The sequence below is a fragment of the Silurus meridionalis genome, chromosome 13, assembly GCF_014805685.1.
Source record: "Silurus meridionalis isolate SWU-2019-XX chromosome 13, ASM1480568v1, whole genome shotgun sequence".
Lineage (NCBI taxonomy): Eukaryota > Metazoa > Chordata > Actinopteri > Siluriformes > Siluridae > Silurus > Silurus meridionalis.
This window is the reverse complement of record NC_060896.1, coordinates 22,463,458-22,535,546: the sequence shown is the minus strand read 5'-3', so window position 1 is coordinate 22,535,546 and position 72,089 is coordinate 22,463,458. Positions and strand designations below refer to the sequence as shown.

General features: G+C 36.5%; 1 protein-coding gene across 2 annotated transcripts; it reads left to right on the top strand.

Annotated features, from left to right (window-relative positions):
• The first annotated feature begins 29,637 nt into the window (after window positions 1-29,637).
• Window positions 29,638-69,782, top strand: cngb1a (cyclic nucleotide gated channel subunit beta 1a). 2 transcript variants are annotated; one of them, XM_046865326.1, is made up of 41 exons: window positions 29,638-29,775; window positions 31,409-31,522; window positions 33,316-33,349; window positions 34,048-34,093; window positions 34,955-35,057; window positions 35,234-35,256; window positions 35,413-35,427; window positions 37,037-37,133; window positions 38,094-38,132; window positions 38,513-38,549; window positions 38,668-38,749; window positions 38,831-38,955; window positions 39,103-39,145; window positions 39,243-39,260; window positions 39,584-39,650; window positions 40,648-40,672; window positions 45,105-45,441; window positions 46,167-46,316; window positions 47,392-47,433; window positions 47,620-47,676; window positions 51,508-51,522; window positions 52,325-52,628; window positions 53,713-53,743; window positions 54,924-55,050; window positions 55,155-55,172; window positions 55,270-55,365; window positions 56,564-56,718; window positions 57,600-57,812; window positions 59,096-59,304; window positions 59,418-59,468; window positions 63,532-63,618; window positions 63,752-63,816; window positions 65,058-65,180; window positions 65,281-65,422; window positions 65,541-65,700; window positions 66,024-66,121; window positions 66,722-66,805; window positions 67,504-67,622; window positions 67,718-67,864; window positions 69,094-69,274; window positions 69,373-69,782. In XM_046865326.1, exons 2-41 carry the CDS (start codon window positions 31,430-31,432, stop codon window positions 69,628-69,630), a joined length of 4,116 nt encoding a protein of 1,371 aa, XP_046721282.1. In that variant the 5' UTR covers window positions 29,638-29,775; window positions 31,409-31,429; the 3' UTR covers window positions 69,631-69,782. The 2 variants fall into 2 exon arrangements, with proteins under 2 accessions (XP_046721282.1, XP_046721281.1); XM_046865325.1 differs by having other exon boundaries at window positions 34,045-34,093.
• Window positions 69,783-72,089: the final 2,307 nt, after the last annotated feature.

Here is a 72,089-nt window from a genome sequence, read left to right as displayed (position 1 = left end):
CAAATATCACCCCTTCTGCAGAATTAATAAGCCACGGTGAATAAAGACGCTGTGCAAAGTAGAATTAGTAACAGTCATTGTCAATTCAAAAGTATTGGAGTAAAAAGTGCATATAATGATTTAAAAATGTGTTTGATACTAGAAAGTAGATGTATACTTAAGTATAGTAACAAAGTCACTCACTGACTCAAAGTAACTCAAATTCTTTAAACCACTGGAATGGAGTCAGAGTGCAGGGAAAGGCAAGTTATTATGTCATTGAAAGGATTAAGGGCTTCGCTTAAGGACCCAACAACTTAGCAGTGGTGCGACTTGGAAATTGGACTTTCTAAACCAGAACCTTAGACATTGAGCCAACACTGGCTTAGAAGGAGAGGAAGGAATGAAAAAGGGAGGAAGAAAGCAAGTAAGGTAAAGTAATTCATTAATAGATGAATATGTGTAAATAAGTATTTATAAACAGCATAATTATCACCGATACTCACACCTATCACCCACAAGCCAGTGAGAAGATGGAGGGAGTATTTTGAGCAGCTGATGAACAAAGTAAATGAGAGAGAAAGAAGATTGTATGATGTGGAGATGGTGAAGCAGGAAGTGGATTAGATTAGTAAGGAGGAAGTGAGAGTAGCTATTAAGAGGATGAAGAGTGGAAAGTCGGTTGGACCAGATGACATACCGGGAGAAGCATGGAGATGTTTGCCGTGGAGTTTTTAACCAGATTGTTCAACAAAATTTTGGAAGGTGAGAGGGTGTCTGACGCATGGAAAAGGAGTGTGCTGGTACCAATTTTTTAAATGTAGGTCATTTTGGAGACCAGGTGAGGGAGGTGCGATTGAGATGTTTTGGTCATGTGCAGAGTAGAGACATGAGGTATATCAATAGACGAATTTTGTGGATGGAGCAACCAGAAAGGAGGAAAAGAGGAAGGCCAAGAAGGAGGTTAATGGATGTGGTGATGGAAGACATACACGTATGTTGGTTTGAAAGAGGCAGATGTAGAGGACAGAGTGGTATGAAGATGGATGATCCACTGTGGCGACCCCTAAAAGGAGCAGCCGAAAGACGAAGAATAAAAAATTATCAATATGAAAAGTAAATATAAAATGTATTATTAATTTTTTTTTGTCACAACACTTCTTATGCTAATCTAAGGTGAATCTGTCACAAATAATATACTGTAATTGTATTTGTCTAAGTAGGCCTACCCCTCTTTTAAAATGACTGAAATTACTTACTTACTCACACCCTTATTCATACTGGCCCGTTGATCCATGCCAATCCAAGCACGAAAGCTCATAATGAGTTTGACATGGAGATCAATTACATACTTTGGATCATAATAGCAATAATAATAGTGAGAGAGGTAATAATGATAGTAATAACTGCTATTGATCAGACTATTATGAGGCTGAATATTGCTGCCTGAGTGAGCGAGCTAAATGTTAATTTCAGCAGATGAAAAATGTCAGGCATGAGCAGTAACGACTCGCCAGTTGGAAAGAATCGTTCACACGGTGCACTGGATAATTGCTAATCCATTTTATGCCTGCCACAACACAAAGAGATTAATATCGCACCTGGATTAAACAACGTTGTTGCTGCTTATGGGAGTTCAGAGTATACTTGAACTACAGCAGCAGCAGTTATTGAAAATGTTGCAGTATTAGTTTATGACACTAGTTGCAATTATTGGTACAGACATGCTCAAAGATTTGATCCGGTCCTTAATTTTGGCACCAGCATCTAAAATTGGGGCTAATTATCAAGAGATCCTGTTGCTGTTGCCAGGTGGCAGGTTTCCAAGAGAATACAAGTGGCCCTGTTATTTGGGCAGGAAGGACGACTCTCTTCTGTTAGTTAGTTACGCACGTGTGTCTGTTTGATAATTGCTAATGTTGCAGATTAGAGCATTTAATACTCCATAAAATGTTATGGATTTTTCTCTTTTGCATCTGGGTATCAATTGTACTAGGTCCTGATTATCAAAGATGGCAAAAGTACACACATCCTTCACTGAAGTAGAAGTACAGATATTAACATTTTAAAAGACTCTGGTAAAAGTCAAAGTACTGACTACACTTTTTCACCTACGTTAAAGTAAAGAAGTTTGGACTCCAACATGTACTTAAGTAAAAACATCTTCCTAAAAGATTGGAGGTTATTATAACAGCAAATGGGTCCTAAATGTGGAATTAGGATGCTCAAAAAGTAGATACAAATCTAATGGTCAGGTGACAACAACCCTTTTTCTGCATAGTGCATTTATTCATGGTGTATTTATTTATTCATTCCACAACTTTTGCTTTAAGAGTTAAATATGACGTGGTATAAAACAACTTAATTCTTAGCAAGACAATGTGTTTTTTCCTTCCCAGATGCTCTAAAAATATTGTAAATATTGTCAAATTTGTAACATACAGTTTTTAATATAAAGTAGAACCAACCATTTAGTTCCTTGTACAAATCTGCTTACAGATAAATATTTTTTAATAAAAGTTGAGGAATATCAAAGCAAATTGTTTTCTTATTAGAATGAACATTTTCTTTCTTGTTACTGCCCATTTATCTATACTTGGTAAACGAGATAAAATTTGGTGTAAAAACTTCTTGAACTGCTCACATTGTAATCATTTAGATTACACACCTGATTAGATACATATATATATTATAATTAAAACTTTATTTAGTGTTTGAAAACTCTATTAAAAATCGATTTAGTGTTTATGCTAAAATGTTAAACTACACCATAAACCTTAACATGACTGGAACGTGATAAGGAATATTGATTGTTTAAACCCAAAGGATCAGATTTTGCATCAGGAAATAAAGTAAACATGAGGAACATTTATATTCAGCAAAGATAAACCTGGAGTGCGTCAGTCATTGTGAGAAAGAGTTAACAGCTTTTCTGGATTATGTTAATGTGCATTATGGTGTGCTTTAATGAACGATTTTCTTAATTAAAGTTTTAATTATTTCTTTCCTTACTTACTGAACAGCATTTAAATCTCCAAAGCATGCCAGAATGTACACCACTCTTTCATTCCTTGTTTGTGTCGAAATGAAAAAACAAAATGTGAATTAGGTCTGAGAAAACACAATGTAAATTATGACATTATTGTTACTGAACACACACAAAAAAGAGAAAATTACTTTTTTATTAATTCTCTGTTTCTGTTTAATCACACATAATCACAATCACAAGTGATCTTCTTCTTCTTCTGGCTGCTCCCATTAGGGGGCGCCACAGCGGATCATCGATCTCCACACTTTGTCTTCTACATCTGCCTCTTTTAAACCAACTACCTGCATGTCTTCCTTCACCACATCTATGAACCTCCTCTTTGGCCTTCCTCTTTTCCTTCTTCATGGTTGCTCCATCCTCAGCATTCTTCTACCGATAAACCCCATGTCCAAACCATCTCAATCGGGCCGCTCTCACTTTGTCCCCAAAATGTAAGTACCTGAAAAAAGGTACCTAAACTCATTCACCTTCTCTACCTCTTTTCTCTGCAACCACACCACTCCATTGCCCTCCCTCTCATTCACACACAAGGACCGCCACAGGTATCATTAGTCGACAGGGTACCGGTGAAAATTTGGCTACTGTTGGCTGAAGGAGGAGAAGGAGAGGAGAAAGACGTCTACAGAGATGGCAGGAAAAGGAGAAGTGGAGGAGAGTGGAGGTTCAGGTTGGTATTTTAAATGTTGGTACTATGGCTGGTAAAGGAGGGAGGTAGCTGATATGATGGACAGGAGAAAGGTAGATATGTTGTGTGTTCAGGAGACCAAGTGAAAAGGGAGTAAGACCAGGAACATTGGAGTTGGGTTTAAACTGTTCTATCATGGTGTGGATGGAAAGAGAAATGGTGTAGGGGTGATTCTGTAGGAAGAGTACAGTAAGAGTGTAGTGGAGGTGAAGAGCGTTTCTAATAGGGTGATGAACGTAAAGCTGGAATTTAAAGGGTTGATAATAAATGTCATCAGTGCTTATGCTCCGCAAGTTAGAGCAATAAAGGATGGATATGGAAATGTGTTGACTAGTGAGGAGAGTGTGTTGAGAAGATTTTAAGTAGCTGATAAACAAGGAAAATGAGAGAGATACGGTTAGATAATGCGATTGAGAGTGGAAAGTCGGTTGGACCAGATGACATACCGGTAGAACCATGGAGATGTTTAGGTGAGATGGCAGTGAAGTTTTTACCCAGGTTGTTTAACAAGATTTTGAAAGGTGAGAGGATGCCTGAGGAATGGAGAAGGAGTGTCCTTGTATCGGTTTTTAAGAATAAGGGAGATGTGCAAACCTGCAGTAACTACAGGGAAATAAATAAATCAGTCACACCATGAAGTTATGTTATGTTATATTCAGAAATGTTTTAGCAAATCAAAACTATTTGATATATTGCAAATGTTTAATAGTATTTCTAATGAATGCTTCTTTTTTTTCGATGTGTGTGTTTGTCCAGAAAAAATACTGTAGTATTTTTACAGTGGTACTGTAGCTTAGGGCTATTTTTAGATCATTGGACTTTGAACCTGAAGGTTATGAGTTTAAATACCAGTCATTCCAAGATGCCATTCCTGGGCCCCTGAGCAAGGCCCCTAACCCCATTGCTGCTCAGTTGTATAATTGAGACAAATGTTAGTCACTCTGGATAAAGATGTCTGACAAATTTTATAAAAGTAAATGTAATGATGTGTTATCATTTAAATAAGTTTGACATGGGAGCTTCACCCAGGAGACTTTTCTTAAAGGTCTAAAATAGGCAGAGCTTCTTAATGTTTCCCGAACCTTTGACTGATGATGTACTAGTGGTGTAAACAGTACAGCACAGTAGATATTTATCAGTTTAGATTGATAGAGTCAAGCAGTTTGGTGAGATTTTTTATATATATTCAGAGAATCATAGTCAGAAACCTAGCAGCACATTTAAACATTAATTAATTTTTGTTAATAAAGGTAATTGTAGTCAATGCAAAACTGGAATCAATCTCTACAGAAGCTTCAAACAAGAAGACAAGACAGTGGGCATCGTTTTTCTTATCTAGATGAATAATGCAGGGACCACTTAGCTTTAAATGAAAGGCTTTAAAATCCTCTGTGAGGAAATTCGCACCTTCTTTCCAGGCTCCAGACCAAATGTGCTTAATCTAAAACCGCACAGCGTGCCCTGCCCTGCCCTGCGCTACATGTTTTATCTCTCCTTCAACCCACCTGATTCCACTCGACTGTTAATAATCAGGCTGTGCCGGAGCAAAATCAGGTGGAAAGAAGCAAAAACATTCATTTAAAGCTCCCTATAGTTGAAGTGAGCCACTGCAGCTAAAAACCTTTTTGAAGCAGTGGGAGATGGAAGCGAAATATATTTCCAGGCAACCCAGAATTCAATTCTATGGAAATTAGTTTTATAAATTTAGGCTAATTTGACATCTTTGCAAGTTTTTCAACGATAAAACTTTTAAGCTCAAACTTATATGCATGTACAACCTGCTGAAATACTGTGTAACATGCAGTGTGTAAATAGATTGAAATACTGTATCACCTTGAGATCCACTCCGAATTTGTGCAGATTATATATGAATATTATGTTATGTGTGTACAGGGTTTAGATAAAATTCCACCCAAACACAAACCTTAAAAAGTTCAAAAATTGGAAACAGGAGATACTAATTTACCCATGAATCTCACTTGTCTATTTTCGATTATATGAGTGTAATTCGAGGGATAATTTCTGTAACACACAGTGCATTATTTGACTGCCGATAAGAAAATTAGGGCTTCAGATCAAATGAGTCAATACAATGCATCATTGCACACCTAAACAGAATACAAGTAAAGAGGTTCAGAAGTAAGCACAGAACAGGTGAACACAATCAATTAACAAATCAATCACAAAACAGGATGGATGGAGCACAGAAACAAAACAGAACCATCACAAATGCATGGTGTTTTCTGTGATGGGACTACACAGAAGCCAAAAAAAGGGTTGATGCAAAGATGCCTTTTTGTCTGGTTTTCCAGTTGGAAACTAATGTGAGTGAATTGTTTGGTTGACGAATTTGTGTATAGTATTAAACGTGTGCCCTTACTCCCAACTCAATTAAAACAAGTCAGTTTTGCCTTTTCCTAGTTTGTTTTACTGAGTAGCTTGAAACAAAGTAAGACATTTGTTTCCCCTGTCTGCATCAGTGTGAAATGCATAGCAGGAAATTTTAATTTGCTTCCTGTCAGCAGCATCTGATATGGCAATGTCTGAATTGCAAAGGTAGCACAGATTCATGCTTCCTGAAGTTTGATGGGAGGTGTAAAATACCAAAACTATTACAGGCTCTAATGGATCCAGAGCTATCAGAACCAAAGAGAGAGAGATAAAAACACAAGGGCAGGTGTTTAGGCTTAAGAATAAAGAGCAATGGCATAGATACATTTCCCATTGTAAAATCTCTGATAAGATTAGTGGTGGCATCAAGAGAAGCACTCAGGGAATATCCATAGGCCCATTAATGAAACACACACACACACAGTTATATAGCAAGTGAGGTCAGATTCTGAATGTGAGGTTACATTAGTTTCACATTCGTGCAGCTTTCATAATTAATGCAGCAGCTTCCCTCCTTCTGCCAAAAGACACTTAACTGACCTTTTTCAACCTGTTTACTGAAATACGTTGCCAAAACTCCCACTTGGCAGGATTTATATTCAGTGATGCATCAAGGAGCAGCTAAAGGAGGTTAATAAGTCACAGATAAATCATGCATGCTTTAAAGTATGTTGCCAACTCTTCAAACTGGATGACTAAGAAAGATCTAATCACTGGGAATTAGGTTAACTAACTTTATCTAGCACTTGCAAGGTTTATCTTTATTCTATGGATAATTGTCAATTTGTTTTTCAAGTGAAATATAAATCTGGGTTCTGTAGTTAATTGGTTCACTGGCCTGATTTTCATTACAGGCTAATAAGTAAGAGCAAGCTTGCAGAAAATAAGATTTAAATATTTAAATATATTTCATAGATTTAGCATTTGAAAAAAGAAACTTTATGGCTAATTACAAAGCAGTGAATATTATAAACCTGATCTAGGTTACATGTATGAAATTACCACAAATCATTTTTTATTAATTAACAGAGCTATGAAAACCCAAATTTGATTTATTTTTATTTGTTTTACAATGAACATTGTTTCAAAGTTTACACAGATAAAGTGGTTGTAAGGTTGAATTAATAAATGTGTAAGTTTATTGCCTATAAGTTTGTTCCCTTATAACTGTTTATATTTGATGGGCAACCCAGTGACACTGGCAAGGAAAAACTCCCTGAGATGGCATGAGAAAGAATCCTCCAGAGGAATCAAACTCAAAAGGGAACCCATCCCATCCTTTTTCCTCTGTAACTATCCACATCAATCTAAACCGGATGCTTGCCTATTAAGCCAAAATGGACCAGAGCCCACTTACACTCTGCATTACTCTCCCACTGAGCCTCTACAATGGCTCGACATCACCTACCATTCTTATATGGAAGACAAATATCAGTTCTTTATTTTGAGCTGATAATGTACTGGTGAAATGAATCGTCCTGTTATCAGATTAAAACTGACGGCCTAGCACTCCTAAATTCAATGAGCACAATATCTATGAGAATCCCATCTAAGAGAACAGCTGCTAAATGTCATAAATGTAAACGTGCAAATAACAAATGGAGACAATAGGATAATCCCTAACAGTTTTTTATTCAGAATTACAAAGCACCAGGGATTTCTTTAATAATTACACTCAAAGGGATTCAACAACAGCTTGTGGCCATATATTTTAACGAAGCAGGTGAATTTTCATAAACAAGTGCAGGCTATCTAATAAATTGGAGAATCCATAAAAAAACAGTTGAAATTCTACAACGAACTGCAGTCATCCAGCCACTTGTTTCGAATGACTTAATATATGCATCACATTAGCACTTAGTAGATTTTGGAAACACCTGATCATCTGATTTGTGGATCTTACAGAGGAAGGGGTAGCTCAGCGGTTACGATGTAGGATTTCTGATCAGAAGGTCATGAGTTCAAATCCCACCACCACTAAGCTACCACTGTGGAGCCCTTGAACAACTCTTTACCCGTAACTGCTCAGTTGTATTAATGAGATAATTGTAATTCATTCTGGATAAGGGCATCTGCTAAATGCCATAAATGTGAATCTTCCCCATGCTGGTGCCACAAAGTTGAAAGCACAGTTTGTGCCAAATATCACTGGAAAGAAGAGGCCCAAACCTGTGCAAGTATGGCATTGTCCCAGTGCACCAAATAAACTCCATGAAGACATGGTTTGCCCAGGTTGGTGTAGAAAAACTTGAGTGTCCTGTACAAAACTCTGAGCTCAACTCAAACAAACACTTTTGAGATAAACTGGACCAATAACTTTTCCTCAGGCCTCTGTACCAACATCAGTAGCTAATTTCAATTAATAATTTCAAAAAATTTGCACAGCCAAATATAAAGGAAACCCTTCATATAATAGTGGAGGTTATTATACCACCAATGAAATAACTCAATCTGAAATTGGTTTGTTTAAAAAGGTGTCGACAGACATTCGGCCAGGTATTGTATGTATCAAAACTATATGCGTTTCTTATTACCTGAATAGGTGCACACCAAAGAGATAATATTCTGAAATTAAACAGGGTTATCTGGTTAAAGCCAAATTTCCAGTCCAACTTCATCTCCAAAAAAACACACAAATTACCTGAAACCAGACCCATAGTGATACATTTAGCTATTATTTGCTATTTAAAAACCTTGGTGAGCACAGAGTATTTTAACACTGTATCAGTATTTATAATCTAGATAATTAAGCACAATTTACTCTGCGTTTTTAGCCTGTCTGCATTTTATTTCTCTCCAGTAAAATGAAGCTTTTTGAAAACATTCTTCCAGTTAGATATCTTTGAAAACACATTGTTTTTCATATTGTAGGGTGTAAAAAGAAAAACAAGGTGTTAAAAAATAATGTACCGACGTGTCCTATTCAACACAAAACAAACACCTTTATAGTGTTGGGTTACAGCAACAACACTAATTCTTTGTCTGTCCTTTAAAAAACAAAACTTGTGTATTTGTAAATGTGCAGTAAATAAATGTTTAATCTTTTACAGATATTCAGTGTGGACGAGCAAATTTTTAAAATGCCAGTGTAGACAAAAAATGTTGTTTTGATGAAAACAACAAGATGGAAATGCAGTTTTGGGATCTATCCATAATACATGTAGTTGTAGCATACATTTATTTAAATTTGCCATTTAAATGTTGACCCTGGGAACTTTGTCATGAACTGTCTTTTCCAATTAAAAATTGTTCGCACAGTGAGCATGGGGCAGTGGGAATCCCGCCCCACTGGGCCTTTACTCGTTCTTGCTGCAGTTCCAAATTTTGCAATAGTTGCAATAATATCTCATTCTTTTTCAGTTAGTGCTTTATCATGGTCAGGGTTGCAATACATATAGAGTATATCCCAGAAAGCACAGACACTAGAGACCCTGGAGCTGTGAGGCAGCAACACTTCCCTCTGCACCATAATGCTATCCTGCAATAATAACTCTATAGATACATGAGGCGGTGAGCATGCTTGTTCATTATCTAAAACGATAAACAAAGTGATGGACGGTTGGGTTATATATTTGTTTAATTTAGTGCTCATTATTTATTATTATACAGTATAATTAATCATGGCTCCTTGTTTCCAATAAAGGCTGTTTTTGTGTGTGGTAAAGCTGCAATTGTAGATTTGTTAGTCACAGTGTAGTGTGAGCTCTTGCATAGATCCATGTGAAGCTAAAGACATGTTGAGTTTTGGCATTACAGGAGCGTGATTGACCCGGCAAAGTGAGTGGGAGGCCATTTTTCCCTCCCTGTAAATTACTGTAATTATATAACACCACTGCAGCAAAAGGCCAAAAACTTTAAAACAAGCGTCTTTATTATTGTCAATGCACAACTTTTCACATGTGGTGTCAAACCGTAATGATTCCGAAGTCATCTTGGCAAATGTGTCATTTTTTTTTTGCCCTTAACACATCGCACTGCATTACCAAAGAGGGGTTTTTGGCGCAAAACAAAATAGGAGCTCCATGCAGGGAAAATTAAGTCATTGAGCCCAGTGGAAAACAAATAGACCCAGTGCAATCATTGCATAATTAAAAGCAAACAAAAATGCAGGCTGGATAATGTGCTTGATAATTATAGTAATTATATTTAGTAATAAAAATATATGGCAGTAGATAGATAGGATTACAACGTGTTTAATTGTAGCCTATTTGGAATGAGTCCTAACTAGCTGTGCTTCTAGGCCTGAGAGCAGAGGGGCTGGCAGGAGATTGAGGATCTTCGTGGGCAGGGCTTTGCATGAGACAGATGGGCATCAGTTTGATATATGAACTTAAAAGCGACGTCTCTTTCTGTACCTATTTTGTGCAAAAAAACTGGTGTGTGCAATATTATGGCAAATGTATTGCTTAAATAATGCTTAAAATAAGTAAAAAACTAAATTAACTAAGCCTTTGAAAATATTTATAACTACCGTGACTAATGTAGGAAACTTATTAGAAGATGTTAGCGCTCCGATCTAAGTTAATCAACACCCGGGCATGCATCCTGCACAACATGTGTAAAATCTTTTCCAAAAAATTAATGAGCATGCCTTGAGCTTTTTTTATATTGGAAATCCAAAGCAGCTGGCAATGAACATTTACTTACCAGCTACTAAAAATAATAAAAACACCACATAAACATTGTGTAGGACCTCAATTTACTGTTAGATTAGTCTTGATTCCACAAGAGTAAATTGATTGAAAAAGTCCTTTGAGTTTATGCTTTTATGATGTTGTCATGGCTCAATTACATAATAGATATTTTAGCTGCACATTCATGCCACAAGTGCTAAGAGTGCTTGATTTGTGTGCTAAGAGTAACACTGGAGTCTTTTCACATAAAGAGTTGATTAAGCAAAAAGTCTTTAAAATAGAAACATTATAGCCATAATAAATCATAGTACATTGGATACTTAAGAACATTTAAAGAAAAATTATTTTGTGTTTTGACTCAAGCGAAAGTTTAAAGGGAGCACTTTTACTTTTATTTGAGGATTTTTTTTTTTACCTACTGTATCTCCACTTTAACTCAAGTACGTGGTTTGTGGATTTCGTCCACCACTGATTAGAGCTAGCTATTACAGTACCTGGCTCTTATGATAATTGGTCCAAATTGGTTTAATACATTTAAAATGATGTCCTGTCCCCTAATTGTATAGCCGCAGTCAGATCTTAAATGGTTTTGGCCATCCATAAAATTTGCTGTAGTCTCAGCAGAGAACGTGCAGTGTACTTTTACAGTTTAGTGAGCATAAGAAATAACACCCCAGTCCTGAGTGAATATTTACAGTTGAATATGACAGATCTAGATAAAAACATACAGGCCGAGATAGAGTTCCAGCTGTTGTGAGGTAAATTGTTGTGTAGGGAGGAAAGTGGAGTCGTGACAAGGGAATGTACCTGTCACTTACCTTTCCCATATTCACTATCTTCATGGTGAAGGAAATCATATTTCATTTGCAGGTTCACTACACACTGCATTCCCCCGACTGCTTCATCCTCTCGCATCCTCTTCTCTTCACTTCTCTTCGCTAATTTCCTTGCTTTGTTTTAGCTTGTGTGTTCTTTTTTCTCTCCAAAATTTTCTCTATTCTTTTCTTTTTTCTTTTAATGTTTCTTTTTTAGCTTATAGTGAGTAGTTTTCTCTTTTTTATCTGTTCTGTCTTATTTTCTTTTCTACTTGTCTTTTAAATTTTCTCTTCATCTTACTGTATCCGGTGCATTCTTTTCTTGTTTTCCCTCTTCATCTTATATTGTGTATATACTACATTTTTCATTTCTCTCCTTTTCTCTTTTTTCTCGTCTATTCATCTTATCATATATCTCATATATTATTTTTGTCTGGTTTCTTCTCATTTTCTTCTCAAATACTCTTGAGTATTCTTCTCTTTCTCTTTCTTCTATACAAGCTTATAATTTTTACTTATTTCATCCCTCTTGTCTGTATTTCTATTATCTTTACTCTGCTCTTTATGAAAAAAATTAATAGAAAAATAAGTAATTTTGTCTTTTATTTTTTCTCTCAGTCCTTTGCTTCGGTTCTATTTTTATAGCTTCGGTCTTGTTGCTGATTCTCCTCTCAATTTGTCTTTTTCTTTTTTTCTTGTCCCTTTTTTCTTCAGTTCTCTTCTTGTATTTTTTTTCTTATCTATTTCTTTTTATTTCCATTTTATCATCTTTCTGTTAGTGTCCAAAAATACACTGCACACATGCTCAAAATATTAGGCATAAAATCTGCCGGTTTTAACTTGTCAGTCTCTGTTGCTATAGCGACTGGACGGTAATAACTTTAAAATCTGTTTAAAGGTCACGACATCACACGCTACCTATACACACGTATATACATACGAACGCTCTTACTCTAAAATATGTTCTTGGTGTTTACTTCAGAGCTCATGCCACAGAATTCACTTATGTGTATCCAAAATATTTTTTCTGCCACAATTGTTTTGTTTTTGGCTTTTAGGTGTGTATTATTATTATTATTATAATTACACCAAATTGGTTTGATGCATTGGAAATTGCATGCTGTTCATCTGTCCACTTAGGGTCAAGATGAATCCCACATAATAACTCTGTGCTCAAATACTCTGAGTGCATCATACGCACTACATTGCATGTGATTAAATTAATCGCATGACTTTAGGTAAATCAAATGTTCACTGCTGTTCCAGGAACAGTGTATCTGCTGAGATCTGGCACTTCTGAGATTTAGTATTTGTCTTCTTCTTCTTCTTCTTCTTTCGGCTGCTCCCATTAGGGGTCGCCACAGCGGATCATCCGTCTCCATACCACCCTGTCCTCTACATCTGCCTCTTTTACACCAACTACCTGCATGTCTTCCCTCACCACATCCATGAACCTCCTTCTTGGCCTTCCTCTTTTCCTCCTACCTGGTGGCTCCATCCTCAGCATTCTTCTACCAATATAATTCATGTCCCTCCTCTGCACATGTCCAAACCATCTCAATCTCGCCTCCCTCACCTTGTCACCAAAACATCCTACATGCGCTGTCCCTCTAATAAACTCATTTCTAATCTTATCCATCCTCGTCACTCCCAATGAAAACCTCAACATCTTCAGCTCTGCTACCTCCAGCTCCACCTCCTGTCTTTTACTCAATGCCACTGTCTCTAATCCATACAACATCGCAGGTCTCACCACAGTCCTATAAACTTTCCTTTCATTTTGCAGATACCCTACTATCACAAATCACTCCTGTCACTCTTCTCCACCCACTCCACCCTGCCTGCACTCTTTTCTTCACTTCTCTAACACACTCTCCATTACTTTGCACTGTTGACCCCAGGTACCTGAATTCCTCCACCTTCTGAAGCTCTTCTCCCTGCAACCGCACCACTCCACTGCCCTCCCTCTCATTCACACACATGTACTCTGTCTTACTCCTACTGAGTTTCATTCCCCTTCTCTCCAGCGCATATCTCCACCTCTCCAGGCTCTTCTCAACCTGCTCCCTACTCACAACAAATCACAATATCATCCGCAAACATCATAGTCCAGGGAGACTCCTGTCTGACCTCGTCCGTCAACCTGTCCATCACCACTGCAAACAGGAAAGGGCTCAGGGCCGATCCTTGATGCAGTCCAACCTTCACCCTAAACCAGTCTGTCGTACCTACTGCACACTTCACTGCTGTCACACTGTCCTCATACATGTCCTGCACCACCCTCACATACTTCTCTGACACACCTGACTTCCTCATACAATACCACAACTCCTCTCTTGGCACCCTGTCGTAGGCTTTCTAAATCCACAAATACACAATGCAATTCCTTCTGTCCTTCTCTATACTTCTCCATCAACATTCTCAAAGCAAATAAGGCATCTGTGGTGCTCTTCCTCGGCATGAAACCATACTGTTGCTCACAGATGGTCACCTCTTCTCTCAGCCTGGCTTCCACTACTCTTTCCCATAACTTCATGGTGTGACTGATCAACTTAATTCCCCTGTAGTTACTGCAGGTCTGCACATCTCCTTTATGCTTAAAGATCGGTACCAGCACACTCTTCTCCATTCCTCAGGCATCTTCTCACCTTCCAAAATCCTGTTAAACAATCTGGTCAAAACCCACTGCCATCTCTCCTAAACATCTCCACGCTTCTACCGGTATGTCATCTGGTCCAACCGACTTTCCACTCTTCATCCTCTTAATCGCTGCTCTCACTTCCTCCTTACTAATCCTATCTACATCCTGCTTCACCAACTCCACATCATCCAACCTTCTCTCTCTGATTTTCCTCATTCATCAGCTGCTCAAAATACTCCCTCCACCTTCTCAACACACTCTCCTCACTAGTCAACACATTTCCTCTCCATCCTTTACTGCTCTAACTTGCAGTACATCCTTTCCAGCTCGGTCCTCTGCCTGGCCAATCTGTATAAATCCTTTTCTCCTTCCTTAGTGTCCAACCTCTCATACAGCTCCTCATATGCCTTTTCCTTGGCTTTCGCCACATCCTCTTAACCTGCTGCCGCATCTCCTTGTACTCCTGCCTACTTTTCTCATCACTCTGTCTATCCCACTTCTGTTTTGCCAACCTCTTTCTCCTTATGCTCTCCTGCACTTCCTCATTCCACCACCACGTCTCCTTGTCTTCCTTTCTATTTCCAGATGTCACACCAAGTACTTTTCTAGCTGCCTCCTCATCACTCCTGCAGTAGTTGCCCAATCATCCAACACCTCCTTAACACCACTGAGCCTCTCTGACCTCTTCCCTGAACCTCACACTACACTCTTCCTCCTTCAGTTTCCACCATCTTATTCTTCTTTCAGTCCTCACTCTCCTCCTCTTCTTCTTCGCCTCCAAAACCATCCTACAGACCACCATCCGATGCTGTCTAGCTACACTGTCCCCTGCCAACACCTTACAGTCTCCAATCTCCTTCAGGTTGCATCTCCTGCATAGCACATAGTCCACCTGTGTGCACCTTCCTCCACTTTTATACGTCACCCTATGATCCTCCTTCTTCTTAAAATAAGTGTTCACCACTGCCATTTCCATCCTTTTAGCAAAATCTACCACCATCTGCCCTTCCACATTCCTCTCCTTAAAACCATACCTACCCATCACCTCCTCATCACCTCTGTTCCTTCACCCACATGCCCATTAAAGTCTGCCCCAATCACCAATCGTTCTTTCCTAGGTACACCATCTACCACTTCATCCAATTCACTCCAGAATCTTTCCTTCTCCTCCATCTCACAGCCAACTTGTGGAGCATAGGCACTGATGACATTTATCATCATCCCTTCAACTTCCACCTTCACGATCATCACCCTATCAGAAACTCTCTTCACCTCCACTACACTCTTACTGTACTCTTCCTTCAGAATCACCCCTACACCATTTCTCTTTCCATCCACACCATGATAAAACAGTTTAAATCCACCTCCAATGTTCCTGGCCTTACTCCTTTCCACTTGGTCTCCTGAACACACAGCATATCTACCTTTCTCCTCTCCATCATATCAGCTATCTCTCTCCCTTTCCCAGTCATAGTACCGACATTTAAAGTACCAACCCTAACCTCCACTCTCCTGCACTGCTCCTTTCCTGCCGCCTCTGTAGACGCCTTCCTCCTCTCCTTCTCCTCCTTCGGCCAACAGTAGCCCAATTTCCACCGGTACCCTGTCGGCTAACGATACCTGTGGCGGTCGTTGTTAACCCGGGCCTCGACCGATCCGGTATGAAATTCTCATTTGTGATCCGCATATTTGATTTGGCACATGTTTTACGCTGAATGCCCTTCCTAACGCAACCCTCCCCATTTACCCGGGCTTGGGACCGGCACTAAGAATGCACTGGCTTGTGCCTCCCTAATGGCTGGGTTAGATTTAGTATTTGTCTATTGGTCATATTATTTAGAGTAGTCGTGGTGTTTTACGTTGCCTGTGCTGAAAAAAAAGGCTTCTCACCAAGAGAAAATGCGGATGTGGTGCTAGTTTGAGTCCATGTGTTCTTGTCATTTCTTTAATTGTGCTTAGTCATTGCTGTTTTTTTCTTGCCTGGAAGGTGCAACAAAAGAATGTATTGAAAGATCCAAGGACAAGGGAGTTAATACTAAAAGTATTTAGCAAAAAAGAAAAAATCTTGTTTACCAACATTTATCACTCCACCTGTCATCCGGCGACATGGTGACGTCCTGTGAAAACCCTTTACGTGCTCAATACAGTACTTTTATTTTACACATGAGTTCTGAGAGCTCAAGGTTAAACTTATATACAAGTCTCTTTTTAAGAACTCTAATATCTGATTACTTCTAAAGCTAAAAAATTATTTTGCAAAGTGCATTTTAAGATTTTAGTCCAGTCCCAATGAAAGAGATACACAACCTCAGGATTAATTGCCTGTTCTATTAATGGAAATACACTACATAACATACAAATGACAATTCTTTTTTTTTATTTTATTTTAAGTAGATGTTTAGAATAGGAAATAAATTCTAACTTTGATTTTCAGCAATACCCACATCAGTCTCTATCTTGTCTGATGTAAAAAGTAACTTGCGCCAATAAATCACCAAACTGAAGATAAAGAAATTGAAACTGGTACTATTTGGCTTTTCACTTTCACTTCACAATTTGTTGCTATATCACAGTAAGATTTGAAGACTTTTTAACAACATTACATTGCTTACTAATGTACAGTATTGAATGAAGCCTGGTTCTAAATCACTGCATTGGCACAATTTACACATGTAGCATTGCTGGTAGTTTTTCACTGAAATGCTTGTGACATATCTTAACTCACAGCCAACACAGGCGCCGTTGTCAGGAAGGGATTAGAGTTAAATCCATGTGGCACACAGAGCTATCTCCGTTTATCGGAGAATTACAGTTAATCCCTAACGCTCGGCACTCTTCCTGCAGGCTTTTTCCAGCTTTGTATTCATATGCTTCCTTAATAAGGGTTAAATTAATTAAATTAAACTAAATAACTGAACGGAGAGGAACGTGTTGGGATGTGGGGGTGGGGGTTGATGTGTTTTTTAAAAGCTTTAAGAGTCAGTTTTTTGTGTTTTTTTTAAGAGGTTATAGGTACATGGCACATAAAAGCAAACAAACAAAAATGTGCGATTATTGAATGGTTAATCTCGATGATTTTTTGCATTTTACAAACTTAATCATGCATTCAGACCCCAGCACAAGCTGCTGCTGTTGGGCTGTTGACCAAACCCTTAACCTTCTCTGCTTTAGGGACACTGTACTGTGGCTGATCCTGTGCTCCAACCCTTACTAACAAGCTGGGATTTGCATGTGAAGAAAATTATTAAAAGCATTAAGACACATTTGTGTATGTCATGGGGGGAAAATAGCAAAATAATTACTTATATAAAAGCAACAAATGTTTGATGACAAGAGTATTTACATCCATTACACTCAAACTCCTACATTAGGTTAATTAGAAAGAGACGTGATTAGCGTCAATATGTTCTGCTTAGTAATGAAAGTGTATTGCTCTATTCTGCCCCATTGTGGAAGAACAGAGACTAACCACACAAGACTATTTCAATTTAGAACACAAAGTCGTTTACAATTCATTTGTTGAATCGGATTAGAGCTCCTATCAGCCCTGTATCAGGTATTCTGAACTTAGTTAGCTTCTGAAAACTCAAAAGTGAAATATTTTCCCTCTCCATTTTTCCTTTTTTCACCTTCCTCAGGAAAAGCTCTTCCCAGAGATCCACTTATATATAAATTACAATCCTAAGGTCAGTTCCTGTCTGAGTTGAGTCGCATTCTGATGCTGCAGGCATGTGTGACTATAAAAAAAATAGCCCTTGATTTATTAGTGTCAACCCAGAGATTTCTCTCTCTCCCTGTCTTTGTTTCTTTCCCTCTCTATCTCTTGTCTTTAATATTTCTTTGGGAAAAAGATATATTTTCAAAAAAGCTAAATCCAAAAGCTTAAAAATCTTTTTACAGCAAAAATGTTAAGGTTGTCTGCATGCTTCCTGTCATCATAGGAATATTTGGTCATGCCAAACAGAGATGACCTATACGTTCAGATGATTAGTCTCATATTAGTCTCATATTGTCTGTATTGTCTGTATTGTCTTGTATAGTCTGTTTTTGTCTTGTCGTGTCTGTTTTGTCTTGTATAGGTTTTTATTTATGTCTGTACTTTTATGAGTAACAAACAGCTGGAACCAAATTCCTTGTGTGTGTCAACACACTTGGCCAATAAACCTGATTCTGATTCTGATTCTGATTCTGATTCTGATTAGGACAACAAACAGTTTACTCCAAATGTAATGTTTTTTTTTTTAAGTATTTTCTGTAGTCTAAAGGGAAGTGGAAGCTCAGTGGTTGAGGCTCTGGGTTACTAATCAAAAGGTAATTGGATCACCAAGCTGCCACTCTTGGGCCCTTATGCAAGGCCCTTAACTTGCTGTCTTTCAGCGGTGCCACATCATTGCTGACCCTGCACTCTGACTGAATTTTAAAGAGATTCAACATTAGATGACGCATTACTTCAACGCAGGGTTCAGCCCTTAGTTAAATACCAGCATGGGCAAAAATAAAGAAAATAAATAAATAAGGCAAGGCAAAAAAGGCAAGAAATTAAGCTTTAACAGTCTTTAAAAATTAATCATAGGTCAGGAAATTAGCCAAAATGAAGCAAATGCAATCCTGAGAGCTCCTGTGTCGCCATATGTTTTTACTGAACACTGGGGTAAGAAATTACCTCAAAACAAATTGAATATGAATATAAGAAATATTAATTATTAGCAGCAGGCTGACATGCGTAGATAAAATCCGTTTGACAAAATATGTTTATTTTAATTGAAACAAGATCAAATGATTAGCTTTTCATACTGAGATTATCTACATGACATCCACCAGATGTGCAATCATGGAAGATGTTCTTTGAGATTATTTGCCCATTTTGTTACTATACAAATGAGTATGAACAAAATCCAATGTGATAAATCTACTTCCACACACCAGTGTTGAAATCCCAAGTATACCCTGTTCTTTTCATTACTCAGCTAAAAGGGGGGTTCTGGAGATGAAGTCAGACGGAAGAAAGTGTTCTCCATTCCCTGGCTGCTGGTGCCCCCTGTGCATAAATGCAGGAAAAGCAGCGACCATGAACACATCGCTCGCACTCATTCACGCACTAAAAACCCCTTCGACAGCCTGCCACCATAAACCGAGTCGTTCAATAATTCATGTGGTCTGATGCAGGCTTGGGTGAGTCTGATAGGACAAAGCAAGGTGGCTATAATAGGATAATGCCCAGGAATGTTTTTTTTTTTTCTTCACTTTGTCCATTTTTTTCTTCCTTAATACATCTTGGCATGTATTGATTCATTTGGCTTTAGTCACACATCAACAATCATGTCATTTGGATTGCCATAGGCGATAGCATGTGGTGCTTTCTGCATGAACTATTTTGCTTTCTCTGCTTTCTCCATAGCTAACCAAAACTAATTGCCTACAACAGATGCCCACCGTTTGCTTCCAATCTTTTTTATTTTTATTTTTTTAACCTTTGTACCCTGGTGTGTTTTTTTACGTTCGACATATAGTTATATAGTGCAGATTTGTTGTATTTATTATTTTTTTTGGAAAAGCTACTTTGGGAAAAGGTCAATTGTTAAAGGTCTATTGTTAGAAATAAAAAAATTAAATGTAATTAAATAAGATATGCACGAAAAAAAAAAACACACACACACACACACACACACAACAGCGAATCCAAAACCAAAAATCTAACCATAAAACCAAAAACACAAAAGTATTCTGAGAGACTGAAAGAAAGAAATGTAGAAACATGGGCTTGAATGAATCTGCTTTCATTTATTGTTTATTTTGTGGACTTCATATGATGTTTTTTGGTGTTTTGGTAGAGTTATAACCAGACGTATTTGGGTTATTTAATATCTTTACATGAAATCATTTTCTAGATTTAGACAAAGGACTAAAAGCCAAAAGTGGTGTTATTGTTGTTGTTGTTTTGAACTTTAAAGACCACTGTAGTGTTTCCCTGATCATTTGCATTCCCCCAGTTACTTTTCATGTTTTTATCTCCTTGCATCACAAGCAGTGTGCCTGGTGTTTACAAAGAAAAGGCAGCAGCTAAAATTGGCTTAGCAAAATGTATTCATTTGAACAGAAATAAACATGAAAAAAGAGAAGTCATTTGCTTTTTTCCTCTCATGCTGGGCAGTGTACCTGGTGTTTTTTTAAATAAATAAATACAGAGAGTCACAATATTGCCATGCAATGGATATGGTTAGTTTTACATTTTCAAAGTTTTGATTAGATTTTTCTGGCCCAGAAATTAGCAAACGTGGTGAGTTTTAGCGAGCATAGAAGAAAACTAGACATCATGTAAAGCCTTTGTAGACTTTTCAGTACCGTGCATCTGGAAAGTATTCACAGCGCTTCACTTTTTTCCACATTATGTTAGAGCCTTATTCCAAAATAGATACAAACAATGAACTTGTGAAAGAAGATTGTTTCAAATCTTTGCAAATTTATTAAAAATAAAAAGCAAAAGAAAAATTACATGTACATAAGTATTCATAGTCTTTATTATGACACTCTTAATTAAGCTCAGGTGCATCCTGTTTTAACTGATCATCCTTGAGATGTTTCTACAGCTTCATTGGAGTCCACCTGTGGTAAATTCAGTTGATTGGACATGATTTGGCAAGACACACACCTGTCTATATAAGGTCCCACAGTTAACAGTGCATGTCAGAGCACAAACCAAGCCATGAAGTCCAAGGAATTGTCTGTAGACCTCCTGAAAGGATTGTAATGGGGCACAGATGTAGGGAAGGGAAAAGAAAAGTTTCTGCAGCATTGAAGGTCCCAATGAGCACAGTAGCCTCCATCATCCATAAATGGAAAAAAATTAAATCACTTGGATGCTTCCTAGAGAGTGCTGCCCAGCCAAACTGAGTGATCAGGGGAGAAGGTCCTTAGTCAGGAAGGTGACTAAGAACCCGATGGTCACTCTGAAAGAGCATCAGCGTTTCTCTATGAAGAGAGAAGAGTGGCCAGTTTGCCCAAATGCACGGGAAGGACTCTCAGACCGTGAGAATCAAAATTTTAACTCATTGGCCTGAATGCCAAGTGTTATGTGTGAAGGAAACCAGGTGCACTGCTCATCACCTGGCCAATTCCATCCCTACAGTGAAGCATGGTGGTGGAAGTGTAATGCTGCGGTGATGTTTTTTAGCGGCAGTAACTGGGAGACTATTCAGAATTAAGGGAAAGATGAATGCAGCAATGTAAAGAGACATTCTTGATGAAAACCTGCTCTAGAGCACTCTGGACCTCAGACTGTGGTGACGGTTCTTCTTCCAACAGGACAACGACCCTAAGCACACAGCCAAGACAACAAAGGAATGCCTATGGGAACGACTCTGTGAATGTTCTTGAGTGGCCCAGCCAGAGCCCAGACTTGAACTCGATTAAACATCTCTGGAGAGATGTGAAAATGGCTGTGCACCGACACTCCTCATTAAACCTGATGGAGGTGTGTCAAGCTTGTAGGATCATACTCAAAAAAAATTAAGGCTCTAAATGATAAAAAGGGGCTTCAACAAAATATTGAGCAAAGGCTGTGAATACTTATGTACATGTGATTTTTTTCGTTTAATTTTGCATACGATAGAATTTATATTTGGATTTTACCACTGACACACTAGTATATCGGGTAAAGTGTGTTTATAATAACTGTATGGACAAAATCTTCTGCCCATAAGAATTGTATGTGTGTATTCTTGAACATTTGCTGTTAGAATAACCTCCACTAATATGATGTTCCACTAAATATCGGAGTGTTTTTGTGAATTTTGTGTTTATTCAGCCACTCATTCAAAGATCATTCAGGGCTTTAGTAAGGTCAGGTACTGATGTACTGTAGGGTGAGAAGGCCGGGGGTGAAGTCAGCGTTCAAATCATGCTAAAGGTGTTCAGTAGGGTTGAGGTCAGAGTTCTATAGCAGGTCACTCAATATCTTCCACAACAACCCATGTAAAACATATCTTCATGGAGCTAGCTTTTTTCACAGGGGCACAGGGGCATTTTCAAGCTTTTTCAAGCTAACTTCACTATGTGTAGCAGCTTGGTTTCTTTGTTAAGGGACTCTGTGTAGCTCTTAGAGCTGTTGTCTGTTTCTGGACTGTACCAGGATTTACAAAACCTGGACCTTTACTCTGGTTTGCCATTTTCTGCTTTTGTCCTATGTTACTTCATTAAACAAATTATTTTTATTATCTATATTCTTTGTAACAGACGCACTTAGACCAGACAAAAATCATGCTGTGTTGCTCTTTCACCAGAATCTAAATCATGCATCCGATGCATTAACCTATTCAAATGCAAGTAAATCGTCTTTCTTATGTCTACAGCAAATCTAAAACAGTAGGTAAAACTCTACAAACAGTACTTTGCTAGGCGAGAGACATAAACTGTAACAGCCAAATAACAACAGGCAGTTAATTCTGTATTCTCAGGTCTTGTAGTGTTTGTTGAGATGTTGCTTTGACAGTCTTACTGCATCGGTTTGCTCAATAAATAGCTACCGTACTGTCAGGTTTATGCCACATATACCTGCATTTTCCATCAGCCCCTGCACATGTCTCATGTCACATAAGTGTTTGCACCTGTTTTGTGTTTACGGATAATTAGCACTTGTATTTACTCTCACCGTGTAGCACACTCATAGTCCCCTGTTTGTCTTTGTTGTCTCTAGATGTTTTCCTTGCATTATGTTCCAGGTTTGGTTTTTTTGCTTCTTTGTGTCTTTTGTTCATATTTCCACCTCGGTACTTGCATCCACCTCCGCTTCATTACATGACAGCTACCAGTTTTTGGCTTTCACAAGATAAGCACTTCAAACAACAAGTAAAGAGCCTGTAATTACACCCAAATACCTCTGTGAAGATAACATCTGCTACTGTGTATTCACCACGGATTATTTTTGTTTATGTGGAAATAGTCATATTAATGTAGAAAGACATCGATATACAGTCAAGTTGCAACAGTCTTAGACGCTTTATGTTTTATCCCACCCACTCCTGGTGACCATGTGATCTACCTTTTCCTTACGTTACTAATGTGACACACTCATCAGTTTCTTCTCTACAACATCAAAAATAGACCAGCACCCTTTTACATCACAGCTCTTCTAGCACTGCTTAACTGGTCCCACCATCTCTCAGGGAAAGCAGTAGGTATACATCAAGGCTCTTTTCTGTTCTGGCACAGAGGTGGTGGAATGAACTTCCGCTAGATGTCCACTGACTATCTTCAAACTCCAGGTAACCTACCTTTTCCTGAAACACTTATTTAGCACTTATTTTCCCAGTTATTTTTTATTTATGTAAAATAAAAAGGGTGTGGGGAGTGGTAGCTCAGTTGTTAAGGTGTTGGGTTACCGATTGAAAGGATGGGAAGCCCCTGTATTGCCAAGCTGCCACTCTTGGTCCCTTAACCCTCCGTGATCCAGGGCGCCATATCACGGCTGGCCCTGTGCTCTGAGCAAGATGGGATATGCGAAGAAAGGACTTTCACTGTGCTGTAATGTATATGTGACAAATAAAGGCTATTCTATAATTTCTCCAAACAGAGTTTAGGCTGGTGGTATCCTAAGTTTGCAACCTAGTGAACGAGTGTTGATTTATTTATTGATAGAGACTTCAAAACACGTTTGTATGTCACTCTGGATAAGGCCATCTTCTAAATTCTGAAAATGTAAATGTACAATAAAATCACTACTTGAGCAGAAGAAGAAGAAAAGATAATAACATTAAAATTAACAGAAAAATAACCTAACAATTGAATATGTACAAAAAATACAGCAATCATAACTATTACAAGCTCCTTAATTTGATTGCACTTGACCGTGCTGAGAGAGTTTTATGAATGGCTTCATGTGTTCTTGCCACCAAGAATTCCATGTTTTATGGTGTCTAAGGAATAGTACATCCAGTGTGTCTAAGCTAGAGAGGTTGCAAGTGTAAAGCATTTTATTATGCTGAAGTCAATCCAGAGAAAATATTACTTTCTAAATAAGTGAACAACTGAAAGATACGTTGCATAAGTTTAGGGCAGCATGGCATGTCAATCTTAAAAATGTCCCTTTAATGTTGTAAATACCTATACAGCAAATTTGAAAGCTGGAAAAAATACAACTGATTTCAGTTCTGAAACACAAACACAATTTTGAATAATTGGAAGCTGCAAATCTACAGTCTAGTAGAAAACTTTATTATCAAACGCCAGCCTAGTTATTGACAATAGCTTAGGGCCCTGATTGAATTGGAATGAGGTTTTCTTAATTAATCAAAATCATATTTATTTTCTCTTTGTCTCCTAGACCATAAATTTTTAGTTGGATTTGTCTTAGGCATGTGAGTTGGCAAGTTTCTGAGGTACATGTGGTGAACATTTAAAGCACTTTCAAAGTACAAGTACATTTAAAGTACATTTAAAACCTATAGATGAGATACCATTAAGACAGCTGGCGACAAAAAATATAGAAAAAGGATATTCAACAAAATTAATATTAGTAGCAAGACATATTTTAACATGGCAGCAAACCAGTGCTTTGAGGACAATTATATAACAAAAGCTCAAAACCTGCCAGAAGTTTATATTTTTTATGTTTCTGTGTGCAATTTTTTTTTATATTTGTCTTGATAAGAACAAGCTGAATACAGTATTTTAATTACAGAGCAGACTATTTTTACTATTTGTTATGAATTAAATTAAGAACATTTTATAGTGTTCCTAATTATCTAGAGCCATTGCTTTTCATAAGTTCAGTGTTTTTCTTTTTAGTTGTTAAGGATAAATGAACAGCATCCATTACTAGCATTTATATGTTGTGTGTATAATGTACTGTACCAGTTATGCATGGCCTCAAATTATGCTCGGATTTTGCAAGGTGATAAAATAAACTGGGTGTAAAAACAATTGCTTTTTTCTCCCAGAGTTTGCTTTAAATGCATGTAATCAATAGGGAGACGTCTGAATTATAGGAGATTGTAATTGTCTTTCTTTGAATTTCTGCAGGTTTGAGCTGTTGTAAAAAAGTGAAAACCTTTCACATTGTACCCGGAGAGGTTTTGCTCAATCATTCATGCTGTGCATTTGTGATTGGGACAGTGATTACTGTGATGTCCGTACTGTTATTCTAGGTTATGGATTTTCAAAAGGCTAAAGTTATGGGTATGTATAATAGACATAGATAGAGCAAATTTGCTTTGATGCAAAATTTCCTCCCACCTTTGCAGAGCAAACTAGAGCATAACATATTCCTAGTGTACATAATTACTGCCTGTTTCCACCTTCTTAATAGACACTTACATCAGTAGACTTGCCTACAGGCTGAGTAAGAACCTGAAAGTGTACAGGAGAGTCTACAGAGCAGAGAAATGGGGTGTGACATTGGGCTATAAAGCACAGGTATGAGAAGAAGGTGTAGGGGTAGAAAGAAGAAAGAAAGAATAACTGACATATGCAGTCATGTGAAAAAGATTTTCATGAACTTGCATATCCAGATATAATAAAAATCTGGTCTTTTGCAGGTTTTAGAATTAGTTAAATACAACCTAGAGGAACAGCAACAGGTGATATATTGCATTGTGTATTTATTTTCTTTACAAAGATTAAGCCAAAATGCAAACGATATGTGTGGAAAACTAAAAACCCTTCTTGCTTTCATAGGAAAGAAGAAGCTAAAGAGTAGCTAGGTGCTGCTAATTAAATGCCTCGGATTAATTGAAATTAGCAAGTGTGACCACCTCTATAAAAACTATAAAAGTTTGCTGATCTGAAGCATTCAGTTGTGTGTTAACACACTGCCAAGTAGAAAAAACATATACAGCAATAATTTTTGAGATGCAATTGTTGATGCCAACATCGATCGTGGAAGGGCTATAAGGCCATTTTCAAACAATTTAAAATCTTACAGTGAGGAACATTATTCACAAGTGTAAAACATTCAAGACAGCTGCTAAGACCATGCAATGCTCAAAGAAATTGCAAAAAAACCAAGAGTGAGATCTACTGTTAGAAAAAACTGAACAAGTATTATTTGTTTGGAAGGGTTGTCAGGTGAAAGCCTATTCGTCTCTAAAAAAAAAAATATAGCAACACAGCTTAGGTTCAAAATGTTTCATCTGAACAAACATAAGACTTCTGAAACAATGTCCTTCAAACAGATTAGACTGGAGATTGGAGATGCTTGGCGATAATGCACAACACCATTTGCATTATGAAAACCAAACACAGTATATCAGCAGAAACATCTCATACCAACTGTCAAGCACAGTGGTGGACAGGTGATGATTTGGTGATAATATCGCACAAATGAGGATGGGTTCCCCTTTTGAGTCTGGTACTTCTCAAATCGCCCCAGGCTGCTCATTATGGATAAATACACATTATTCACCCTAATGCTTAAATTCTGTAAAGCTGCTTTTAGACAACTTCCATTGTAAAAAGCACTATGGAAATAAACTTAACTTGACTTGACTTGACATGATTTGGGCTTGTTATGTAGACACAAAACCTGGGCAAATTGCAATCCAAGAAGACCCTATCTCACAAACTATATGCATTAAAGGATCTGTTGGTATGTTGTGGTGCAGCACACCTCCAAAAGTCTTGTGTAATCCTTGTCTCAATAAGTCAATTCTGTTTTGGTGGCACAAGTGTGATTTACACAATATTGTGCAGGTGGTTTTAAAGTTGCCTGCACAAAGACATTAGTGTTGAAGGAATTCATTTACAACTACTGACTAGAAACAAGCAATTCATCCATCATATTGCATCAGTTTCTAATGACTTGTATGTTTATAGATTGGGAAAAATGCACATATTCTGGGAGCTCATTCATGTTTGCAGGTTTACACATCACATTACACATAGTGTTTAGTGTTTTCGATGTAGTGTTTTCTAAGCATCTAAAACCCCTCGTGTGCCCAGCAATCTGCATCTAATCAAACCTGCTAGGTTTGGCATTACGAGATAGAGAGTTTATTCATTAGCACCTTTGTTTCCAGTCCTTGCTGTTTAAAAAAGCTCTTGTTTCATTAAAAACCCATTATATCCTCCAAAATTAGTTCATTAGTAAAGCTTTAATTGCCTTTCACATTAGTGAATAAGGACATGATTAGAGATTCTTTATTTCTGAGGGTTTTTCTGGAAATCTTTAGCAGCTAAAAAGGCAACTTTACATCATTCCTTCAAAAGTTGCCCATTAACATTTACATAGCTAAAAAAATCTCAGGATTGGTTAAAAATTAATAACAATAATTATTTTCTAAACTTTAAATAATTAATTCTGTGGATCTTTGTCTTGCAGTGACCATCAGATTACTTTTACCATCAGACGTGCTTTATTTATTTAAAATATTTGCTCATTCCAGGTATTTTGAGTACCGTAATTTCCGGACTATAAAGCGCACCCACATATAAGCCGCAAATTTTACAAATATTTTTATTTTTAACATAAATAAGCCGCACCTGTCTATAAGCCGCACTAATGTACAAAACTAATGTACTTTACACAGGCTTTAACGAAAAAAATGTTGGGTGAAATATGTTGCGCTTCCTTTAGGAGCATAGCGGTATTTTGGGAATAGCATGCCACTGAATTTTCCGGTATTACTGCATGTGTGGAATATGTCCTTATAATTTTCTGATGCTAATTTCTAAGTTTCTTTGACTAACCCATAACGCTGTTGCCAAGAAAAATAAAAAAGCACAAGTTTTGGAAACCTGTCTGTGCTTATATGATTTCTGTTGCAACTGGAGTTAGCGAGCTCTCCCTTCACCCTGACTCAACGCGTTACAACAGCTTGTATCTAAACAGTAGCCGACCAAGAAAGTCATTGTTCACTGTCTTCCTCCTTCCTTTCACAACAATTTCTCTCGGGAGTTTATCGCATTATCGTGCGTTTAAAAAAAACATTTTTTTCTCCCGATGCCGTGCAGCACAGAACACAGGTGAGGTGTGTTTTTTCATTTCCGTTCGAAAATTTAATTGGTCTAATGTTATGTTGCTTAGTTTTTTGGCTTGAAGTTTATGGAACCGGGAAAAACCCAGAAAAAAATCATAAATTAGCCGCTTCGTTGTTTAAGCCACGGGGTTCAAAACATGGTAAAAAAGTAGTGGCTTATAGTCCGAAAAATACGGTATTATCTGTGGGTCATGGTAGGAGCCCCTGAAATTTATTTGATACTTTTTTGTCTATGATGCATCATATTAAAAGGGAGTGTTTTATTTATGCAACAAAGGAAAAAGTTGTGCAGGGCACATTAAGGCATAATGATGCAAAAAAGATTGATGTTTACATTTTTCAGAGTCCAGTGACACTTAGATCCTGCACCAGCTGCCACAAGGCCTGTCTCCAGGGTTTCCAGAGCTGCATTCAATTTGATGCTGCCATATGCAACCTGTTTTTCACTTTGTCTTTTGGGAATCACATAAAACCAGTGCAATGAATCTGAATTAGACTGCCAATTACTCTGAAATTAACCAGATCTTATTGCATCCTTTTAAACAACCATCATCATGATGAAACCTACAGTCTGCCTGTTTTTCTTATTTCTCTTCCTCTTTGTATCTTTCTCTCTCATACCCTTTATGCTCCTTTACTGTCTATCTACCCCAAAACAAAGTAAACTATTTTCCACTGTCTTCATGTTGTGCTACAGTGGAACAGAATTTGCACTGAGCTCTTATTACTTAGAATTCCAGTTCCTAACCATATGTAAGGAATAATCCATGGCTAGTTTTACTGCAGGACACGGAGGCAAATAACCACCCAATGCTTCTCTACTGATAATGAAGCTGTTGATGTTCATTTCTTGAGCAGTTTTTTGTTTTAAATCTCATTATCTTCTAGCATTGTCTTCTCCACTTCATTTTATTAATTGTGGAGGAGACTTGCTATGTAGCATTTTATGGTAGCTGTCATGTGGGACCTTAGACATATAGCTATTTTTGGTTAGTTATGATGCACAACTTTACTTTCCAACCTTCCTTAGTTCTTTGGGTATAAATGGGAACAAATGTACCTTCTGTAACTAAATTCAGAGTCATACTTATACTTTTCTGCAACATGTTTGAAGCTTCCACCAAAGTATTAGTTTACATGAGAAATTGCACTGATTATATTCAATTGGCTACAAAAGTTGAACACTATGTATACTAGTGTATTCATCTAGAGATGTGAGTTTAAAGCGCAGGATTTCCAAAGAGTCACTTTAGGGCCCTTAACCCTCTACTGCAGCATGATTGGATTCTGGCTCACTTGTAAATTGTTTTGGACCTATCAAGGTTAGCTAATTGTTCATTATCTTTACACTGCAATTTTGTTTGTTGGAGCTGTTCAATTGCCCTGATTGTCCATTCAATGTGTAGAAACTTGCGTAGCTGCAATCAGGTCCAGGTGTCTGAAGTACATTCAGGTGTACATTCTTTCTTTTACCCTTTCCTGATAGAACCTAATCATAGCTAATCCTATTATTTTAGCTTCAGTATCGCTAATCCTACCATTCCTCCAAGTACCTGTCCTCTAGCCAGGTCTTCAATCTCTGAGATGATTGCCTATGCCTAAACAGCTAAGGTAAGTCTTTATATAATTCAAGTGTAAAGTGAAAACCCATGATCATTACTTACTCTCTCTGATCTCTTACAGTATATAAGGTATTAATGCACTGCATGTTACTTTAGTTTGAATATCATTATAAAATTGGTTTTACACATATAACTACAATAAACATTACACAAAGGTTAAATGAAAATGTATTACTGATTTTATGGATCTGTATTCTGTAGATACACGTACTTTGCTATATGAATAATTACTTAATTATTTATTTATTATTAAAACATTTCTTTTTTGGATATTGGTCGTTTTTTCTCAGAAAATCAGGGAGCATGTGATAAACTTGTTATAAACTAGATAATAGTTAAACCTAACAATTTAGCCAACTAGCTCCAAAAGAGGCAAACAGTTTGTTTTTTCCTCCTACTTTAAATGGACTGACATTAACCAAGATTTTATTCTTGTACATTCCATAGAATCTGGATTCTTTGTTGGAAGTAAAAAAAAGTTATTATTTAGTGAAGTTTCCGAATCAAGCAATTTAACATTTAAAAAGAATATTAAATTGTACAGTATATATTGTTAGTCCAGGGCTTATCATGGAAACTATGAATGTCAGTACAAGAGTATACACCATGGATTTAAATGTCATTGCGTTTAAAAATGTGATAAAAATGAATATTCATTTGGCTGAATATTAATATGTGAATGGTTTGTAATATTGTATTACTGCTGTTTCTTGTTTCATTATTTGTAATTTCTTCCCTAAGCTATGACAATGCATGAAATTCTCTTTCTTATGCCAGTAATTATGCTTTACACTAAATCAAATTATTAGATAGATCCACACTTTACCTGTGCAGTGTAGTATTCAGGTCAGGAATTTTAGCTGGATTAGGATCAGACACAATTAGCATTAATTAACACTAACAGCTCCTGACACGCTTAACCATGCAGTAGGGATTATCCTGTAATTCAGGCTACACTCCTATTGCAATCGTTTTTCTGTTATTTGAAAAAAAATGTCAACATTTTCAGAGCTGTGGTAAGTGTTTAAATTCAGATTTAAGAAAATTATACGGATTTTAAAATAGATTTTAGTTCACCAAGACTACCAGATATTTATGGAGCTTGCAAACAGGAAAAATGGTCCGAAAGACTATAAATGTTTTTGTTGTTGTTGTCTAATAAACTGCTAAATCTTCTGCCTCTTTCAGTATGCTAGTTTGAACTTGGTGGCCACATTTCCTAATTCCTATGCAATAGTGTTCACATCACCTTTAACAATAAGCTAGAATATTAATATTACAATATAATATTTATATATCAATATATTCAATTATAATATATTATATTTTCATTATAATTAATATTTGTATATATTAATTATATAATATTATCATATTGTAATATAATATTATTATTAATATTATATTACAATATGATAATATTATATAATTAATATATTGCAATATGATATTATTATTAATATTATAATATAGAATTATTAGCTGCAGATGTAACTAGCAATATTACAATGTAGTTGCTCAAATATTTCTCTCGTGCGCTTCTGTGTGTGTGTGTGTGTGTGTGTGTGTGTGTGTGTGTGTGTGTGTGTGTGTGTGTGTGTGTGTGCTATTATTATTATTAGACGTGCGTTTTGAGCTGAAGGATGTTTAGTTGGGTGGTGAAAGTTGTCCCTCAACCTCCAGAGAAGCCTGTAAAGCCGGAAGAGGAAGTCAAAGGCAATACACAACAAACATTAGTAAGTGTACATATGTCTGTTTGTAAACGCAAAGCGTGGATTACACATTCTGTTTCTAACACCTTCAGTAATGTGCTGAAAATTGTTACGTAATGTTATAATCTGCAAATGTAGAACTGTGTTCTCTTTTTTAAATTTTAATCTTTATTTGGTCGCCCACAAGTTAGGTCCCCTGGTGGTCTAGTGGTTAGGATGCGGCGCTCTCACCGCTGCGGCCCGGGTTCAATCCTTGGTCAGGGAACCAACCCCAGCCACTCTTAGTGCCGGTCCCAAGCCCGGATAAATTAGGAAGGGCATCCAGCGTAAAAACATGTGCCAAATCAAACATGCGGATGATCTGCTGTGGCGACCCCTAATGGGAGAAGCCAAAGAAAGTATTTGGTCGCCCAAAAGTTGCAACGCACCTGTCAGCCTACCTTTATATATCATACTTGAAGGAGAGCCATTCTTCCACATATCTGAGCTGACAAATGAGAGAGAGAGTATGCTATCCTACCCAGAGTGTGCCGCTTTAATTTATAGCCTCCTAGCTATAGATGGCTGAAGCATTGTTATCAAACGCATAATCTATCAACAATAAGGCAACTCCTTTCTTTTTGGTCACTTACTTATACAACGTTTATCTAAAATAAATTGGTAAATCTTAGCAGTGTACACCATTCCTATACTTAAAACACAGTACATATAAACTACCTATATATTAATTTTCATAAATAATTATTTATGAATAATATATATAATATATATAAATAATAGTATTATTTATGAGTATAAATCCTGTAAAAGAAAAATGTATAATTTTAATTTCTGCTTGAGAAAAAGAGAGAAAATACTTCAAAAGTAAAAGTAAGTAAAAGTATTGATCAATAAGTATTTAATCATTTTATATATATATATATATATATATATATATATATATATATATATATATATATATATAGTATAAGATTAATAATTTAATAATTTCTGCAGTTTAGTGTTCTATTCTCCTGTATATCATACCTTTATGAGGTTAGAGTTTTCTATTGTTTCAGACAAACCCTTGCTCTGCACACACTCTGCTTTGTGGACAAAACCGGAATTGTTTACTATTGTGGGCAGAAATACAGTTTTTATGTATGAAAAAAAAAAAAAAAAAATATATATATATATATATATATATATATATATATATATATATATATATATATATATATATATATATATACACAGTACAGACCAAAAGTTTGGACACACCTTCTCATTCAAAGAGTTTTCTTTATTTTCATGACTATGAAAATTGTAGAGTCACACTGAAGGCATCAAAACTATGAATTAACACATGTGGAATTATACATAACAAAAGTGTGAAAATATGTCATATTGTAGGTTCTTCAAAGTAGCCACCTTTTGCTTAGATTACTGCTTTGCACACTCTTGGCATTCTCTTGATGCCTACTAGGAAGAACCTACAATATGACATATTTTCAGTTCACTTTTTTGTTATGTATATAATTCCACATGTGTTAATTCATAGTTTTGATGCCTTCAGTGTGACTCTTCAATTTTCATAGTCATGAAAATAAAGAAAACTCTTTGAATGAGCAGGTGTGTCCAAACCTTTGGTCTGTACTGTGTATATATATATATATATATATATATATTTATGACAGAATTGTGTTATATTCTAATTGATTACATTTTATCTAACAATGTATATTAAATTGTCATGACTGAAAAAATACAGACAACATAGAAAAATGGTTTACTTGCTGATCAGTTGAAAGCAATTCTATTTTTTTCCACTCTTTTAGGAACCATCAGTTAAGGAGCAAAAGGTTCAAAAAGGTCAGTGATTACACACATGGCAGCTGATCAGTGATCATTAGTGATCATCAAAGTTGATAATTATTGGGCTAAAATCTGCATTTTAACAGTGCACAAGCAAATTGGTGACAATGCAACAAATTGCACAGGTGCAGCTTTTTATGTCATATGGGCAAAGGTGGATGCAAGTGCAAATATTATAATATTATATGCTATAATATTTAAAGTTCAAAATGTCCAACACTACGGTCTACACAATGACATAAAATGAATAATAAATATGCAAGAGGAAGCAAGAACAATTACCTGAAAAATGAACACACTGAAGACAATAATAAAAGCTACAGTAAATGTAAGACAAACTGTGAGATGTGAGGTAAAATTTAGACTTAAATACTGATGCTCATTTAGCAGTAAATCTGGCACAGGTGTACATACTGTAGACGTTACAAGAACTGGTAAGGTAGAAAAACTGATATAAAAATTAGTCAAGTGGCATAGTATTGATACAAATGCACACAGGTGCACTATGCATCTTACACTGATCTGGAACAAACCATTTATACCACTCATTACTGATCCATATAGAGCCAGAGTTGTATTTACACATATACAGTAGAGCCATTATGTTCGTGATCATTGGTATTTTTACTTTTACACAAAGCTGATGATGTGTCGCTTGACAGCACTGCCTTGTTTTCCATTTTGTTAAAAAGAAGCCAATCCTGCTAAGCTGAAAGAGGATAAAGTTTCAGAAGAAATCAGGTATGTGTGGGTGTGGGTGTGTGGGTGTGTGTATGTGTTTAGTGTGTCATAATGATTGGAAGATCAGATAATTTTAGTGACTTTGATCCAAAATACAGTTAAAAGTTACATTTTTAATAGGCAGATCCTCCAAAACGTCTATAAAGACGAACTTTGACTATAGTTCCAATAATGAATATGTGACAACTGGATGTCACCCAAATGAGGATGGGTTCCACTTTTGAGTCTGGTTCCTCTCAAAGTTTCTTCCTCATAACATCTAAGGGAGTTTTTCCTTGCCACAGTCGCCATGGCTGCTTATCAGGGATAAATGCACACCGTTCACCTTAACTGTTGATTTCTGTAAAGCTGCTTTGAGACAATGTCTGTTATGAAAAGCGCTATAGAAATAAACTCGACTTGACAATGCAACTAAGGACAAATTATGATGAACAGAACTGAGTATTTTGACTCGAGATAAACTACTCAATTCTGTTTCCTGTAATAATTTCCTGTGTAATGCATTTCATATATGGGATTCAAGTGACAAAAGAGAATGTACAGAAAACTCAAGTCTGTTCACTGTACATAACTTACAGAGATTTTGCAAAGCTTTGCTAATGTGCATCCAGCAGAAAATGAACGAATCACTCTTTCAGACTACTCATCCTTCTGAATCGCATTAGGGGCTTGTTCAAAGTGAATGATTCGTTCATGAGTCACTTGTTTTAAGTGTGGCCACCCACATCCCATCCACCTAACCTCACCAAACCTCTCTCTGTTTTATTCTCTCTCTCTCTCTCTCTCTCTCTCTCTCTCTCTCTCTCTCTCTCTCTCTCTCTCTCTCTCTCTCTCTCGCTCTCTCTCTCTCTCTCTCTGTAGTACTCAGGGTGGTGTATTGACCTGGATTTCTCAGGGTTTGACCAGTGCTCTCCCTCAGCCTGCAACTACACCTCAAACGGACAAGGCAGAGAGTGATGCCAAGGTACGAATGTCATTTGCCTGACATAATTTGAAAGTGAATACACATTTGCTTCTCATTTCAAAATAATCTCTCTCTCTCTCTCTCTCTCTCTCTCTCTCTCTCTCTCTCTCTCTCTCTCTCTCTCTCTCTCTCTCTCTCTCTCTCTCTTTCTTTTCTGTCTCTATAACATTTCTTAGCAACAAGAGGAAAACAGCACCAGGTACTATTTGCCTTTCTATTTCATTATTATTTCATATTGTGTGTGGGTGTGTGTGGGTGTGTGTGGGTGTGTGTGTGCATTCGGTAGGGTATTTGATTACCTGTTCATATGATTTACCTCTATCATATGTTTGTTTCATTTCATTCTGGATTGCAGTAAAGCAAATGAAGAGTGAGTAGTTCCAATTCATTTACACTTATAAATAAACACACTTAGGAGCAGATGTACTCTGTGCAGAATGGTGAAAATCTAATTTGAAAGATCAAATCCCTGCATCAAATTGGCTCGGCCCAAAACGGATTGTGTGTTCTCAAACGATAAAGGCTAATATAGAGTGTACAGTGTGGCTTTCATTTACAAAATGGCCAAATGGTCGCCTCTAATGTTTTTTTTTTAGATTTGATTTGTCCAATAATTTTTTTTTCGATATTTTTCCGATTATTTTTTATAGAGCAAATAGTTTATTTGATTCAGTTCATTACAATGCTACACAAAATAATACGCTTTGGACAGTATACACTCCATGCAGTGCACAATAATACAGTGGTGGTCAAAGTCTATGAACCATGTACTTGATTTAAAGTAGAGATACACTACATATATAACTCCTCTAAAAGTAAAAGTGCTCCCTTGAAACTTTCTCTTGAGTAAAAGTCAAAAGTATTTGCCTTCAAATGTACTTGAGTATCCAAAGTAATATGATTTATTATGTCTATAATGTTTCTATTATCATTTAAAGACCCTTGGTTAATTAATTCAGTTTATGTGAAAAAACTCTGTTACTCTTAGCACACCAACCTATTAATAGAATTATATAAATGAGTCAAATATCGGTACCAATTAAAATGATCATTTCCAAAACCTTCTTTTTAACTACTTAAAAAAAATTCCATCATTTATTACTCTCAAAATGTTATGGTTGCTGTTGAACTGATGCTGAACTGTATGTTTGTGCTAAGTAGAAACCAATAAGCGGCAATCAAAACAAGTTCAAAACAGAGTGTGTGCTCTACCCTGACTGGTGGCTTGCTGTGTGTTTGACCAGTTTAGTTTTTATCCACTGATAAATAAAAAAGAACTAAATTCGCAAAAATGAGTTGAGTAAAAAGTACGATATTTGACTTTAAAATGTAGTAAAGTCAAAGTAAAAGTATTCCCAAATTGAAATACCTTAGAAAGTACAGATACGTAAAAAAGCTACTTAAATACAGTAACAAATTACATTTATTTTGTTACTGTCCACCACTGCAATAATAGTACATGTTAAAACAGCTTATAGAGATCTGGATAGTTGGACATAATTGCTGTAGATATATTACAGTCCAGCTCAACTGTCCTAACGCAAGCCTTTAGGAAAAATATATAGCATCACTGTTGTAAATTCGGACCTGAACAGTCTGGCATTTTTAAATGTCGCATTTGTGACATTTAGAAAGAAGTGAAGACCATTTGAGTTACTGTGCTTTAAAACTATACTACTGTTGTTTTTGTGTTTTTATAGCTTAGTTATTGGTAAAATTAGATTCAAATCTTATATAATAACATTTTCCAAGAAAAAACGTACCTTCTACCAAAACATAATGGCGCGTTATTTATACAGGCACTTTTAGTTAAGGCTTTACATAAACCCCTGCAACTCCCACGATAAAAACTCAACTGTGCTTCTGTCTCCTGCTGCCTTGTAGTGTTTGCTCAGAACATTGCACCTTTCTATATACAGCAGACTCACTCTGCTTTCATGGCCAGTGAGTTTAATGAATTATTATTTTCCCTCTTACAGGACAGGGGTGATAACCTGGATTGTGCAGGGATTAGGCAAAGTGGTTCCACAACCTGATGACAAGCACAAACAGCAGACTGAATCCCAGGTGACTGAGGTATGCTGACAGCAATTTTAGTACCTAACAGTATAATATGTAGCACAGAGTACTGAAGCAAATCCATTATATTAATCATACAACCCAATACGTTTTGTGTTATATCACAGTCCTTGCACATGCGAAGATTAGATTAACTATATAGACACTCTGTTCTGTGTCTGATTGGCTGGAATGGATTTTCTATAACAGCAATTCGGGCAATTGAACAAATCTTCAGCTACCAATGCTAAATTAACGTGAATGCGCTCGTTCACATGTTCTAGTTTCTATAGCAAACGCTTTTACACCATATAGTCATAAAGTCTAATAATGAACTTTTCAAAGTTAAATGTATTTTCATGGATATGATGAGGTTTTCTGTAAGGCGTATTTAAGGTTCCCTGGTGGTCTAATGGTTAGGATGCGGCACTCTCACCGCTGCGGCCCAGGTTCGATCCCCGGTCAGGGAACCAACCCCAGCCACTCTTAGTGCCGGTCCCAAGTCCGGATAAATGGGGAGGGTTGTGACCCCTAATGGGAGAAGCCGAACGAAAGTTTTCTGTAAGGCGTATTTATTTTCCATTTATAGAAGGAGTCTCCAGAGTCAGCATTTTTTTAATGATCAGTAGATTTCATACTTCAAAAGAGCAAGAAAAAGACAAACTAAAAGTGCTATAATGTATAAGATGACAGGAACTAGCTTGTATTAGATATTCTACAATATCAAATGTTACAATAAAACATAAGATGTAACAGTTACAACAGTTAGAACAGTTGTAATATAAATGTATAACTTGCCATTAAGTAATTAATTACAAATCACTGGCGGTTTGCTGTTGTAGAAGAGAAAATGAAACATTTTGGCATGTGCTGTTATTGTATAATCATAATTTTTTTGCTCTTGAAAACATCTACTCTGCTTAGCATCAGATTTTTCTTGTTTTCTTGTTTTACTTAATTTTCTTTCTTTTTTTTTAGGTTCCAAAAGTAGTGCCAGAGGTGAAGGTAGAGCCCACCGTAAGTACATCACCTCAGACACTAAACCTGCTACAAGCTAAACAGTCCAAAAAAAGAATTGGCACATGTTTAAAACCAATCCTAAATGTAAATATTACACCTAAATATTAATATTAAATCTAAATTATATACGTTAAACATAATTTTTTTTTTTTGAGTGTATATCTATAAAGAATTTCTACATTTAACGTTCACATTTATTTTTCATATTTTCATAAAGATATTTTGCTTAAAATAAATTTGTATTTTGTTTTTTAACATTAATAATTCATGAGGAACATTGAACAATGTTTTCATCATAAAGGTTTGTGCTTCACTAAATAGGTGTCTATGCATATGCATGCATTAGTGTTGTGTGAATATTTTGCTTTCTCCCACAGGTACAGGAGGTTAAAGAGGTTAAAGAAATTAAAGTGGGTGAGTGGATCAAATATAAGAATTATTTTCCTATTTTGTTCACATTTATTTGGCTTTTTAAAAAAGATTATATCTAAAAGGTATTTATATATATTTTTTTATGTATATATATGTTCAGAACCTGAGCCTCCACCTAAAGCCCCTGTGGTGGAGGTGGTTCCTGATGCAGAACCTGAAGGAGACCAGTCCTTAACTCCCAAGTATCTTCACTTGACTTATTTAAAAAAAAAAAAAAAAAATGGTAACATTTTGGACTGAACTCCGTCTTTTCTATTTCTCAGGGTAATGGAGTGGATAAAGCAAGGATTTGAGAAGGTGGTTCCTCAGCCTGGACACTCTCCATCTGTTACAGATTCTTCAGAAAAAAAGGAACCTACTACAGATACTGCACCTCTGATTTCAAAGGGTACGAAATATTCTTTCTATATTTCGTAAATTCTTTCTTTGTGTAAAGGTTATGTTGTTTGTTGCTGAAAAGGAATTAAATATACTTGAGATAAGTATCTGTTACATAAAGGTGTTCATGTTTATGTTTTTTTCTTTTTTCATTTAGCACCTGAACTCTCAGCAGCTGAGGAAACAACCAAGAGCACAAAGTAGGTCTACTTATATCTTTACTCATATCTATAGCAATAACACAGCCTTCAAAATGAGAATAAACTGGGGGCATTTGTCTGTTTCCATGGCAACCAGTGTGGAGGGGGAAGCCAAGTAAGTAGATTACTGTGTGCTCCTTCTGTTCTTCTGAAGACCTGACTTGTTTAAATAAAAAATAAATAAAAAGTGCTAGGTATAAAAAAAACAAAACAAAAAAAAAAAAAACTAAATGCCCTAGTAATGAGTTAAATTAAAGTTTTTCATTGTTTCCTGTAAATGCTTTTGAGTTGCATGTAGCTTAGACCTCCAGCTGTAGTGTCCTTGTTATGGCACGATAGAAACATTTAGTTAGTTTACTACAGGCTAAAACTATGCATATTATAGAATGCAAACTCGGATGTATCCATTAACTAATCTGAATTCCGTACCCTTTAAAGTGTGGTTGGCTGGATTGTACAGGGACTCGGTCGCATTATGCCACAGCCTGTTGTGAAACCAAAAGAGGTAAGATATTGGTGATGCTTTATTAGCTTTCAATAATAATATGTTTAGAAATTGTGAAACATATTCTGTAACAAGGAATTGTCTTTAAATTGTACTTAAACCAAACGTCACAGGTTTTTTTAATTTCACATTTATTGATATGGCTCAGAGTGGCAAAGATGTCATATGAATGGTCAAATGCAACTTCCAAATCAGCACATTTCAATTATATTATCCACAGAGTAAACATTGGCTTTACGATATATTCTTTATTTGACACACTATGTCCAAATCTACATAAACTGGCCCATAGTAGTACAACCACAACCACATTTTAGAAATCTTATCCCATCCACTGGGACAGAGTGGGATTAGTCAGTGCAATAGAGAAGGCAAGAGCCTTCTATATAAATATATATATATATATATATATATATATATATATATATATATATATATATATATATATATATATATATAATCTGTTTCATTTATATTATATATCCCTTTAATATAAGCCTGGCTGTAGGTCTCAGAAGGAGAAACTTTTGCATAGTTTAGCATTTTTAAATACCAGCTAATATACAATATCACACTTTCTCACATCATGTACATTAGTGCAGTTATGACTACAATATTGCCAACTGTAAAGTGTAATATCAGCGAATTTCACTTGAGCCTACTCACTTAAGTAAGGGAGTTTGAATTATTGAATTATCACAGCCTCATCAGGGCATTGCTTTGGGAGACTACCGGAAGTACATCTTTACAAAGTCGATCATTATTCTGACAGCGAAGTCAATAAATCAAGTAAACCCAAATCTCTCTAGGGTGAATAAATAATGACCACAATGAATATAAAATGCTTTGAGAACTGTGAAATGTGAGCCTCGGGTAATTTAATAGCTTAAAAATCACACCTCTGCTACAAGAAATTTTAGTCATTGAAATTAGACATTACCATTATAAAACTGTCATTCTTATTTCATCCTAATGGTTTCAACTCTTTTTTTTACAGGATACTTCAGATACAGTTCAAAACAGTAAGTCTACCTAACTTTTTTCATACTGTATGTGTAGTATATATAGGAACAGTCTACAATAAATGGACAAAAGTTTGTAGACACCTGACCATAAGATTTAGCTGCTTTTAAACATCCCATCTCACATTTACAGTTATAATAACATCCACTCTTCTGGGAGGATGTTTCACTGGAGATTTGTGTTTATTTAGCCACAAGAGCTTTAGTAAAGTCAGGTACTGATGTAGATTGAGGAGGCCTGGCATGCAGTCAGAAAAGTTGAAGATCTTTCACTGTAAACTATGCAAATCATATCTTCAGACAGAGCACTGGGGCATAGTCAGGCAGGAACAGGTTTGGGTCTATTAGTTTCAAGTGAAGCGAAAGTGTAATGCTACTGCATCCAAAGGCATCCTATACTGTTGTGTGCCTCAAACTCTGTTGTAATAGTTTGTGGTAAAACCCCATATGACTGTAAAAGTCAGGTGTCCTGATTCTTTTGTCTTTAAAGCATATTATATTGATTACAGTGTACAATCACTGATCAAATTTACACATAATTTTTCATTAATGTGGTAATCGAGTCAGCTGATTATGCACAATCCTGGTTCGTGTATGCCGATTTTTTCAATGGAACATGTAAGCTAAATTTCACAAGCTTGAGAGCAATGAAATGTGTAGGGCAATTCATCACAGAAGTATGAGTGTGGTTTTGGTTTGATACAACAGTTTTATAAATGAGTAAGTATGAGTAAGTATCCTTTGCCATGTCCACTGATGATGTCCATTTACATTACTGTAGTAACCATTTCAATCCAAGAAGTGGAACTGTATGTGATGAACACTGATGAGCGAATTTAATTCACATACTAAATCATTCCAGTGTTATTATAGGAAATATAGGCACTCTTGGAACACTGCTAGATGAATCAAATTAGTGAAGCAGAACTTACTGGTGTACTTGGAGAACAGCAGTTTGGCTTTTCTGTATTTTGTAATCAGATGGTACCATTAGTCAAAAAGCAAGGCAGCAACTACTCATATTGATAACTAAGGTTTTGTTTTTTTTAGTTCTTCAGAAAAGTAAGGTTTTACCTTATTGTTTTCGCTTTGCCCATGCTTACAAAATGATGAAGGCTATTCACAGGGTTTAACAATCACCCTGTTGAAATGTACAGGAGAATTGGAAGCTAATAATTTTTTTTCTTACTCGAGTAAATTGGGTAAATGTATAAATGTTCACTTTAACCACAACTTAAGTCTGAACTTATAGCGTACAAAAACACACTTGAGAAAAAATATATATTAATATATCCCAGATAGCCTTTGGCCTAAATTCCATCTACATTTACCTTCAAATTTACGTATTTTTTTTTAACTTTTTATTTCTCAAGATAGCCGTGTAGTACTGCGGGGTTTTTCCAGATTTCAGTGACAAGGCTCATGCCTTTTTGCATTTTCTTCACTTTGAAACACTAAACATAGCTTTTGAATTAGTTATATAGTTGATTTGAGACATGTGGGCTGGTGTTAGTGCTCTAGGACTCCAAGTCTTGTTTGGTGTGTCTTTGGGCTGTTGAGGTTTAAGTATTTAAGACAGATTGTAACTTAGTTCATCTTCTCCATCTGTTTCAGGGGAGAAAGCCATGAGAGCCCCTTAAACATAAGGAGAAGAAGACTGGGAGAGGGACTTATACCCAATGAGACAGAGAGGGAAACAAATTAAAAGAAAACTCAGTCCAATGGAAACACACACATACAGTACACATCTATACACACATTCCAAGGTTATGTAGAAATACCAGCTGACTGCTTAATTATAATTATCTATTACTGAATTAGCAAAAATAGCTATCATGTGATCCATGCTTGTGTAGCTTTGCAATTATTATTATTTTTCAGGGCCTTTTTTTATTTTCCTGCTTTTCAGGAGCATGTTTTGCTTAATTGCTTAATCGCTCAGTACCTGTGCTAATACATAGCACAAATTTCACTCTACAGATCAATTTTCCAGTCAAATATTTACATCTTGTGGTGATATTGTTCTGCGTTTGTTAAAATTTATGCTAAAAGTCAGCTTTATGGCTTCAATAGAAACAAAGTTTTACAGTTCCTTTAAGTTTCCTAAAAATGTATACATAATTTGTAAAATGACCCCACTTGACTGGCTGATCCAATTCTGTAGATTTGCTGTGGTACATAGATGCATTCTAAGCAAGCTGTTGTTTTGTTCATGTTGGTTGTTGTTTTTTTGTATGTGAGTTGCTGCTGCTGGATTGGTTCAGGCTAACCTTATTGCAAATGTTTGCTGCCTGTAATACTTAATAAATCATTTTTGAATTGCTGAATGCCCCGTGTGGTGTGAGATTATTATTCAGAGCCTAATAAGTAAATTAAGGCTAGTTTTGTCATACCAAATGGATATTCCAAAAGTTATTTTCTACCTCAAAGTCCACTGACTGTTGAAAGGGTTGCAATGTTCTTCTTGTTGCTGCACACCGCAACAAGTCAGTTTGCATGGCCATCGTCCCAGAAGGAAGACTCTTCTGTAGCTGAATCACAAGAAATCCTGCAAACAATTTGTTAAAGACAACAAGTCCAAGAGAATAAATCACTGGAACCATGTCCTGTGGTCTGATGAGACTAAGATAAATGTGTTTGGCTCAGATGGTGTCCAGCATGTGTGGTGACACCCTGGTGAGAAAGACCAAGAAAATTGTGTCTTGCCTACAGTCAAGCATGGTGGTGGTAGCATCATGGTCTGGGGCTGCATGAATGCTGCTGGGTCTGGGGAGCTGTGGTTCATTGATGGAAATTTGGATTCCAACATGTGCTGTGCCATTCTAAAGCAGAACATGATGCCCTCCCTTCAGAAACTGGGCTAAACAACTGCCTTTCTAAGGTGAGGGTGTTAAGGATTAAGGCAGTGCTGAATAACAACATTGCTCACATAAAATATTGACACAGTTTTGACATGTTCACTTGTATTTACTTTTGTTGCCAGTTATTCTGACAATTATGGGTGTATGTTGAGTTATTTGTAGAGGACAGTAAATTTATACTGCTCTACAAGCTGCATGATCTGCTGTGGTGACCCCTAAAGTTAGTAGTTAGTTATCAGCATACCGATCTAACGTGAGGAGTTTTGGGGTACATTCAGCTTTCCAGTTCATCCCAAAGCTGTTCAGTAGGGTTGAAGTCAGAGGTCTACAGCAAGCCACTAAAGATCTCCAACTCATGGAAACCATATCTTAATTGAGTCTGCACAGGGGCTCATAATGAACTGGTTTAGGTCTTTTAATTCAGGTGAAGGGAAAACTTAATAGTACCAAATCCAAAAACATTCTATACAATTGGGTGCCTCCAAATTTGCAGTAAAGGTTCAGAGAAGAATCACAAATGGCTGGAAAAGTCAGATGTCTTAATACATTTGTCCATATAGTGTGTGGAATTGTTTGTATGTTTGTTTTTCTTTTAGAATACTTTTGCAGGTTTTTTCTTTTAAAACTTTCAGGGTAAAAAAAAGATACAGTGGTAATAGTAAAACCAAATGAAGCTTAACTGAAAACAGAAATCATCTTTTATATTAAATATTTAGCCCATGATTATTCATGAAACCCCCTATTATTGCCAGACACAGTGTAGCCAATAGTTTGTGGTCACCTGGCCAAATATACCTATATGTGCTTGTTAAACATTAATAATTACAATAACCTCCACTCTTCAGGGAAGTATTTACACTAGATTTTAGAGCATGGCTGTTGGGATTTGGGGTCATCCAGCCATTAGAGCATTGATGAGGTCAGGGGTTGATGTTGGATGAAGAGGCCTGGGTGCAGTCAGTATTACAATTTATCCCAAAAAATTTAATTGGGGTTGAAATGAGGGTTCTGTGCAGGCCAGTAGACCAACTGTAGCCAGCCAAGTCTATATATACATTTCTTTTTTCACAAGAGCACTGTCATGCTCAAATCAAATCAAATCAAATTTTATTTGTCACATACACATACATACAGGGTACGACATGCAGTGAAATGCTTTTTACGACGTTGATTTGATTTGATTTGATTTGATATATACATTTCTTTTTTCACAAGAGCACTGTCATGCTGGAACCAGTCTGCGCCTCTTTGTTCTAGTGAAAGGAAATTTTTCATCCTACAGCATACAGTGATATTTTAAATAATTGTATGCTTCTAACTTTGGGCAACATTTTGAAGAAGTCCAACTGATGGGTGTTTTGATCAGGTTTTCTACCGTGTTTGTCTAACAAAGCATAAATATGTAATAGAGCATAACACATCTCAACTAAGTCAATAAGAAATGTATAAGCATCTCTAAAAGTATTATTTTAGTTCACAACTATGTCTCGAAATTGCATATTAATTACTAATATTCAATTAGTATGCATCATCCTAGTTCTTTCTATTTATTTCTTTTGCTTTTGGCTTAGTCTATATCCTGCAAGAGGACTGTGTGCAAGAGGAGAACCTAGTAGTGGAGCAAAACCTGGTGCTGGAGAAGGACATGGTGCTGGAGGAGGTTGACTCAGACTGGGAACAGCAGCAAGTCAAGCAGGGTGGTTTGCTTGTTGAGAAGCTGGAGATACAGGATGAAACTCAGATGGAGGATCAGATTTGCTCTCCACTGGAGGTTCTACATAACACCACACCTTATATCTTGCTCACACAGCAGGAAGATGCTGAGACACAAACAGAGCGCTGGACACCTTTAATAGAAAACATAAGACACGAGGCTGAGGAAGCAGCTTTGGTCGCCATGCAAGAGAGGTAAGGGACATGTCTCTGAATTCAGTGTTAATCAACAGTAGCGCTACTACTGTTACTGCACTGTTACTGCAGTGTTAGATAACAGTGGTGCACACAAAACAGACATTTTGGACATGTTCACTTAGGGTGTACTAACTTTTGTTGCCAGCTATTTTGACAATAATGGTTGTATGTTGCGTTATTTTCAAAGGACAGTAAATCTGTACTGCTATACAGATATAAGCTCTAAGCTGCACAATGAATACTTTAAAGTATATCCCAAAAAATACCTTATACATTGACTTAGGTAAAATATTTGATATTTTTATGTTTTATTGTAAAATAAATATGGGTTTGGAAATCATTGCATTCTCGTTTATTTATATTTTACACAGCATCATACTTTTTTAAAATAAGGGTTGTAATTAGGGTTAAAGTTTCCAATATTTGGTCGAATATTTTTACATGAAAAAAACTATATTTAAAAAATATCATACATACAAACCAATAAAAGAAAGAACTTTGATGAGATCTTTTTACAATTGTAAAGGCATCTTAACTTATATCATGAAAAAAGACTCCTCATCCATGTCACATGGAAAAAACTAAATAGGACCACCTAAGCCCAATATGTAGATGTAGATTTTGAAAAAGCAGTGTATTATCATATTATAGTACAGTGTTATGTATAGTGTAATATAGTTTAGTAGCTGTTTGAATGGATGAATGGATTAATGAACATGCAGACTGGTGCGTGAGCATCTGGAGGCGGCGAGGATGGCGGAGGAGTTGGCACGCCAGGCTGCTGAATTGGCAGTGAGACAGCTGGAAGAGGAACACACTGTAATCAGAATCACAGAGTCAGAACGTCTGTCTGAACAAGACAACGGAGAGCAGTAAGTCTCACACACACATACACATACACATAATCAGAAAATTGTGATGTCTAGACGAATGGGTCAGAGCATCTCTAAAACTGCAGCTCTTGAGCGCCGTTCCTGGTCTGCAGTGGTCAGTAGCTTTTAAAAGTGTTCCAAGTAAGGAACAGTACAGAACTGGCAACAAGTTAATGGGTGGCCGTGGCTTATTGATTCATGTGGGGAGCAACTTCTGTCCAGTGTGGTCCGATCCAACAGACGAGCTTCTGTAGCTCAAATTGCTGAAAAAGTTCATGCTGTTGATGCCTAAAGGGTCAGAACTGTTTTGTCAGCAAAAAGAGGACCAGCACAATATTAGGCAGTTGGCCATAAAGTTATGCCTAATCTGTATACTGTATATACAAGTATGTACAGTGCGTGTGTGTGTATATATATATATATATATATATATATATATATATATATATATATATATATATATATATATATATACACATACACCCCTTTGTTACAGTATTATATTCACAAAGTTCAGTTTATAAAATGTATTTTATATATTTTTTTTTAATCAAAGAAATATAAAAATATCATAACTTGAGCATAAAAACCAAGAGCGACTGGTGAGTGGCTGATGATAGTCTCAGTCCATAATCCTGATTTAATAGAGCAATCAAATTATTGATTATCGAATCTAAATTATTAACTACAGTAGTTAAAAAACTGAAGTACAGCTTTAACTTCTTGATTCAACCCTTGCCTTTCCTACAGTAGAGGCAGATAAATGACAGTGAAGGGTATTAGGGTTCATTTTAGATGTCAAAGCTGTTTTTGAGAAAGAATTTAAAGATCATGTCATAGTAATGATTGTCATAGTAATGATTTAATAGTCTGATGTACAGTATTAGAATGTAGCAAATACCTTTTTAAATACAGGACGTAAAAAAGTAAAAATGTAACTCACAGAAACTACACATACTGGAAAACCCAGATTTAAATCCTGAATAAGGGTTTGGATTTTTATCCACATATACACCAGTCTTATACACACAATCTTTAGTCTGCACCTGTTTACTGTTTATTTATTTTTTCCAAGGCTCTTCAACATCCAGGAGGAAGAGAATGAAGATGACCCAGAGTAAGTGCCATCACTCACTGTCTTTCTTTATACTCTCCTTCCATCTATTGCGCTTTGGTGCAGACTGAGAGTTTGTAAACTCAATGCTTATTCTGCCTTTTTATATTCTTTTTGCTGAGGATTCTCTTTGTTTGGTGCCTTTTCGGAAGTTGAATTGTCGTCTGTTCTTTGTGGCTTGCTATACAGGTTACAGCCCCTGCGTGAGGAGAGCGAGGAAGACAGTGGGGAGAGTAAAAATGCTGAGTAAGGGTGTTCAAACAAAAAAGAACAAAAGAAATGAGCACCCACCTTTCAGTGTGTATCATTAATACTAATGCAGGATGGGTTTTCTTGAACTAGGTTTCAATATTGAAAAGGCGATTTTTTTTGGTGCAAAATACACAAAAATCATTTCAGGACTAGACTTGCTCAAACATAATATTGTTTGAATGCTAGGGTCCACTACCAACAACTGCGTCCATCATAACTCAAAATATAAAATGCAAGATTAATAAAAAAAAATTCTGTTAATCCTGTGAATTTTACTTCTATATATAACCTTCTCCTGTTATACCTACATACTTTTTTGTGATTGAGGCTCCCTAGAGCAATAAAATTATCCTAATGAATACTTGTTTGATATATTTTTTTATCAAATATCATTTAGATACATTAAACATTTAAAAAGATCTTTATTACCAGTACTTTATAAAACAGAAATAAAGCTGTATTATCTCTTACTATTGAGCAAATAGCTGTTTATATCTGATATAAAATCCACATATGTTGAATGTTTCACAACATTGAATGTACCCAGATTTAGGGGATAACAGTAACTCTGCATGTCACTGCATCACGGATGTTTTTACCTGTATATGTCAGGTTATATTCCATACATATTAACAGTCCAAATGCAATTACACTTATATCCTACTAGTATATAATTAAAATATTATTATGATATAATTATTTTATAAAAATATTATATAATTGAGAAACAGAACCGTTCCTGGTACTGGACCAATGGTAGTTATGGTATATGTATACTATAAAATATTCAGCAGATACACAATTAAATGTTTTACTCCAAACGATTTTTATAATTATGATTGTGCTGGAGGTTGGGTGCTCAAACATAACTGCTTGTGAATGGCCCATGTTACTTGCACTACTGCTAACAGTTTCCATGCTTCATTTTGTTGGCATATTTATGGGGGCGCGTATTTTGTATTTAATCGAATTTGGGCACACACAATGTTTGGGAAGGAGGGCTACGAGAAAACAGTATGCTAATACTTAGAAAAATATACACCAATCAGGCATAACTTAACATTATGACCTCCTGCCTAATATTGTGTTGGTCCCCCTTTTGTGGCCGAAACAATCTTGACCCATCATCCATTAACAGCATTAACTTCTTCACCAATTTGAGCTCATCTGTTGGATCGGACCACATTGTTTAACAAGGGCTAAATTGTGATGTCTAGACGACTGGGTCAGAGCATCTCCAAAACTGCAGCTCTTGTGGGCTGTTCCCAGTTTGCAGTGGCCAGTATCTATCCAAAGTGGTCTAAAGGAGGAACAGTGGTGAACCGGCAACAGGGTCATGGGCCATCAAGGCTCAATGATGCACGTGGGGAGGGAAAGCTGGACCATGTGGTCCGATCCAACAGATGAGTTAAAATTGGTGAAGAAGTTAATGCTGTTAATGGTTGATGGGTCAAGATTGTGGGTCAAGATTGTTGCCTAATAAATCCCACCCTCTAACAGATGATCAGTGTTATTTACTTCACTGACCATTATGTTATGAGGTCATAATTGGAATAAAATTACACCATGACAGCATTCTAGTCTACAGCCAGTTTTAAGAACCAGTCATTGGAGGCAAAAGTACACACATACTTCACTTATTAGAATTACAGATACTCATGTTTTAAAAGACTCTGGTAAAAGTTGAAGTACTGACTATACTTTTTTACTCAAGTTAAAGTAAAGACGTTTGGGCTCTGACGTGTACTTAAGTAAAGATTAGTCATTGCTACTACCTGTTTTAGTGTCACACTGGTAACTGGACCTCATGTCATATTAAGATTAGGGCTGTCAATCAATTAAAATATTTAATTGCGGTTAAGCAAGTGATTGTCATGAATTATTTCACAATTAATCACAACTTAATCGTACATTTTTATCTGTTCTAAATGTATCTTGAATGAATATTTTTCAAGATTTTAATACTCTAATCCATATGGGTATGGACAAATATGGATGCTTTATGCAAATGTATGTTCATTATTAGTGAAACCAAATTCAACATAGAGCAATAAGACAAAATATTATTTTAAATGTTTTAAAGTAATGTTGGTGCTTTAAAATAAAGTAAATTATCAGGACACCAAACGGAACCTTTACTGTTTCCACACGGACGGTTAATGAGGTGATACCGGAAAAACTGTATCTCATAACTTTCATACGAATTACCTAAGCAAAGAATATTTGATTTCGATGTGATTTGGTTCATTTAAAAGTATTATTATTATTATGATGTGAGGCAAGTATTTACTGAGATTCAGGTTGATTTATTTATGTGTTTTAAAGAGAGATGACAGAGACGGCAGAGCGTGCACCCATTCTTTTTTCAGCGTTTTGTTATTATCATGAGTGTATACAAATAAATGTAGACCCTTTACAGTTTCGAATGATGTACTGCTCTTATCTGTACGATAAAAAAAAGTGATTTATTTTGTTTCGGCGTTATGAGGGGAAAAATGCCACAAAACGCGCCGGCGCCTTCGTCGACCCCAGAGAGTTCATTCTGTGCATCATGGTGGATTTCGGTGCTGATTTGGGTCTTGGCGCATCAGTAAAACAAATGTTTACTGATTACAAATAATTTTTCGGTGAAGTTTATTTATTTGTTTATATCTGATTAATTATATCTGTTTTAATTTCACCTCTTCTACATTTATTTAGTTATATCTTTAATACCAATGGTCAACCAGAACTGCATTAACTGCATTAATAAAATTTGTGCTGTTAAAATGAATTTGCGTTAACGCGTAAATTTTTACAGTCCTAAATAATATATATTAATACAAAAGAATTTCTAATTATGTTATCTAATTTATGTATCCAGGCTGAACATCCACCATATAGAACACAAGCAGAGAAAAGATAATGATCATCAGGAATGTCTCTGTTATGTCATGTTTATATTGCTGACTCCCTCTGACTCATCCACGTTAACCCCAGACTACTTTTTTGTCTACGTCTGTGGTGTGTGTGAGAGCCAGGAAATGAAACACCAGTGGTAGATTGAAAAAGCCACACAATGACAGGAAATCGGTTGATGGGCTAAAAACGGCGCTCAGTGAGAAGAAAAAATATTAACATTTCACCAAATAGATTAAAACTAAAGTAACGAGCCAATTTTGAAAATGTAGAAAGATACGGATATTTCTTAAAAAATGTAATGAGTGAAAGTAAAAAGTTAAATAAAATAAATGAAGTGAAATAAAGTACTGATACCAGAAAAATCTACTTAAGTACTTGTACTTCATTACTTCTCACCTCTGGAACCAGTCACCCAATCACCTATTAAAATGTGCCAAAATTGGGAACGACTAAAACTTAGATTTTTCCTAGTATTTATTGTGTATATTTCTATATTCTGAATTGTTCTAAAAGGCCAAGTACAGGAAATAATGTAATTAGTTAGCAACTTGGACAATGGGTACTGGCCTCTAACATGGCCATCTATTTTTGTTTTCTGGTCAGAATGTTATTTTTGAGAAATGATCTCAGACCCTAACTACTAGCTTCATCCTCCTTAGTTTCGTAGATGTTTATCTGACACATGACTTCTAATTAAATGTTTTCTGTCCAGCTAGCTTTTGTGTAGTGAGAGGCTGAGTAGAGTTCAGACAGCTTGCTTCAAACTTTCTGGCTTAAAATGAACTGTTTATGTGGTTGAACTGATTTGTGTGTGTGTGTGTGTGTGTGTGTGTGTGTGTGTGTGTGTGTGTGTGTGTGTGTGTGTGTGTGTGTGTGTGTGTGTTTTACAAATTTTACTGCAATCCTGATTTCTGTTGTAAACAGAGCAGACATTAAGAGGTATGTTTCTCCTTACAAAACCTGCATCCTCTTCAATAAAGTCCATAGTTTTATATAGTTCAGTTGTGCACATAGAAATCTCCTTGCATTTAGTACTTAAAAAAATAACTTACAATATTACATATTACAAATATAGGCAAGGTAATAATAATACAAATATTACAAATATAGGGCAAGGTAATACCACTACGCTGATGTTTGAGAAGTGAACATCTGGCAAATATGATACTGACACATATAACTCTTATTGTATAAAGATATATGTGTGTTTGCTATCAAACTGACAGCAGTACAGTAGTGTTTTGTTTTAAAAAATCTAGTAGTACAGTAGTTTTTCATTAAAAAAAATCGAACTCAATAATTTATTCAGTTTCATTTGATGTTATAAGTGAAGTCATCTACTGTAAATGCAATTTGTATCATTCAATCTTTAAAGCCTGGTTCCAAAAATAAATAATGTGTGCAAAATCCCTGAAAGGATAAACATTTAGTTCTGTTTTGCACTTTTAAATAATGACTATTGTTCTAAGCAGTAAAAATGAGAGTATGTAGTGGGATCATGGTGTATACAGGAAGTACAATGGGAAGTACAATTTATAGACCAGCACTGCTTCTACTGTAGTTACATTAGTTAGAATTATTAAACCATGTTTTCAACTATTCCTTTTTCATTTTATTGAAGTGACCTTTTAAACAGGCCAATTTCAGAAATTTACAATTTAATTTTTGTGGAGCTCTGCCTAAAATTTTTTTTAAAAAGCCCAATAAATGACTCATTTTATATTTTGAATTTTACATACAGGTGTCTTGTGGATGTTTGCCTAGTTGAGGATCTTCAAACACATAAAACTGAGATTAAAGAGCAGATGCCACAAAAGGAGGCGTCACCAGAGCCACCTCCTGCAAGTCAACCGGAGATAGTACACACTCCACCACTAAAGACAACTGTCCAACCAAAGCCTGATGGAGAAGATCAAGCAAGAGCAAATACCCCTTCACCTATAGAGTCATCATCTGTTAAGAGCCCTCCACTTGTAATGTCTCCAGATGTAATCAATCAGCCTGAAACGGCTTCTTCAGGTCCATCTCCTCCAGCTATAATACAGGTAATAAAAACAAATCTGGGAACTAATGAAGGATTACTATTTGATCGTAACTAGGGATTGGAAAATTCTAAGGTTTCCTATTTTAGGAATATTCTACTAATTCTAATAATCCACTAGGGATTTGTAACATAGGTATTGCTATTTGACAATTGCAAATAACAGGGTATGCTATTTTAGCCACTAGGGGCTGTTATTGCAGATAGAGATCTATATTTTTGTACAGAATGCTTTTTAAAAATGTGGCCAGCTATTACTTATAACTATTTTATTTATCTATATTATTATAACAAAGGACTGCAATTGAAACTAGGGTCAGATCCTCTCATAGGATGACTGGATTATTCCATGCCAATCCTATGATGTTCTCCAGTGAGTTCTGGGTTTCCCCCATGTACATGCTCCTACTTCTGTCTTTTGGGACATTCCTGATATTGATCCTTATAAATTGTCCAAACCATCTGGCCCCTCTCACTTTAGAGGAGCATAAGATATACTCTTAGATTATCTTTTATTTGTTACATTTTTCATCCTATTACAGAAGCAAATCAACCCTGTGGTAGAGCCTCATCTCCACCATCTGACGTTATTTTAGTCACCACCTATAGATTATGACTGTTGATGAGAATAAAGATATAAGATAACTAGTAAACTCTGAGATTTTGTCCACAAATAAAAAACCCAGTTTCACCACCACTCTTTGGTTTCCCATATATACTATTTAACTTGGAATTGCCTTTTGGAATCCACAAATAGGGAATATGTTTCTAGGCATTGCCATTCATTTAGAGTTACAGATTGGTTTTCTGTATTTAGTGCTCTGTAATTAGGAGTCGATTTTCTAGAGGCCTGTTTTTCAAGGGTTTGCCATTTTGGCTAATGTTCTAATACATTGACATTTATGGGATTTGGCAGACACCCTTATCGAGAGCGACTTACAACTGAGCAGTTAAAGAGTTAAGGCACTTGCTCAGGGGCCCGGCAGTGACAGATTGGGGGTGCTGGGATGTGAACTTCCGATCCAAAGTCCAATGCCTTAACCACTGAGCTACCACCTCCCCATAATAAATATTTCATCTTTTTACAGGAACCTAAGGAGCTTAAAGAAGAATGTGGAGGTCAGTGTGGATCATCTAGTAAACAGTCTGCTGATATTCAAAATACTGTGTTTGATTTATTTGATTGTAATCCATTATCAAACATAAGTTGTATTCTCTTTTTTAAAAGTGTTTATCACCTTTACAACAGTCTGCAGTTATTCTGAATTAGCTGTTATGTTTAGTTAATGTGAAGCAGTATCATAAAATTGATCATGCGAACATCACATTTGCAGTAACATCCATGGCATGCTCATCTGCCTGCCTGCAGCGCCATCTAGCTGCTCTGCAGCAAAGTGCTGGATACATTTACATTTGCATTTACATTTACATTTGTGGCATTTAGCAGACGCCCTTATCCAGAGCGACGTACAAAAGTGCTTTGAGTCTCTAGCAATGAATAAATCTACACTGGTATGCCAGATTAGAAACTTAATACAAATATACCGTGCTTTCCTCACACTCCTAAGTGCCCCAGTAGCGTTAACCCAGAAAAGCTTGGGGAAAAAAAAAAACTTTAACCATCACAAACTGCCAACATAAACCAATCCCACTGTACCAAGTCCTCTTGCAAATCCCCAAACAGGCACAACAGTGCTGCCAGAATGTTCTCCTGCACCTCAGCCGGCTTAAGCCTCAGTAGGAGTTTGTCTGTAGCTAGTGCTATGAACACATCCTGATGAACACATCCCACAATCCCAAGCATCCCAAGCATTTAAATTGAATCTAAAGGGCCTCAGTCTGAAGCATGTCCTTAACCTAAGGTCCACCAGTCTTAAAGCAAACACTCAGGTGAATTAGCATCTTGTGGGTGTTAGCTTGTTGTGATGTGTTCATGCATGCTGTCCTAATTTGCTGTTGCTGTTATTGCTGTACGTATGACCTGTTTGATCCCAAGGTGTTAGATGAAAATTATTCTTTATTATATATTAGTAGTCTCGTGGTATAAATCTCAACAAGAAATTAATAACAATGGTTAAAATAAATAGATGAGTTGTACAGGTAAATGTCCAGTTGAATGACTTACTTTTATCTTTAAATAGACATAGTTTATATGATTTCTCTTCCTGTTATTTGTACATTAAATGTTTATGGTTGTCAATATTCATTTAGATGCTATATATGGAGATTTTTGACTACAGAGATGTAAAAAGCCAGAGAGCACTCATTTCTGATTTTTTTTTTTTTGATGCAATCTCAGAATGTCCGCACGTGAATGTTGAGGAAGTAGAGGATGCATCTATTCCTACTGTACCTCAAATTGTTGAACCCCAGGAGTCAAACGCTGTTACCCTAACTGTTCCTGTTCCTGTGATGGCTATTCAGAGGTAATCCCCAGCTCATGTCTAAAGTTGTAGTCTTTATTGGTCTTTATGAAGCTCTAATAAGGTCTTTGTTTCTTTTTTAACCTTGATTTTCTAAACTGCTACAGCAAAGCAGTGCACATTGAGTGAGTTCTTGAAGCTTTTATTTACACTATTAATCTTTTTTTTTTTAATGTGAAATCTTTTAGCTAATACTGCATGCTTATTTGTCCTTTAATTCAGGAAGGTTCTCCAGACGGAAGAACAAATTGAAGGGGATGAAATGGAGAAAGAGGAAACTCTGACCCCCAGGCGTGGCCTCCTCACTGTGGAGGAAGAGTGAGTGAATGGCCTTGAGGTCAACATTCTCTAAAAGAGTCTTGTTAAGAGAATAATTACAAGACAACAACAAGTTTTCAATCAATTTAATCTTTCACAAACACAAAAAATACACCCAACAGGCATAACTTTATGGCCACCAATCATGCATAACATTATGACCACACAGACAACAGACAACATTATGTCTGTTGGATCGGACACACAGTCCAGCCTTCACTCCCCAAGTGCATCAATGAGCCTTAGCCGCCCATGACCCTGTCACCGGTTCACCACTGTTCCTTTCTTGGACCACTTTTGGTAGACACTGACCACTGCAGACTGGGAATAGCCCTCAAGAGCTGCAGTTTTGGAGATGCTTTGACCCAGTCGTCTAGACATCACAATTTGGTCCTTGCCAAACTCACTCAAATCCTTACACTTGCACATTTTTCCTGCTACTAACACATCAACTTTGAGTACAAAATGTTCACTTGCTGCATAATAAATCCCACCCACTGACAGATGCCATGATGAAGAGATAATTAGCACTATTATATTGTTATAATTTCATAATGTTATGCCTGGTGAGTGTACATATCTCTCAATAAAGACATGCTTCTAAAAGTAAATCCTATTTCTGTAAGTGTATCAATTAAACATTACTAAACTAAAATATGAAAATTGTTACATATAAATATTTGCCATTGTTTGTTGTCTGGGGTTTTTTTTCTTTTTCATCCTGTAAACACCGCCCCTTTAAGGATAACCAAATTGCTTACCAATGTGTCTGTATTGTTCATGGTTTTCTCTTTCTAGTTACAGTTTCCTTTACCATAGCCATAATTAGAGATACACATTTAGATACACTGTATGCTGTTGTGAGCGATTACATAAGAAAAAGAGTGCATTTTGTTTGTTTGTTTGTTGGTTACAAACAAGGAAAGAAATCCTATATAAGAGTAGGAGAATTGGTGTACAAGAGTTTTGTTGTTTACCGTTAAGCTGTAGTATTGTCCATAGGGATATCCTTAATGGAGAGGGTTTTTTAAAATGCTATTAAAAAGAACCTAGGGCGTAGCATGGGTACTTTATGTCATAATGACCAAAAGACAAATATAGTAAAACAGTATATAAAATGTGGCACAGTTTTGTAATTGAAATTCGTGCTTACTTAAACCTGTACTATCATGTAATGTGTTGTATTTTTTTGCGGCAGAGACTCCGAGCGTCCTTTCTCTTCAGCCAGTCAGACAAGTGTTGTGGTAAATGAACGTCTGCAGGTGCTGATCAGGCTGTTTAAGGAACGAACAGAACGAGCTAAAGAGAGGCTGATTGACCCCGACGAGTCTGAAGAAGAGAGTCCCTCAGCAAGTGAGTAGGGGTTTGTGTTGACACTGTGGCAAATTAAAGGGAAAAAAACAACCGGAAGGAGAGCTTTGATGCACATTGACATAGATTCAGCATGGGTATTGAAACACCATTTTTCCAAAACATGTTCCCTTAGGTGATAAAGTATCTCTTTAAAGCCATCTTTAGACTGTACATTTGCTTTAGTCTTTAGATATTGCTGTCACAGACCAAAATTGTAAAATAAATTTAATAGTTGTGAGCTGAGATCGGCAAAAATTTGTGACAGGTGATTTAGTGCCAATAGCAACAATGAAGAAAACATTGTGGCATGGCAGGATTTGTGAATTAAATTTTTTTATTTTTTAAATTACATTATAAATTACAAACTATATTATATGCTATAAAGCTAATCAGAATGCTTATCTGTAAGAGGACCCATGGAAAAGTTACAAATACGGTAGTGACAGTGGTAAAATGGCATTAAACAAGGGCAAAAAACATTTCCTCAAGGTCATAAAAATATTTCTGTTGACATGAGTAGGTTTTCTGCCTCAACCTGGATCATATTTATTGACAGTGTAAACAGAAATTAGGTTTTTTTTTTTTTTTTTTCGTATTTTAGTTGCAGATTTATCAATAGTGGATCTTCATCATGTAATCTGGCACAAACAATATGTTATTAGAAAGTCTGTCATTGGTGTCATCTTGTAATCTTTAAAGACCTCTTGATCAGACCTAATCTTGATCAGACTAAAACTGGTTGAAGAAGATTGAAACTGTTCTTTTATTTCCTTGAAATTGTTCCTTGCCTGTATTTATTTGCCAATAAATATTATACGAATGGATGGTTTCAAGAAGAAGATGCTCTTTTGACATTTCACTGTGTTTTTCCGAATGTGTAGCACCTTCCAAAAAGGCTGCTGCTGCCCCTCCACCTCCACCACCTCCTCCCGATGAGGAGAAAAAAGATGTTCCTGCTGGTGATGAGATTGAAGAAGAGCAGTTCCTGGAGTTCATGGGCTACCAAGTCAAAGTGCCCAAAATGCCTCAAATGCCAGACTGGCTAAGAGCCATCGTGGAGTATCGTTTCCCTTCCAGCATCGACCCTTTCACTGGTCAGACACAGCAATTACTTAAACTGTATGTACAGAATAATTTGACAAGACAGATAATTAATCTCCTGATTGGTGTGTTTGTTGCTCCTCTGATATAATTTATCCACATTATATTGATAAGGCTAAAAAAGATAAAAAAAAAAAAAAACACACCCCTTACTGAAAACATTTTTTTTTTCTTTGCATGCAATATTTGGATTCAGATAGATTTCTTTTTAACCACAATAAATTTATTTTCAACAGTGGTAGGCGGTCAGGGTGAGCAAAGCCTTCTCTGCTGGCCTGAACACTATCAGAAGCACTGACCTACATTTACAACCTAAATTCTAATATTGTTCCATGAAATTTTATTAATTTATTCCCAACAGTTTATTCTCCTCATTTCATAGCATTTCTCTTGCCTGCACTACTTCCAGTATGTGTATGTGGATGTTTGTCCAATCAGATTTCAGCCTCTATGTGCTGAATGTAATCTAATCTGCCCAGGGCCTTCAAAGTCAGTACTGCTGGCCTTTTTACCTCAGTCTCTATTAGAAATCTGTTTCTTGGTTGGTCAGAGGGTAACTCTTATAGCCAAGTTTGACTAGCAAAACACGTGTGTAGCGCCTTGCACATATTAATACATCTAAGTTCGATTTTTTTATGCGTACGGATGAAGATAAATTTATTTGGTCTCGGACATACTTAAAAAAAATTTTTTAAGAGAAGCTAAACATCGTGAGGAGAGGTTGGCTAACCCCGTAGCTAGCTAGCTTGTCTCAGCCCAGGAAAGGTTTTGTTTGCCACTTCCAGACCAGTGAATACGAGCAGTACCACTGAATTACAGCCTCTCAGGAGCGGTGCAAATTATGAGTCTGCATCTCTAGTGAATAAGTTATATTCTTTTTACAATTTTTATGTTTTTGTCATGTTATTAGACAAATATTGATTCTGAACTGCTCCAGATGATGTAGGTGCACAGTTGCGGTGGTAGTATAGAGGTTTGGAGCTTTGCTTTAGTAAAAATAGAATTCACACTCCATATGTGAAATGCCTCTTTCTCTGTAATGCCACGTGTTGTTATATTGCGTTTTTGTATAGTATTGATGGTTTCTATAATTGCGACGTGATAGTGGTGGTATTAACACTAGCTTTACTAGCCCTGCGCAAATTGGAGTAAGTTGGGTAAACTGGGTTTATTATAGTTAGTGCTTGCTATATTAAGAAATGCACTAGTTTGATAGAGGTGATGGAGTTGCTGTTGTCATGCATATTATGGCTTTAATTTTTTTTTTTCTTCATAGATATGATCTATGTGGTGTGGCTGTTTTTTGTGATGTGCGCTTGGAACTATAACGTGTGGTTGATCCCAGTTCGTTGGGCATTCCCATATCAAACTTCAGAGAACATCCACCTGTGGCTGCTAGCTGATTACTTATGTGACGCCATCTACATCCTGGACATTACGGTCTTTCAGCCTAGGCTTGAGTTCGTCCGTGGGGGAGATATAGTGGTGTGTTGCACAAACACTATTCAGGAAAACCTATTAAAGTTTAGCATCGTTACAAATACACAAAACATATAATACGTTTATTAATAGATGTTTTGTCTGGATGTGTGTTTCAGTGTAATAAAAAAGATATGAGGGAACATTACATGAAAACAGAACGATTTAAGGTGAGTACCAGGTTTTAAAGGAACATTTTGCCAAAAAGAATTAATGTACTAAATGATCTTATAACCTAATTAGGAGTTTGACCAATAATGTTCAATGTTAGAGCTTAGCTTCTTTTTTATCACCATGCAGTTGCTTTATAAGCTACTATACTATAATAAACAAAGTACTAGAAATCTCTCACCCATAACAAATACCTGGAAATACATGGCAATGCCCCCATGCCCTTATGTTCAGGATATTATGGAGGAAAGTCCCGCATTAGCTTTCATATATTTCCTCCTTTGGCCTGACTGTCTGACTGAAGAAATTACACTTGTAAGCAGCATTGCATAGCTCTTTCCTATTTTAAAAATAGATTCATTTGTTGATATGTTTGACTCACATTGATTTGATTGGAGGAACTCTTGCTTCTGCCATGCTTGTGCAGAGTTTGCATGTTGTCCGAGACTTCTGAGGTCTAGGGCTCCCCACCCCCACTCTAAAACTAAGCATTTCCAAATGTTTGTAGTATATGAGTGTGTGTAATTCAATTCAATTCATTTTTATTTGTATAGCGCTTTTAACAATGAACATTGTCTCAAAGCAGCTTTACACAGATAATGTGGTGATTAAATGTAAATATGTTCTTTGTAAGTATGTTTGTCCCCGATGAGCAACTGTGGCAAGGAAAAACTCCCCGAGATGGCAAAGGAAGAAACCTTGAGAGGAACCAGACTCAAGAGGGAACCCATCCTCATCTGGGTTGCACCAAATGTCCATTTGAAGCATATATGCAAAGTTGCGGGGTACAGTGATGATGATCAGAAGCAAACTGCACTCCTGAGTCAGTGCAGCAGACCGCTGACACCAACTACAGTCCAATCCGTCCTCAAAAGCACCCGTTCTACTCCGGAATTATATGGAACCACCCAAGGTGTTGATGAGAGACCGTCCCGAGCTGCACAGAAGTGTGAAGATCCATGGAGGGGAGAGGGGCAGGAACAGTGGTCACTGGAGCCTCAGGAGCATGTTTAACTCAACCGAAAGAGAGAGAGAGAGAGAGAGAGAGAGAGGGTGACGGGAAGAGAAGGATATGGATTATTAAGTGTCCCTATTGGTGTATGAAAGTTAATGTCACTGTGCAGTTTGGACTCCGGCAAGACTCGCTATGGCAGCATAACTAAAAGAGAGAACCAGAAGGTAACACAGACATGAGGGATCTCTGGGATAAGAGACGACCCACCACACCACCGTCAACAAACCTGAGTGAACGTGTGAATGTGAGGGGACGACAGCATACAAATATACCAGTTCACCAAACACTCTATATCCATGTTCCTCCAGATCTGTGCCTTTACCTAAGAAAATCTACTGATAAAAGGCTTGACTAAATAAATAAGTTTTCAACACCGACTTGAACACTGAGACTGTGTCCGAGTCCCGAACACTGATTGGAAGGCTGTTCCATAACTGTGGGGCTTTATAAGAGAAAGATCTGCCCCCTGCTGTAGTCTTCATTATTTGAGGAACCAACAGATAGCCAGCACCTTTTGCTTTAGGCGTGGAGGATCATACTGGTACAGAAGTTCACTCAGATACTGCGGTGCGAGACCGTTAAGTGCTTTATACGTCAGTAGTAATATTTTATAATCAATGCGAGATTTGATTGGGAGCCAGTGTAGACTAATTAAAACAGGGGTGATGTGGTCATATTTCCTAGATCTAGTGAGGACCCTTGCTGCTGCATTCTGGACTAACTGAAGCTTATTTATGCACTTACTCGCACACCCAGACAGTAAAGCGTTACAGTAGTCTAATCTAGAAGTAACAAAAGCATGAACTAGTTTTTCTGCATCCTGTAACGACATCATATTTCTAATCTTAGCAATATTTCTAAGGTGAAAGAAGGCGATTCTGGTGATATTATTCACGTGAGACTCAAAGGAAAGACTCGGGTCAATAATCACACCAAGGTCTTTGACAGCCGTACATGCTGAAACAGAAACACCATCCAGAGATGCTACATAATCGGAAAGTTTATTTCTAGCTGCATGTGGTCCTAGTAAAAGTACTTCTGTCTTATCTGAGTTGAGCAGAAGAAAGTTATTAAGCATCCACTGTCTAATGTCCTTTACACACTTCTCAACATTGTTGAGCTGATCTAGCTCATCTGGCTTTGCTGAAATATACAGCTGTGTGTCATCAGCATAGCAATGGAAGCGAATCCCATGTTTATGAATGATTTCACCAAGAGGCAGCATATATAAAGAGAAAAGCAGTGGGCCCAAGACAGATCCTTGAGGAACACCAAACTTTACCTCATAAAGTGTGGAGAACTCACCATTTACATCCACAAACTGATAGCGATCAGTCAAATAAGACCTGAGCCAAGAGAGCTGTTCCCTTTATTCCTACAACGTTCTCAAGTCTAGCAAGCAGTATAGTGTGATCAATGGTGTCAAAAGCTGCACTAAGGTCGAGCAAAACAAGTAAGGAGACAAAACCCTGATCAGAGGCCAATAACAGGTCATTTACCACCTTAACTAGCGCCGTCTCTGTGCTATGATGAGGCCGAAATCCTGACTGATACATTTCAAAATGTTATTCATAAGCAGATGTGAGCATAACTGCTGTGCTACAACCTTTTCTAAAATTTTGGATATAAAGGGGAGATTTGATATCGGTCTGTAGTTGGACAACTGACATGGGTCAAGGTCAGGTTTCTTAATAAGGGGGTGGATAACTGCCAGTTTGAAGGATTTAGGTACATAACCAGTGCTAATGGAAGAGTTAATTATTTTTAAAACAGGTTTGATTACCTCTGGAGCTATCTGTTTAAAGAAACTTGTAGGCAAGGGATCGAGAAGGCAGGTTGATGGTTTTGATGAGGAGACTAATGAAATTAAGTCACTCTCATGAATAGGAGTGAAGCTTTGTAGTTGATTGTCTGCTATAATGACACTGCTGTCTACAGGGTTACTTGTAAAATAATTTGGATTTATATTAACCGTCTGGATTTCTTGCCTGATGTTTTCAATTTTATTATTAAAAAAGTTCATGAAATCATTACTACCTATTGGTGGTGTGCATGTTAGTGTAGTGCTTTTATTCCCTGTTAATTTTGCTACCGTGCTGAATAAAAATCTAGGATTATGCTTGTTATTTTCTATGAGGGTGGAGAAATATGCTGATCTGGCAGCACTAAGAGATTTTCTATAATTTAGGAGGCTCTCCTTCCATGCTATTTGAAATACTGTTAATTTTGTTTGACGCCATTTACGTTCTAGTTTTCGAGTGTTCTGTTTTAAGGTGCGCGTATGATCATTATACCACTGTGCTAATTTTTTCTCCCTGATCATTTTGGTCTTAAGGGGAGCTACATCATCTAGAGTGTAACGTAACGTTGTTTCTAGATGTTCAGTGGCCCAGTCAAGCTCTGCGGGGTCTGACGGAGATCTATCTAATATCGTAATATCGGGAAGATTATTAATAAAACGCGCTGCTGTAGCTGACGTGAAAGTACGCTTAACACGGTAACGTGGTGACGTAGAAATGCAATGACTAAGGCGAGATGAGATAATGGTCTGAAATAGCTTCAGACTGTGGAATTATGACTAAGTTTTTTATTTTTAATCCAAATGTTAACAACAAATCGAGAGTGTGTCCACCACTATGAGTGGGTCCTATAACATTCTGATTAATTCCGACTGAATCTAGAATGGACACAACTGCTGCTCTTAAGGAGTCTTCCTGATTATCAAAATGAATATTAAAGTAAAATATTAATTGTGCCCTGCAATGGGTTGGCACCCTGTCCAGCATGTTCTTGATCTCGATCTTGTGTCCTGAGTTCCCTGTGATAAGCTTCAGGATCCCCATTAACCTTTTGTATAAATAATATTGATAGATAGATATCATAAAAGTTTAAGAAGCAAAAATTAAGCTTCTCTTAGATGATCAACTAAATAAGGGTGAATTGTGTCTTGCCCAACATTTTGTTGAGCATATTACTATAATAGATTAGTCATGGCATTTTCACACAACTATGCTCGTGTGTGTTTGACTGATATCTTGATGTTTCAGATGGACGTGATCAGTCTGATGCCCCTGGACATCTTGTACTTTTTTACAGGTGTTAAATCCATTCTGCGCTTCCCGCGTCTTTTAAAGGTAAAACCAGCCTTATATATACAACACTGCGCTTAGATACATTCTCAAACTACAAAGGTTTGGTTAATAAATATATGTCTCTGTTTACCTTTTAAAACAAAATATATATTAATATTAATGCTCTTTTTCTCAGTACATGGCGTTCTTTGAATTTAATGATCGTCTGGAGGCGGTAATGAAAAAAGCCTACATTTACAGGTAAGTGTAAAGTAAATACATTACGATAATGCCTCACATTACACAATAGAATACTATATGACAAAAGAAAAGAGTGACTTTTTCCAGTTATATGTGGTTCTTCTTCGAACTGTTAAAACAAAGTTGAAGTCTTTGGATGCAGTAACATTTTATATATATATATATATATATATATATATATATATATATATATATATATATATATATATATATATATATATATATTTAAATGTTACTGCATCCAAAGACTTTAACTTTGTTTTAAAAATCTTCATTATCTCTTCATCATGGGATTTATTAGACAGCAAGTGACCTTTTGTCTTTAAAGTTGATGTGTTAAAAGCAGGAAAAATGGGCAAGTGTAACGATTTGAACGAGTTTGACAAGGGCCAAATTGGTCTGCAGTGGTCAGTATCTATCAAAAGTGGTCCAAGGAAGGAACAGTGGTGAACCGGCGACAGGGTCAGGGGTGGCCGAGGCTCATTGATGCACATGGGGAGCGAAGGGTCAGGGCTGTTTTGGCAGCAAAAGGGAGACCAACACAATATTAGGAAGGTGGCCATAATGTTATGCCTAATTAATAAATAATTCATTTAATCCATTTGGAAATAAGGCTGTAACATAAAATGTGGAAATGCACTGAAAACTGTATTTATTTGTAACTGATTTGCACTGATTTGCTTCTTTGTACTAAAGGTGAGAAAAAAGTGTTTAGGCAAAACTCTAGGAGCTTTTGCACTGTCCATGCCAGCTCAAGTGCACAGTATCATTAGAGCAAAAAAGGACAAACCAAATACAATATAATGATATATAATACAATATTAGTAAGATAATATTAATAATATAGAAAATGTAGTGTATTTTTATTATTATTTCATGTTGTAAGATTTTTAATCAAAATGTTTGTATTTAATTAGAAAATAGAAGAATTTTCACTGGTCCTTAGACGTTTGATGATTGGTCAGTCAATCAAATGTGTTCAGGGGGAAATTGGCTTTTGAAAAACAGTAATTGTCAAAATTGACAGAATTTAGTTTATTATTTACCATTATTTAGACAGTAATAAAGAAAATGTGCGATCTAATCTTTGTAGATATGTGCATGCACAGTTTATAAAAAAATACAGATAAGACTGATTTGGACAAGGCTAAAATCCCTTATGTAAAAGTAATTTTTCTAATTATTCTAATAAAAAAGGGTGTAGCTATTGTGTCAGCTTCCACTTCTATCTTCTGTCTCAGAGTGATCCGGACCAGCCTGTACCTGCTCTACTCGTTGCACTGCAACGCCTGTCTATTCTACTGGGGCTCTGATTATGAAGGCCTCGGCTCTACTAAATGGGTCTATGATGGCAGAGGCAACAGGTGACTCCTGTACCATGCAGTCTACCAAAATCTGATTATCACAATACCATACAGAAATAGATGCACGTAGTTTCTGTGGATGTGGTTTTTTTTCATGCAGTTATATCCGCTGCTACTACTTTGCTGTAAAAACTCTGATCACTATCGGAGGTCTTCCAGATCCCACGACAGTCTTCGAAATTGTCTTTCAGCTGGTTAATTATTTTGTGGGTGTGTTCGCTTTCTCAATTATGATTGGGCAGGTGGGTGAAATTATTTTGCATCTGCAATGCTATAAAGAGATTTCAGACATCATTATAAGTCGCATATAATCTGTGTGTGTGCATGTGTGTGTGCACGTGTGCACACGTGTGTGTGTAGATGAGAGATGTAGTAGGAGCAGCCACTGCAGGTCCGGCGTACTACAGGTCATGTGTGGACAGCACAGTGAAGTACATGACCGCCTATCGCATCCCACGTGAGGTTCAGAACAGAGTCAAGACCTGGTATGACTACACCTGGCAATCACAAGGCATGCTGGGTAAGAGCAAGTCGAATGAAGTTAAATTGCTTTATGTAATTTACATGCAAAATAATCTACTGTTGTTATAATAGAAATGTTCAAATGTTTTCGAAGGAGTGTTTAAAAAAATTAATACCCTGAAATGTAGCTGATCAGTGTTTTTTATTTCTTTACACTAAATTCAGATTTGATAGATAGATAGATAGATAGATAGATAGATAGATAGATAGATAGATAGATAGATAGATAGATAGATAGATAGATAGATAGATAGATAGATAGATAGATGATTTTTCCTATCCTTGCGAATACTATTAAGAGATAGCTATCTTTATGTATAGATGAACAGGAGTTGCTCATACAGCTGCCTGATAAGATGCGTCTGGACATCGCCGTCGATGTGAACTACACCATTGTCAGCAAAGTGGCCCTTTTCCAGGTAAGTAAAAACACACATGCATTAGAACATGGAAGAGATGTTATTATATTTTCTACAGTATATTTTTTAGTATATAAATTAATTCAACTCAGGTCACCTGAGTCACCAGCAAAACTAAGAAAAGTTGCAAAAGAAATGAGGTGCAAAAAAATGTACCTCGTCACTAACTTAACAAGTGAAAATATTTAAAAAAATATTTGTGTTTAATTGTTTAAGATTCATACTATACACACTATTCGTATTATAAAGTAGGATAATCAAAGCCTATTTCTAGACATTATAATTATTATTTCAAACACCAATTTTCCTACTCTATTGGCAATAGCTTTCTTCTTTCCAGATATAAAAAATGTAGATAGATAGATAGATAGATAGATAGATAGATAGATAGATAGATAGATAGATAGATAGATAGATAGATAGATAGATAGATAGATAGATAGATAGATAGATAGATATTTGGTTCATTATCATGCTATAATAAGGCATATTATATTTAATATATATTTAAGATATTTTATGTTTTTTTTTCTCAATGCTACACAGTCTACACAGAGTCTTGCCACCTTATCTTCATATGTGTCATGCTCTTATTTTCAGGGTTGTGACAGACAGATGATATTTGACATGTTGAAGAGTCTGAAGTCTGTGGTCTACCTCCCAGGAGACTATGTTTGTAAGAAGGTTAGAGAAAGTTTTTTTCTTTCCAGTTTATAACATGGCACAGTTAAATTCTTGAATCTGATTGTTCAGAAGAGGCCTGACTTTTTCAGCTATATGTGGTTTTCAATAAACTTTTAGCTATATAGTTATATAGCTATAAGTTATATAGCTATATATCTTTTCCTATGTTCATTTTGTTTATATTTGTAAGTACAAATTGAAAAAGACATTAACTATGTAAATGTGAAGTGTATATATGCACTAGAGATACATTATGTGGACAAAAGTATTGGGACAGTTTACTTTTTAGCCACATTTGACCCAAACATGTTGCACCATGACAATGCCCCTGTGTATAAGTGAGCTCCATGAAGATATGAGCTCTCAACTCAACTCTGGTGAACACCTTTAGGATGATTTGGAGCACTGAACTGCACCCCAGGCTTCCTCGCCTACATGAGAACCAGACTTTACTAACACCCTTATCTCTGAATAACACATAGCACAAATCTCCACAAGAAAACTCCAGTATTATATTATATTATATGAAATTATATGAAATTATATCTATACAGTATATGGTGTACTTTTAAAGGTTCTATATTAAATAAAGCTTTATTATTATTTATATTGTTATTGTTATTAAGGTCACAAGTTAATATACTGTAAATGCAGTTTATAGTTACTGAGTAACAACTTATTCATTACCTCTGGGTCAGGGTGAGATCGGCAGGGAGATGTACATCATTAAAGCAGGAGAGGTGCAGGTAGTTGGAGGCCCTGACGGTAAAACAGTGTTTGTGACTTTAAGGGCCGGATCTGTGTTCGGGGAAATCAGGTAAGTGTTCTAAAAATGTAAAAGTATAAATAATTACCATAATTTCTGAACAAGTTTTTTTTATCCGTAACAAAGTAAGTTTGTTTCTCCATCAGCTTGTTGGCTGTAGGTGGAGGAAACAGGCGCACTGCTAATGTTGTGGCACATGGCTTTGCCAACCTCTTCATCCTGGATAAGAAGGACCTCTCTGAGATCATGGTGCACTACCCTGAGTCGCAAAAAATACTGCGCAAGAAGGCCAAGTAAGAATAGAGAGGCTTTGACTCAGTAAACATTATACTCATACAAACACATATACATACACATACAGTGGGGGAAAAAAGTATCTGGACATTTTAGTCTTTTTTTTAATATACATTGTAAGGACCATTAGATTCATATGTGCTTTTTAACATCCCATTTCACATTTAATCTCCATTTGCTGTTAAAGTAACCTCCGTTCTACTAAGAAGATGTTCTGCTAGATTTTGGGGTGTGCTTATGGAGATTTGTGGCTGATTAAAGTCAGGTACTGATATAGAGAGAGGAGGCCTGGAGTGCAGACAGGGTTATAGTTCATCCCAAAGGTGTTTATTAAGGATGAGGTGAGAGATCTTTAGAACTTCCACTTCAATCCATGTAAACCTCGAACAGGATTCCTAATTCAAGTGAACGTTAACACTACCACACCCAAAGACATTCTATACAACTGTGTGTCTCCAACTTTGTGGAAGCAGTTTGGGGAAGAATCACATGGCTGGAAAAGTCAGGTGTCAAGTATAACATTGTTCTTATACATATAACCAAAACCCTCCAGAAAAAAGACATACTATATTACTTTAAGATACTACAAAGTGAAAGCTATCTTGTACTAAGTAATTTTATCAATTTGTATAATTCTTGCTTATTTTCTGAACAATGATTTCTTGTTAAGACTATAGTTAAAGTATTTTGCCATTTTCGGCTTGACCCATCTTCTTGCCAAGCGATGTACATACTTTTATGTAAATTTTTATACACTGGTTAAGTACAATGTATAAAAGACATTATGTATTCATGAATTTGAAACCAGTCTGCTTGTAGCTGAAATAGAGTACTGAACAGAAATGTTGTGTGTGATTAGATTAGTAGAGATGTTTTTGAAATCAGTCAGAGGTGCGTCTCATGACTGCTCACTTGTGGGTCTAATTCAGTGTGTGTGTGTGTGTGTGTGTGTGTGTGTGTGTGTGTGTGTGTGTGTGTACTCGCTTTACTCACTCTAGTTTGCTGAATTTATTTAGAATCTGGTGCTGAAAGTCTACAGCGCTGTTTACTGCTCTTACAGACCTATTGCTCAAATTATTAGTATGCCAACTTAATCCCTACCTACATCAACTTTGTATATACAGCAATCATATACAGTACATTATCCTCTGCTACAGTATTTCTCTTCATCGACTGATGCTTATGATCTTTTTGGCTGACTACATTTTTGCTCCTTTGTGTTAATCAGGAAGATGCTAACAAAGGATAAAAAACCTGAAGAAGAGAAAGGGTCGGGTAAGGAATCTGGTCAGGTGATCTCAACACGTCAAGAGACTCCCAAACTGTTTAAAGCCGCCCTGAAGGTGGGAAAAGGAGAAGCGTTCGCTAAATTGAAGGAGACCTACAAAGACACTGGAGCCACACTACAGGTGCTTGCCTTGTGTATAAACAGTTTGTGGTAAAGTGGCAAAAAAATTTATTATACATGATTTTTCTTAAACTTTCATTGCCCCGTCTCTTCTCTCAGCCTTCAGACAGTACAGCGGCATCCACTGCAGCAGCGCCTGTGCCTCCTCCTTCACCCATTCATCGCCGCTCACCTATCCAATGCACGGTCACCCAGGACGACGCCGACGAAGACATGGTTGCACAGACCACGGACAGCACGATGATCATCCGCATAACCCCACACCAACATGGAGAGGAGATCCTTAGTGTCGAAATGGCAGAAGAAGAAGATGGAAAGGCTGAGACGACTGACCAGGAGGAGAAGAAAGACAAATAGAAACTTAAGAAGACATCGGCTTGGGAAATGACCTGATATATTATTATGATTTTACTATTACAAAGAAATATTTTAAATGAATCCACATGCAAATGTGTGTTTGCTTTGTAGGCAGAATTGGTAGTGGTTCAGTAAAGTCTGGCTTTAAGGAAGGAGTCTAAGTGTGTGGGTGTTTATACTGCCACGCTGTCTTACATTAAAGCCATTCTTGCATGTTAGCAAATACACTGACATACATTAAGTAGTGAGTGAGGACATTTTTGACATTTTATATATTATAAACAGGGCAGTCAAGTTTAAACACCAGAAATAAATGACACTGCTGTAAATGACATGGGTGAGATTATTGTACTGAAATTGAGCAACTGAGCAAGAAATGTTGTATGCACAATATAAAGGTACTTTAGCCAGGGATGGGCAGTATTTATGATACATGTACAGTATCTCACAATAGTGAGTACCTTCATATTTCACAACCGTTTTAGTATATCTTGTCAAGTGACAATACTGTAGAAATTAAACTTGTATTTACTTTAGAGTAGTCAATGTGCAGATTGTATAGCAGAATAGATTTACTGTCCTCTGAAAATAACTCAACATACAGCCAGGATCGTTAAATAATTGGCAACAAAAGTGAGTACACCCTAAATGATAACAGCTGTACATCGTTTAACCATGAAAAGCCACATGTCCTAGTGATCATGTGCATGTTTTTTGTCTGCTTAACTGGACCATACAAATTTGTGTATCTTGTATTAGAGCATTTAAAACTTGGTACTTTGAGTACAATTCTCTCATACTGACCACTGGATGTTCAACACTGCACCTCATGGCAAAGAAAACTCTGAAGATTTTAATTAGAATCCACAAAGATTTCCTAGGAAGATCGTTAACAGCCTGAAACTGAGTTACCGGCCAGTGCTGGATAATAATGGTGCACACAAAATAAGTATACTTTGGACATAGTTTTGAGATGTTCACTTACTGTGCACTCACTTTTGTTACCAGTTATTTTGACAATAATGGCTGTATAGGGAGTTAATTTTAGAGGACAGTAAATCTGTACTGCTACACAAGCTGCACATTTACTACTCTAAAATATATCTTAGTTTTATTTCTGTAGTATTGTTCCCTGAGAACATCTAATAAAATGGTTGCTGAAATGTGAGGGGTGTACTCACTTTTGTGACATAATGTATTTCAAATATAAAATAGGATTTTGTCATTTTTACTGTATTTGATAGAGTTGATGAAAATGGCTTCATATTTTGTATCAAAATACTTTAGTGTTTTGTAGTTTTAAAATACTGTAAAATTTGTAAGAAGTCTACATCTCAAAAGTTGATTGGTGCCTACTCAGTAATTTGCCCAAACTTGTTGAGAACAGAACAGAAAATGTATCCATATGAAAGAAGGTAAGGAGCGTGCAGGCTGCCAGCTTTCAAATGGGTGATTAATAATAAAAAATATTTGATTGCTGAATATTGTAACCTAATTGAAGTAGCTGTTTGGTAGGATCATGATTTTGCATTCCATTGCATGAATAACTGCTTGACACATATTATTATATTTATTATTAACAATCAAATAATTAATTAGTTAGAAACTAGTTGCTATAAACACAGGTGCCATCAATCATCATCTTATGAATGACTTGTTTGTCATTGAGTCAGTGTTGCTGATGCAAAGTAGCCCTTCGTTACCAAACACCAAGTAACTAAATTAGGATACAATTATGAGTCATTTGAAAACATTAAACTGTCTGTTACTTTAAAACTAACTTTCATCTGGACGATCACAGGGATTATGTATTTAAACATTTGATCTGTTATCTCTTGGCATATGTCAGATTTATTGCACGACTCAACCAGAGAAAAGCTGTTGCTATCAAACATTGATTACTTAATCAACTGAGTCGGTGTCATGGTGAAGGAACAGATCAAATAGGCCACTTGATGAAAGGTTTGTAAAAAAAAATGTAATGCTCCCTTGTAAAAGTATATTTTAGTATTTTTAAAATACAATAATACACTAGATTATTTTGATACATGGTATGGCTGCTGTATTTTGCAGTTTGTTTTGATACACTTATAATTAATGCATTTGGTATTTAATTCAAAAATACAATTTGATGTATCTTTGCCCCACCCTGACTATAGCTATAAATGATCCATATAAAATGGCTGTTTTTCAGTATGATTTGTTTTCATATTGTGTATATTTTGTCACTGTAAATTATCTTTGTCTAGACATATTGTATTGTAAGAAGAGAGAGAAAGAGAAAGAGAGAGAGGGGGGGGGTTGAAAAGGAAATGGGAGGATTTTTCACATTGTGTCTCCCAGCCTAGTAGGCCCAAGACAGGAAGTGCAAAAAAGGCGAGAATATAGGACACAATACTGAATGAGCTGGTTTCATTCAGCAGACGGGAAACACTAAGAAATAGCCAACTCTTCCACTC

What these genes read in the sequence shown, in the direction of transcription:
- cngb1a (XM_046865325.1), top strand. Translation starts at nt 31,430, where the DNA reads ATGTTTAGTTGGGTGGTGAAAGTTGTCCCTCAACCTCCAGAGAAGCCT. An exon ending in CTCCTCACTGTGGAGGAAGA is followed by an intron (nt 55,366 to 56,563) that starts GTGAGTGAATGG and finishes TTTTTGCGGCAG; the next exon opens with AGACTCCGAGCGTCCTTTCT. An exon ending in GCTTCCCGCGTCTTTTAAAG is followed by an intron (nt 63,619 to 63,751) that starts GTAAAACCAGCC and finishes TCTTTTTCTCAG; the next exon opens with TACATGGCGTTCTTTGAATT.